Below are 72,089 nucleotides of genomic sequence, written 5' to 3' on the forward strand. Positions count from 1 at the left end.
AGCTCTCAGTTTAGCCTATAGATCACCTTCCAAACCTCTGTGGGAAAAGCATGAGAAAATATTTTTCTCTCAATCATGATATCCCAGCAGAAGGCTTTTTCACATGGTGAAATCACCTTAGAACATACCACAATTCCTAAAATCAGCATGGCACCATCAACAAATGATTTATAATGTAACTAAAGTCTTAAAACCTTCTATTAACTGCAATGCTTTTTAATGAGGTGCTATCATGTATATTGGTCCCAAGATGGCTGCCAACACTTCTTGGATGAAGTGCTGACAGCCAATCAGATCTCAGGATGAGATGTGTGGTTAGGCTCCGCCCACATATATATATGATTTTACTTTTTTTTTTTACAACTCTTTTTATTAAAGAAACATCGACTGCAAGGCATAGTTTCATAGGAACACCGCATAGGTAGTTGCAAGCACAAGGATTCAGCAATGCATAACATACTTGTACAGTTGGAGTTACGGGGACGGGGAGACATCTGCGTCGTAGAGTCTGGGGGGGTACATATTTCACCTCGGTATAAGTTTCAGGGGGTCCAAATTTTGGACCATTTTCGGGGGCAGCCCCTTGCAATGTAGACATATTTTTCTCGTTGCATGCACCAATCAAGGTCCTTTTTCCAGTCTTTTAGTGCAGGTGCCTGCGAAGCCCCCCAGTGCTGCGCAATGTTCCTCTTGGCAATCATGCAGGCAAGTGTCACCCAGTGTATGGCATTGGCATTGGGGTCCGTGGGTTCCCAGATATTTAGGAGGCATCTAGGAGCTTCCGGCCGCCGGATGTCAGTCTCAAGGATTTCACTCATGATGGCATGTATCTTGTGCCCGTACTCCTGAATGAACCTGCAGTGCTAGAGGATGTGTATGAAAATACCTGGCTGGGAACACCCACGTCTACAAGACCCATCCGTGTGTCCCCCCATATGTACCAATTGGGGCCCCGTTATATATGTTCTGTGTAGGATTTTTAGTTGCACCAGGCGGAGCCGGGCCGAGATTGCTACTGTTTTGGGGGACGAAATCGCTGTCTGCCACCCTTCGTCGTCTAGTTCTATTCCGTCCTCTGTCCATTTCTCCCGCAGTAGGGTCAGGGGGTCATGCATGTTATTAATTATCTTCCTGTAAGTCAGGGATATGGCAAGCTCCGGGAGGTATCCATCAAGGAGTCTGTCCTCCAGCGGGGAGTTAGCTGGTAAGGAGGCGCCCCTTGGAAATGCGGCCTGTAGCGCGTGGCGGACCTGGAGCTATCTGAACAACTCTGAGTCAGCCATTGAGTGCTGTGTCTGGAGCGTGCTAAATGACTTCACTCCCTCCGCCGTCCAAAGATCTCCGATAGTGGAAATACCGATGAGGTCCCACTTATCAAAACCTTTTGAGTCGCCCAGGTATCCTAACTTTTGTGAGTCCCAGAGCGGGGTAGCTAGCGTTAGTTTGTTTGCCCAGCCCAGTGATTTTGTCGCAGCGTGCCATACCTTAACTGTGTGGTTGGTGGGCCCCGTCAGCGGGATCTTGCCAGGTACGGAGTATAGCGCTCGGTTGTACGTCCCGCCGGGGAGTAGCCAGCGGTCCATACGGAATCCAGGGGCATCACGGTGGTCATAAGTGCCATGATTATTGGCTGTGAGGTCAGCCGCCCAATAGTATTTTTTAATGTCAGGCAGCCCAATTCCACCGTCGTACCACCCAAGTGTGAGCTTTGCTAAGGCTATACGTGGCCGTCCACCCCAGAGTAGGTCCATCTGCAGGCCCTCTATCTCCCCAAAATATGAATTGGGCACAGGGTCCGCAGCGTTCTGAAGTGCATATAGAAAGTGTGGTAGGGACATCATTTTGAATAATGCTGCCTTGCCCAATAAGGAGATAGGGAGTGTTTTCCAGTGTATAATGTCGCTTTTGAGGCGTTGCAAGGGTGGGCCCAAATTGCGGGAATATCGGAGTGTCGGATCTAGGGAGATAAATATGCCCAGGTACGTGAAACCGTCTGTGGCCACTGATATCGGGCAGTTCCGAGGCAACTGAGGGGAGTCCCCACTTAGAACATATATGAGAGACTTCTGCCAATTGATCCGGAACCCAGAGTATCGCCCGAAGACGTTTAGAATGTCAAACAGTACAATAAGAGATCTCTTAGGGGAGGCGAGATAAAGGAGGAGATCGTCTGCGTACAGAGAAATACGGTCCTCCCATCCCGGCGCCCATTGTAGTCCGCGAATGACCACGTCGTTGCGTATCCACGCTGCTAGGGGTTCGAGGGCCAGAGCGAATAGGAGAGGGGGCAGCCCTGTCTGGTGCCACAACCCAGCACAAAGGGGGCGGATTGTCTGTTATTTACGACCACCTGCGCCATGGGGTGAGCGTATAGGAGTTTCACCCAACTGATAAAGACCGGGCCAAATCCGAGTTTTGCTGCAAACAGGTAATTCCATTCGATGGTGTCAAAAGCCATAGTAGCGTCTAAGGACGCGACAATGGCGTCCTCACGTATGGTTGGGGCCCTGCCCAGTACCCCGTGCACCCTGCGGAGGTTAAGTGCAGTATTGCGCCGAGGCATGAATCCAGATTGATCTGGATGGACAAGGTCCCCTATGACCCTGATCAGTCTGTTAGAGAGTACTTTAGATAGGATTTTAGGCTTGGCGTTAAGTAGGGAGATGGGCCTATAGGAGGAGCAATCAGTTTTGGGCTTCCCTTCTTTGTATATGGTGACGATGGTGGCCAGGCGCTGGTCTAACGGTAGTATTCCCGTCTCCAGGCTGGAGTTATACATGGACTGGAGATAGTGTCCCAGTTTGTCAGGGCGGAGCTTGTAAAGCTCGATAGGGATACCATTGGGGCCAAGAGCTTTACCAGGTCGAAGCGTCTGAATTGCCAGCGCGATTTCGTCCGTAGAGAGGGAGCTATCTAGAAATTGGCGACTCGTATCTGGCAGGGTAGGGAGGGAGATGTCTCTGAGTAGGTCGATAGAATCCTCAAGTGTGTGAGGGGCCACCGAAGTATACACCATTTGGTAATGGGCTGCAAATTGGGTAGCTATGGCTTGGGGGTCTGTCACAGGGTTACCGTCGGTCCCTTGGAGTTCAGGCACCAGACGACTGGCACGCTCTCTCTTGTCTAGCCAGGCTAGCAATTTCCCCGCCTTGTCACCCCAGTCGTATATACGGCCCAGTTTTTCTTGTCCCATTATTTTGGCGCGCTCTGTGACTAGGGCTCTATACTCGTCCTGGCAGAGTCTGAGTTCGTGTAGCGCGTCGGGTGTGGGGTTTGAGTTGACAGTCTGCTCCAGGCGGTGTACCCTATGCTCGACATCGGAGATGTCTTTCAGTCTGTCTTTCTTTGCACCCGCTATTAGGGAAAGGGCCTGCCCTCGGACCACAGTTTTGAACGCTTCCCAGAGTGTTTGGGGGGAGTCAACCGTATGCTCGTTTTCTGTAAAGTAGTCATCCATGGATTTGATCAGATCCTTTCGTATCTTGGGGTTTTTGAAGTGCCATGGGTTGAGGGGGGCAATGCGTCCGACTTGCGCGTGGTCCAGGACTATATGAGTCCAGAGGGGGGAGTGATCAGAGATACCCCTGGGCAGATGTCTGATCTCGTGAACGTTGGCAATCTGGGATGCGGGGGCAAGAATATAGTCTAAGCGGGAGAGGCTGCGATGCGCATGAGAGTAAAAGGTGTGTTGTATTTTATCCGGGTGGTAGGCTCTCCATACATCTACTAGACCCAGTGCGTCCAGAAAGCTAGAGAGCGAGTGTGCCGCTGCGGGCAAGAGGCGCGGCGGGTGTCTGTCCAACTCGCCGGAGACGACAGAGTTAAAGTCCCCGCCCATGACAAGGTGACCCACTGGCAGTGTGAGTAGTAAAGTACTAAGGTCGGTAAAAGTCGTCAATTGCAACCCAGGGGGTGCATAAACAGAGAGGAAGGTTATAGTATGGCCCTCCCACGTGCCTGTTACACCCACGTATCGCCCAAGGTCATCTGTGAATGTGGAGACAATCGACAATGGGAAGGATTTCCTAACCAGGATGCCCACACCTCTCGACCCAGACGTGAAGCCCGCATGTGCCGCCATCGAATATCCCCACCTGTTCAATGCCCCACATTTGTTGCCCAGCAGATGTGTTTCTTGGAGTAAAACTATGTCCGGGGAAAGTCGTGTGATGTGTTGGGTCACTACACTGCGCTTGATCTTGTCTCCCAGCCCGTTAACGTTCCAACTTAAGATTTTGACCTCCTTGTTGCGTTGCGTACCCATTTGTGTGTCGGTGGTGCGTACGTTTGCGGTGTACAGTTAGGACCATGCCGTCGAACACATAAACATAAATACTAACCAAGAAAAAATACAGTCCCTCCCAACTTCCCCCCTCCCTGCTTCCCTGCACTCTGGGCCTCAAACTGCCCATCTGAACAAAAAAATGCAGAGTGCCTGTCGCCCATCAAACAAAGTGAGAAAAAAGGAAAAGAACCAGCTAAAGAAAGAACGTGGGGGGGAGGCTTCAACCGTTCCCCGATCCTCACTCCCAATTGTAATCACATCGGAATCAGTGTTCAGGAGGGTCAGACTGAGCAATGTCTTGTAAGGTCCCAAGGAAGCACATGTCCCCGCATAAGGCGCCACAGGGGAGTCTCCCAGGTCAACGCCACACACACCGGGAAACAGCGACACCAAGATCACATCATTGTTTCAATGCCCCCGCCTCCCGCAAATTCAGCTGGCGAGGGGCCGCTCCTCCCTCGGTCTCCTCGGCTGTCCAGCCAGTCCGATGCGGCCTCAGGATGGTCGAAAAAGTGCGTTTCTCCCTCCGCCTCGACACGCAATCTCGCCGGAAAGAGCATGGCATATTTGAGGTCAATGGCCCGTAGGCGTTTTTTGACATCTTGGAACGTGCGGCGACGCATCTGCACCCCGCGGGTAAAGTCAGGGAAAAAGGTAATAGTAGCATTAGCCAGGCGAAGCGGGGGGGCAACTCTGGCAGTCTGGAGGATAGTGTCCCTGTCGCGGTAGTTTAGCAGACGGGCCAATATGGGGCGGGGCGGCGCCCCTGGCCTCGGGCGCCCCCCCGGAATCCTGTGTGCCCTCTCCGCAACAAAGAGCTTGGAGAGTCCCTTAGGTTGTAGTTTAGTCGTGATTAAGTTCTCGATGAATAGGTCAACGGCCGGGCCTTCCATTTTTTCCGGCACCCCCAGGACGCGGACGTTGTTACGCCTCATCCTTCCCTCATAATCATCGAGCTTGTCTTCTGCGAATTTACGGAAGGCCTGCAGCTCCGCAACGTCGGTTTGAAGCTGAGAGGTATCGCCCATGAGGCTTGTGGTGGTGGTTTCAAGCTGCTGCACTTTCTCTCGATAATTGGCGAGGTCGGCCCTGATGAGCGTCATCTCTAAGGAGAGAGTGTCTATGGACGTGCGAATGCCCGTAATGGTTGTCATGAGGTCCTTCATAGTGGGCTCAGAAGGCGTCTGGTCTGCGCCACTCTTGGGCATGTCTCCCTGCGCCCTCTTGTCGGGTAGGTCCGTCTTTGTGCAGGCGTAGTGGTCTAGCTTGCTTTGCTGAGATGCCCTGGCCCCCTTAACTCCAGACATCTCGATGCCCCCAGCCAGCCCCGCAGAGGTGGATAGGCAGTTATTAACCAGGGTGTCGCTAGAGGTGAGCGAGCGCGGCTAAGGTCTCTCCACAGGGGTCACTCCACTCTGCCCATGTGGGAATGGCGGCTAGAAAAGGCGTCTGTCAAGTATCTCTGCCGCTCACCCCCGACCAGGAGAGGCCCACGTTGTGGCCGCCTACACTTGCAGGAGTTCGTGAAGGGTATTGCCAGGGTTTGGAGAGCTCGCCCACCCCTCAGTCTCTATGTACTCGTTGCGTGAGCTTCAGGGCCAGTAGGGAGTTGCAGCGCGCCGGGTCGCCAGAGCCCCAGGGAGCCGTGTCGCTCAAGTTCCAGGAACAGGCCACTCTCGGCGCCGAGTTCGAAGGCGCGCCTCCGATAGCTCCCGTGCGGGGCACACAAGCACTCCGCAACAGGCAGCAGGGAGCACAGGAGGGAGCGCCCCAGTCCGCAATCCCCCTGCAGGCGCACACCAACGCTGTACCTTGGTGAAGGGATCGTCACTTTCTGCCCGCGGGGCACACTCCACTCCGGCGATCCCCGGCAGTCCTCAGCTGGCGGGGGGAGAAGTCACCTCCTCGATGTAGCGGGCGAAGTCCCCTCAGCAATGCTCGTCTCCTCCGATATGTCCCCAGTGGGTGTCGCGGGGGGGGGGGAACTGCGCCAAGGAGCGATGCAAGGCGCGCCCCTCACCCTCGAGAGGAGATCGAAGAGCTGGTGCCGAAGCGCCGCCGTCCTCCAGTCGCCGCCCCGGCCGCTTTCGGTGAGTCGCGGCCGCACGCACAGCCATGCAATGCCGATGTCCGGGCCCACCTCAGTCCCCGGACGCGGGAGTGCCTCAGGGCCCAAAGCAGCGGGAGCTGTAACTCCGGGACGGAGGCAGCGCCGGGGCTCCACCAAGCAGTGGCAGGGATCGCCAGCCTCGGAGCGTCTGTTTTCGGTGCAGGATGTCAGGATATATTGCAGGATGATGTATTGAGAGGAGGTTATCGGCGGAGCCGAGGCACTACGCGTCCATCTTGCCTCGCAGTCAGGCCACGCCCCCTATGAATTTACCTTTGATTTTCTCAGGAACTACCGAACAGATTGACACCAGACCTGCAAAAGGCACTTCCCTGACCTGAGGACTACCTCTCTGCCAAATTTCAAGTAATTCTGTTCAGCCGTTCGGTCTGTACCTTGGACTAAAGGTCCCTATGGAAAATTGCATGGGAAAAACGCGTTTTGGGACCCCCCTTTTTTCTCAGCCCCCGCTTGACGAATCCCCCCGAGACTTTCAGGGTAGGAGCGGAGCGGAGCGCCCCACCTATTTTGAAAATTTCGCGAGGATTCGTCAACCGGCGCCAAAGTTATTCCAAATAGAATGTTGCGGATTTCCTATGGAAACACGGTCCTAACTATAACTATCTACTGGCGACCGCCAGTAGATAATATATATATATATATATATATATATATATATATATATATATATATATGAAGATAAGCGTTCCTGGCTCGCTCCTTATCAGCAAAGAAACAGGTACGGACCACAGCGTGCGTTTTCAGTGCAGGTTTATTGCATCCTTATTCAGCTACATTTGTACAGCAAGTGCCCGGCATGACGCGTTTCGACAGCAGAACGCTGTCTTGATCACATGACGCCCCAAGGGCCAATCCTCATTAAATACTTTTTTTAGATGTTAAAAAAACTGGCAAAACATTTTTTTCTACACTCAGGGAAAATAGAAAAAATACTACGGTTGTATATAATACTGTCATAGTAAAACATGTAAGAAAAAATTGCAAATAATGCAAATGATTAGTGAAAAATGGCAACTCATTACATCATGGTTATATTTATCACATAAATGACCAGTTTTTAGAATAATAAAAGCTGAAGAATTAATCATTTATCTTAAAAAGGAGAAAAAGAGAAAAATGCCGTAAAAATGCTTTCACATGTCCACATAATATGCATAAATGCATAAAATTAGCTAGCTAGCATAAAGTGCAGAGAGTGTTTTTAAAGTGCAAATCATGGCCAATCATCATAGAATGAAATATGTAAAATATCAAACTTTAAACCATGACTGAAGATAATAGAAATAAAGTGCAAGTGCATCACGCTAATAGTGCAAATACTTCGCTAAAGTGCATATCATTGGTAATCATCACAATAAATTCTCTTAATAATAATATCAGAGTTGTATGATGATTATGTAAGGATGTCAAGATAAAGTGCCAGTGCATCAATATAACATGACAACAATGAAATGCATGACGACATAGTAAGGACAATAAAAAGAGAATGGATATGGGAAAGATAAAAGACATACTAAAATTGCTCATGTAGCCACCCCCAAACCATGCCCAGTAAAAGCCAAGTAAAACCACAGGTAAAAGCCAGAGGATCCAGATAAAACCAGTAGTAAAACCTAGCTAAAACAAGACAAAAACTGGGAATAAAAACATGAAGCAACACATAGAAGTCAATTCACTGGACAATTCAGATATAGGCCAAAACCTCAATGAGTACCAGGCTACAGGAGAACAGGCAAACTTCACAACTAAATGTTAAAATTCATAAAAAATTGTGTAAGTCCTCTCCTGTGTTTAAACCATTAGGTATTTTGGTATCAAGTGTGAGTATGTAGTAAGACTCCAACTTCCTGAGCTTTTTCTCCCTATTGCCACCCCTTAATGACCTAGGTACAGAGTCTATTACATAATAACTCAAATCTTTGAGGTCATTTTTATGAACATATTTGAAATGTCTGGCCACTGGGTAGCTGGGGTCAGAGTTCACAATGGCTCGTAAGTGTTGTAATATGCGGTTATACACTTGCAGTTTGGTGCTGCCTACGTATTTTAATTTGCAGGAACATTCCAGCACGTAGACAGCATACTCTGTCCGGCAGGTTAGCAGAGTTTTGATTTTCAGAGGGTTAGACTCAAATGCTGTAGTAATTTTGTTAGTATTTTTCCCAAACTTGCAAGCTCGGCATGAGCTACATTTGAAAAAGCCTGTTCTCTTACTGAGCCAGTTAGAAGAAGTAACTACTTCAGGACTAGTTCTCACTAGTGCGTCTCTCATGGAGGGTGCACGTCTAAATGTGAGAACAGGTAAATCAGGCACCATTTGAGACAAAGTCAAGTCAGTTTTAATAATGGGCCTGTTCTTATAAATTATTTTCCTAAACTGTTTGTCCTGACAGCTAAATGTAGTAATGAGTCTAACCATATTATCACTAATAATAGGTTCTGGGTTGGACTTATCCGGGGTGTTAAAATTCAAACTGACTGGTACTTCAACATTATGTGTCTTTGTCCATAGCTATTGTTAGATCTTTAGCTTTATATCCTCGTCTCATGAATCTTAGGAATGCTTCTTTTTGACAGAGCGTGCAATCATTTTCAGAATTACAGATACGTTTTATTCTTAAAAATTCCCCGTAGGGGATACTTTTTATTAGGTGGTTGGGGTGCAAACTGCTAGCATGAAGTACAGCATTGCCTGCAGTACTTTTTCTATGTAATTTGGTGTGGATTGTATTATGTTTGATATATATTTCCACATCCAAAAACTGCACAGATTCATTGCTAATAGTTGCAGAAAAATTCAAATTCAAGTTGTTAATGTTAATCTCATTGACAAAATGATTAGCTGATTCCATTGCCATACAACACAAACATCGTCAATGAAACGCCACCAATGTTTAACATGAGTGTTATACAGCATCCCGTGGATGGTTCTGAGAACGTGCTCCTCCCACCAACCAACGTGGAGACACGCGTAGCTGGGAGAGAAGCACGCCCCCATCGCCACCCCACGTAATTGCTGATAAACTTCTTTGTTAAATAAAAAATAGTTGTTGTGCAAGCAAATTTCAATCATTTTCAACAACATTGCATTATGCTGATAAAATTCAATGTTACGTTTGGATAGAAAATATTTAACTGCTGTTATTCCATCCGAATGATGTATGCTCGTATATAAGGAACATATATCCATGATATATATATATAGACATATACAAATATATATATATATTTCTACATTTTTATATCATTTTTAAATGATAAAATAAATTTAAATTAATTGTTTTGTAATTGTTTTAAAGTATATATACATATATTAATTATTATGTATGTGTGTTTAACTTTATTTAATTAAGTTTCTTTGTCATGTTTTTTCAATTGAATATTAAATCTACTTTATTTTTTATATTAATGTTATCATTTAACGTATTTAATATGTATTCTTTTATTTTATATATAAATATATAAAAATCAATATCTTTTACAAAAATATTTTTTATATATCGATATTGTTTTTTTCGATATTTTTGTACTTACCTGTTTAAGTATACGGAGTCGATAGTTTTGCTTTCTATCTTTTTTCATTTATATTTTTAACAACTATATTTTGTACATTAATATTTTGTCAGTGAACCCCCTGCTGGGTATAATGAAAATCAGCAGCGGTCCGTGGATGGAGTTCCGTGGGGCGGAAAGGCGTGGCGGGGGAGGGGCAGGGTGGGGGGTATTAAACACCGGAATATGGATAATTGGAGGTAAGTAAACAATTAAATAAATAAAACGAATTTCGTAGCGCGCGCTGCATCGCATTTTGTGATGCAGCGCGCGCAACGAAATTTGTTTTATTTATTTCATTAATGCTATTTTTCTGTTATAAACATCTTCATCTTGAACTTTGTATCTAATTATCGAGTATCGACGAATAAGGGTAGTGCAACCTTAATTACGAGACAACTTTGAATGGCCTCCAAAGCAGCCCAGTCTTTGTGTTCATGCAAAACATGTCCCACAAGCGCGGGCTAGTTTTTTGGCTTCACGCGCACCACGTGACTGGTGCAATGACGCTACGCGCCTCCGGAGCAGAAGCATTTCCTATATGTACATCGCTCACGGGGTTTACGTTAACATTCGAGTCTACAGGAGGGATTAGAAGGTTTTCCGTGGGTCGGAGGCTTTGGCGTAGTAAGTTGAGGTTCCTTCCTGGACCTTGCTGTTTCGCCGATATCTTGTAAGTTACTTCTTACTTTATACTTATCTCTCTCTACCTAGAGTGTGACTACAAGCTTCCCCCCCGCCTGGACTCATGTTGTGTCGTTTAATACAACATCACGTAAGCGCCAACTATCAATTTCATCGTCCCGTTTTGGCGTCTTTGAACTAGTGTGATAAACCTTGTGTTCTCCATTTTTGTATTTAAGCCTACAACGTTGCCTCCTCCAATCAGCAATACTCTTATGCTGATTCATAGTCTGATGGCCATCTCTTTCTACATTGAACACACACCATGGGTAAAATGTCACCTTTGTCGTAACCACAATAGGGTATTGCTCTCACTACATAGTTACGTTTCTTGTTAGTTTTACTGGCATCACCACAATTACGCCATGATAATTCACGATACCGGCATGGGCTGATATGAATGTCTACTTCCACCCAACCAGGTATTATGGCTACTCGCCTTTTACATACGTGGAGTCTGTGCACAGACTGGTATTTTCTCTACGTTGTGTTATCTGTTGATATATATGTATATTGTGAATCACTGTTTGTTTTTGTCGTTTTATTCTCTTTTGTTTCAACAGAACTTACTTAAAGCTTTCAGAAATCCTGAAGGCCTGTCTTTAAACCGTAAGTGTCAGCGGTTCTAGACACCACTGGTTAGGGTGCGCCTTAGCGCCTTAGCGAGCGTATACCGCCGTGGTTGTCCACAATTAGGTCCTGACGAATGCTTCGTGTACTACAATCAGAAGCAGAAACATGTTGACCACTTTACACTTGAACTAGGACATAGCTGGTCTAATTGTCACCAGAGTTCACACGTCCACCTCGCCTGTTTTAACCGTGTCCAGTTTACCACTATTAAAGTACGTTATTGGTTAAAATTGTGACACCTTTTTAACTCAGCACTTTCACATATTGCACTGTCTCTACACAAAGAACCAGCTCCGCTGTAAATCAGGCGTCCGGTGGGAACACAATGATGAAGCATGTCACCAACTAGGTTGGTGAGTGAGGGTTCTTTTAAACACAGTGATTCACTTTTTCTCAACACCTTTGCACTTTTTTCAGTCTTGACGGACACACTCTTCTTTTGATTACATATACTAGCCCTGGGGGACTAAGAGTGGCTCCTAATAAACTCCCTCTCTCTCTTATTGTTAAAGCAACATAATTTGAATGACATTTGAGTAGCCCCATGGGTAAAGAAGATTGTTTAAAAGCCCTCTATTTGCATGTATTTTTATGATTTATTTGGAAAACTTCAGGCTGGCAAAAGAGTTAAAGCAGTCTTTAGGCCAAATCTGACATGAAGGGCAGAGGCCAAAATTATTTCGTAGCAGCCCACTGCCAGCATATGCAGAATGTTGGTATTTGTCCAAGAATAACCAGGCTTTCTTTTTGAAGAGCGCATTTTTTTAATTAAGGGCCTCATTTATATTTTGACAGTCATTGTTCCGCCAGGGCTACACCTTCGCACTGGTGGAGGTCCCGACCATCGGGCGGTGGATAGGTAGCCATTTCTAAGATGGCCTTTACTTCATCAGGCCATGAGAGAGGTTTGGATAAGGTGCATGGTGGTGACAGAGTGGCATACCCATATTAAATTGGGCAGGTGGACACTTATGTTGGGGGTGTGTATACGCCATAACTGTTGTGACGGAGTATACACATCAGCATAATATAAATAGGGCTCTAGGTGTTTTGATTATTTTGGTGAGTTTCTGAATGGTTATCCTAATCATCTGCCTCTAATATTTAATTGAGTTCTTATGAATTACAGCCGTATTTCACTATTTTGAGGTCTTCTGTAAATTTTCTAGCAGCTTATAAAAATTTTAGAAAGAAAAAAAATTCTTCTTATTTCCACTTCTGAATCGTTACCAAAGTTAACTGAGAAAATAGGCTCTGGTGTTACCAAAGGAACGTGGTGATGCATATGTGAAGGAGGAGAACTACAGTGAGTGCAACAACATTAGGGAAGATAATATACTGAGTAACATTTTCCTCTGTTAAATAGTCTAACTGCTCCTCATTTGTTACAAGACGCGCACAAATATATTTAGAGAGCAGATTTCTTCGTCATGACAATAATGAGTACACAAATATACAAGTTTTGGAAGACTTTTACCAATACAACAGTTTTTTTCTTAATAATTGACTGTTAGTGAGTTTCTAAACGTTTGTTACGATACCTTTAAGCATTATACAGATATAATTATATAAATGGATCTTAGCTCAAAAAAGTCACTATATAAGATTTCTGTGTGTTGTTCAATGTGTAGCATAATTATACATGACGTCTGTTAAGATTCCACAGTCCACAACCAATTCTATGATCTAGTTGGATGAACGAAGCGTGCCCTCTTAACTGACAAAGCACTCCTGACCGAGACCAAGGTTGTTGTCATGAGGTGGTGCTGACAGCATACCCATATTTTAGTGCATTGAAAATACTGAGTGGACCATTTTCTGCTTTAAAAGGAGTGTGGCATATCAGTCTTAATAATGTAAAGGTTTCGATGTAACACCCAGATGTCCCATCTGGATGTGAGTTTGTGTGTCTATGGTGTAGATGTGGTGAAAGTCTGATTGCTGTGAACATGGGATCCAATTTAGATAGCCTCTGGCTTGGCATAGCACAAGATGGAAGGACTAAGTACAGCTTCCCTAGACAATGTAAGTGTGTTACCTGTATTCCTGGAGATGAAGGGAAGAAGCTCAGAGGCCAGAGAGTATGCGGCAAGGCTAGCCTTTGAAATTCTATTGGAGCCTTTTAGCAGAAGAGTGCTGGTTTGCCTTTTTCTGAACTTTGCCATTTGGTGGATGGTAGGAGTAGGGGGTGAGAAAGTAGATTCAGTTATTAGGAGTATGGAACTTTCTTGCCAAAACCTACCCCTGTTCTTTCCTTGCTTGCTACTTCAAAAAGGCTTATGACAGTCCAGTGCAGAGTTTTATGCTGCCTTGTGCAATGTTTTTGGATACTCCTGCTTGGAGCAAGTGTCATAGCTTCCTACTGTGAGAGTTATTACCTTGCACAAAGTCTTTGTCTACTTTGCAGCCAGAACATGACATTTGAAATACAACTACCCCAAACAGGTGTCAGTACTTTAGACAGTGCATCAACATGCTCTGTCTGAAAAATGAGTACACATGTTGGGCCCAAGAAATGCCACTTTGTTCCAGTTCCACATTCTTCTTGACCAAGGGAGGACATGCTCCACAGAATACTCAAAGAGCTGCTGTGATCCAGAGTTGGTGCCTACATGACAACAGCCTCCCAGAGTGGAAGGGACATCATCTAAAGGGTGAATAACTTGCTGGAGAAGCTGTGAACTACCAAGCACCAGTAGGGGAATAAAGGCCTGCAGGTGGACTACCAGGAAAGGTTAGGATGACTAACGCCATGAGAACCAGGATAAGAGGAACCAAGCCCAAGGAGACCTAATTAATGCATGAAGGCCAGGGTTGCCAAAGCAATAGGGGACCAGAAATATGGTCCCCTATTGAGAAGGAACAGGACAAGGGAGAACAGAACTAGAGGTACAGGGACCACAGTGAGATGGAACAGGAAAGTCAGGAGGATATGGAACAGGGGTATCTGAACCCAGTGGAAAAGGGCCCAAATGAACAGAAGGACCAGGGGTAGAAGGAACAGGAAGCTCTGGATCAAAATGATGAATATGGCTAAGAGGGCCTGAGTGAACTAACCAGGACCAGACGTGCTAGGACAACTAGTGCCAAACGTATCAGACTCAGGTACGCAGACCATGGAGGGCCAGTACCAGGAGACCAATTGAAAGAAGGATCAGAAATAGGAAGTCCAACACTACCAAGATCAGATCAAGGAGCACAAAGAAGCTAGAATCGAATGGTGTAGGATTGGGAAGACCAAGACCAGAAAGGACCAGGGATAGCAGGACCAGTGGACCTAGGATCAAAAAGTCTATGAGGGTCAGACTGAGGGGGATCCTAAATCAGGGTGACAAGGACTACATGAACCAAGGTGACCTGCAACATGGGAATTAGGTGGACCTGTGCCAAAAGAATCAGGAAGATCAGACCCAGGAAGACCATTACTAGGAGGATCATGATAGAATGGACCACAATCAGATGGAAAAGAACTAGGTGGAACAGGCAAATCAGGAGACCAGGAAGACTAGTAGGACTAGGATGAGGCAGGAGGACCGGGGGACTAGGAGCACTAAAAAAACAATGCCAGTCAAACCAGCACCAGAAGAACGAATACCTGAGGACCATACAAAGGATTACCTGAACTAAGACCAGAACTGGACCAGGGGGAACATGGCAGAAGGATTAGGAACAGGCAAACCAGGGGATTGGAAAAAACAGGAGAGCAGGGCGAGGAGGTTTGATTGACCAGACATAGGGAGAGGAGAATACAATGGTCCAGGACTGAGAGACTATGAAAGAGAAGACCCATGAACTAAAGGTCTAGGGGCAAGAGTGGGACTGATGACCTGACAGACCAGGACCAGGAAGTCCAGGGCCTGGAAGTTCTTATGCTAGCATGAACCAGAGGCCAAGGAGCATCAAAACTAGGAAAGGCTAGGATGGTGCAAGACATGTTATTGCCGAACCAGGAAGACAGAGAGCAGGAGGACCAGGACCATCAAGACTAGCTTGAAGAGGACTATGAAAATCAGGGCTTGGAGGGCAATGACCGGTTTGACTAGGATACCAGGATAAGCAGTACAGTGAATGAGAATACTATATGGACCTGTTCCCAGGGCACCCATAGACTAAAGAAAGCAGGACTAGGTGATCTAAAAGAATAATGACTAGGAGGACCGGAAACAGGGCGATGAGTGTCTTGAAGATCAGGGGCCAAGGTGACCCGGGATAAGATTACGAAATGGGGCAGAACAATCATTACATGTAGCAGGACCAAGATGAGCAGGATCAGATGTAAGAAAGCCAACCAGAATCTGGAAGACCAAGGGGACTGGACAGTAAGGGCCAAGAGGACCCGAACTTGGAGAACCTGGATCAAGAGGGACAGGGTCAATGGCTGCAGTACCAGTAGGACTAGGAGGACAAGGAACAGATCCAAGAGGACAAGGACTCAAACAAGGAGGATGATGACTAACAGGGCCAGGTCTCCAGAGGCCAGATAGAGTAGGACCTACAGCAACAGAGCTAGGAGGTTCAGGGTGAGGAGAACTTGGACAAGGTAACCATGACCTAGAAGACCAGAAAGGAACAGGTTCAGATGGTCTACGACTAGGGGAACCAAGAAGGGCCATTATGGGCAAAAGATGAGGTTTAGGATAAAAAGCACAATAGAACAAGAAGGATGAGGATGACCAGGACCAAGGAGACTAAGACTAAGATGGCTGGTGGATCAGGTCCAGTGGAACTAGGCCACAAAGAACGCAAACTATAAGGACTATGACCAGGATTATCAAGGCCAATGAGCACAGAATGTCAAGAAAGACAAGGACTATGACAAATAAGAATAGTATAACCTTTGCCATTAGTGCCATATTGCTGAGACCAGGGACACAGGCAACCAGAGCCACAATGAAAAGTTCTAAGAGGATTAATAAACAACGGACTAGGAGGAACATGTAGATCAGGGAAAATAGGAATAGGACCTTGAGTACCAGGACCAGGAGGAACAGGGTGAGGAGAAAAAAGAGGATCAGGACAGGGTAAATAAGGACCAGGATGACCACAGACTGGATGTCTAGGCCAGAGGGCTAGGAAAAGGATGGTCAAGAAGATGAGGAACAGGATGGCCAGGTCTAGGAGGATCAGAGAAGAAGGAACACAATCATTTTGTGAAGAACCATGAGGACAAGGAGCAGAAAGCAGAGGGCCAAGAGGATCAGGAACAGATCCAGGAAGACTAGGAATGTTAGGAGCATGAGGAGTATGGCCAACTGAATAAAGAAAGGGTCAGTACCAAGGATACCAGGAGGACCTGAGCCAGGAGTACTAGGCCCAGAGCAAGGAGGATTAGAAGGATCAGCACCAGGAGGACTAGGAACAGGCCCAGGGTACCAAGTGGAGCAGAATGATCAGGGCCTGGGGATATGAGGACCAGGGTGAATAAGATCAGGAGACCAGAACAGCCAGAACCAGGACGACTAAGGGGGATTGATCTGGATGTCCAGGAGGATGAGGGTCAAAATGATGAGGCTCAGAAGCACTGTAACAAAGAGAACCAATACTAAGAGGACCCACACTACTGGGTGCAGCACCAGAAGGACCATGATGACAGTGCCAGGAGGACAAGGATGATCCAAACCAGGAAGACAAGGGCTAAGAGGGAAAGGCCTAAGGGGACCAGGACACAAGAGGCCATGTGGACTGAGGGGACCAGCAGGAACTGATGAAGTAGGATTCAGATGAGCATAGTTAGAAGAACATGGACTGTGAGGACCAGAAATAAGAAGACTATTGGTAGGCAAATCAGAGTGGCAGCCAGGGTAGGGAGGACAATTGGGACCACAACCAAGGGTTAAAGGAAGATCAATTCACCGAAGCCCAAGAGTATGAGGACCTGGCATACCAAGGCAAGGAGGACCAGGATGAGGAGGGCCAGGATAACAGGATCCAGGGTGACCAAGCGTGGTGGCTAAGAACAGGGTGGCCTGAAAGAGAGAAATCAGGACTAAGTGGACAAGTTAGTGCAAAGCCAGGATGGCAACGAGCAGGAGGACCAGGGCCAAGAGTATTATGACACGTTGGAGCAGGACCAGGCAAACAAGTCAGGTCAAAAGCACTAGGGACATTAAGACCCGAGATCATATGGGAGGTAATTAGGTGGACTAAGTGCCAGAACAAGCAGGACCAGGAACAGAGCAAGAAGGACTAGAGAGGTCAGAACCTAGAGGTCCAGGACCTGAAGTACCAAGTTGAGCAGGAGGACTATAAACTTGGATTTCAGAACCGCAAAGATTAATCACGCTGCTATCTATGACCACCCTTCTTGCTGCTACTTTGTTCATTTGCACAATCAGTTAAATCTTGCACTGTCCACCTCGTGAATTGTCTGTATTGTATTTTAATCTGCATTTCACTTTTTAACTTTGCTCGGCTGCTTTAATGAAACTCTCGTTTTTTTAAAACAAAACTTATGTTTTTACCTGCATTGTACTGATTCTGTCCTCACGAAGGGGAAGTTCACTCAGTGTTCGGGGAAACAGGAAGTGGGGAATACAATTTACTGTGACCCGCCATTTTGACATAGCGCGGTCTAGTTGTCACTGCGACGGAGGGGATAAAACTGCACGCTGCGCTAGCGCGCAGTAGAACCGCAAAGATTATTCACGCTGCTATCTATGACCACCAATCTTGCTGCTACTTTGTTCATTTGCACAATCAGTTAAATCTTGCACTGTCCACCTCGTGAATTGTCTGTATTGTATTTTAATCTGCATTTCACTTTTTAACTTTGTTCGGCTGCTTTAATGAAACTCTCGTTTTTTAAAACAAAACTTATGTTTTTACCTGCATTGTACTGATTCTGTCCTCACGAAGGGGAAGTTCACTCAGTGTTCGGGGAAACAGGAAGTGGGGAATACAATTTACTGTGACCCGCCATTTTGACATAGCGCGGTCTAGTTGTCACTGCGATGGAGGGGATAAAACTGCACGCTGCGCTAGCGCGCAGCGGGCGCGCCGTTGGCGCGCCTAAGGCGCGCCTAAGGCAAGCCGGTCTGCGCCCGTCCGCGCCTCGGACGCGCTGGACCCTGCCGAACATTACAGTAGAGGTAAGATACCTCCAACAAACTTTGGTCCCCACGTTACGTACACTACTAATGACCTTAACATCCTTAATAATGTGGAGAACTGTTGTCCCCACTCTTTTTCAGCCGGCCCCATGGCAGCATGGAGTTGTGACATATGCCACTGGTCCCTCCCTCCTCCTCAGTGCATTGTGTACCATCCTTTGTCAGAGGAACATGCAACCGCGCTAAATATACCCTTGAATTCTTATTCCAATAATGATCTTAAACTGATGCTTTTAAATACGCGTTCGGTAAGGCAGCATGAATATCAAATCCTGGATCTTCTCTCAGACTCCAAACCTGAGGTGTTATTTATTACTGAAACATGGTTACATGAAGGCTCCAACCCTACTATTGCTAATGCTATTCCCACGGATTACCTTATTGCCAGGAGTGATCGTGTCGGGGGACGTGGAGGAGGAGTTGCAATTATTTATAGAAATATATTTACCTGCTCCATACTCCCCAAGTTGGATTTGGCGAAAACAGAAAGCCTGAGTTTTCTTCTCAAAATCTCTCCACAGTACTCTATTGCTGGGGCTCTGATATATCGGCCGCCTGGGCAGGCCACCAGTTTTTTAGAGAGTCTGCATTTTGCCATTTCCTCCCTGGCTGCTAATTATGATCATTGCTTAATCTTAGGGGACTTTAACATACATATGGATGTACCCCTTAACCTAGATTCAACTAAGCTGTATGACTCTCTAAATATGCTTCATCTTTCTCCATATGTTACACAGTCTACCCATGATAAGGGACATTTATTAGATCAAGTTTTTTCTAATAAACCTATTGAAATGGACACACCTTTTCCTGTAGCCTGGTCGGATAATTTTTTGCTTACTTTTAGTATTAAAATACCACTTGCTACTATGGCTAAGGCCTATGTACCACGTACTAATAACTTTAGGTCATTTAAATCGATGACCCCGGACGCTGTCGGATCCTTTCTAGAAAATCATCCCCTTGCATTTAAGGACAACCTGGTAACTGATGTACCCTTGCTGGAGAATTGGCTTGAATCATGCGTCAATAATTTGGCCCCTCTACAAACCCGAGCTGCCAATAGAGGTCGACCAACTGCACCCTGGTTTACTGAAGATCTTAGAAAAAATAGGAGCCACTGCAAATCCCTGGAAAGGTTATGGCGACAAGACTACGACACTTGTACTAAGCTAGCCTATAAGAACGCCTTAAAAGCATATCACCGTAATATTCGTATAGCTAAAATGAATTTCCTTAATACGAAAATTGAACAGGCAGCCAATAAAAGCGCCGAACTCTTTAGGGTTGTAAAAGACTTTACGTCCCCCACTGTTTTAAAAAATCCTTTTACCCCTACTAAAGCGTGGACTGAGGATATTGCCCTATTCTTTTATAATAAAATTGCTTCTCTTCAAGCTTCTTTGAGAGAGGTGAGCCCTAATTGTGATCTGGAGCCGGACCGGCTGTTCCAGCAACCTCCCCCTGCCACTAACTGCCTACTTCATATTCCTGCTATCCCCTTAGAGAACTCCTTACATCTTGTTCGTTCTCTAAAGTCTGGCTTCCCAGCCGATCCCTGTCCTGCAAAAATCCTGGCCGCTATAGCGGAAGTTATTAATCCTGCTGTCAATAAAATTTTGAATCTTTCACTTTCCTCGGGGACCTTTCCGGATCAATGGAAATTGGGTAAAATTCTTCCCCTGCTAAAAACACCCTCTGCAGACCCCTTACAGGCTAGTAATTACAGACCCATTTCCTTACTTCCGGCTTTATCTAAAATCCTGGAGAAATATGTCAATCATATTCTCGGAGAATTTATAGAATCTAACAACATTCTACATTCCAGTCAGTCGGGTTTCCGTGCTAACTACAGCACCGAAACCGCTCTCCTTGAGATCTCTGAGTAGATAAAAGTCACTCTGGACAATGGCGGGCGAGCAGTGTTGGTCCTGCTCGACCTATCGGCAGCTTTCGATACCGTACCTCATGACCTTCTTCTTGATCGTCTCTGGAGATGCGGTATTGGGCACACCGCCTTACATTGGTTCAGATCTTACCTAACTAACCGACAACAAACTGTCTGGTCTCCCCCTTTTGAGGCCGACATCAAAGCTATGAATGTAGGAGTCCCCCAGGGCTCAACTCTGAGACCTACACTGTTTAATGTGTATGTCGCTCCTCTGGCACAGTTGGTTGAATCCTTTGGCGCCAGAATCGTCTCTTATGCAGACGATACGCAACTGCTATTCACCTGTGCCAGGGGCGAAGTCTTGGACGGGCTGTCCATCAAGCGCTGCCTTTCGGCAGTCTTCAGCTGGTTCAACTCTAATCATCTGAGATGTAATTCAGACAAATCAGAAATTATTTTCTTTGGCGGGGCACCAGATGAAAACTGGCGTGATTGGTGGCCTTCAAACATGTCTCCGCCCTCAGACCTAGCTACCACGGTCAAGAACCTGGGGGTGAAACTTGATAATAAGCTTTCCATGAATGCCCAGGTTCAGTCAGTGGTAGGCATCTGCTTTGGCTTACTTAGGATGATGCGAAACTTTCTTCCATTGCTCTCTCAATCACATAGAAAGACAGTCGTCCAGGCTTTGGTACTATCTCGCCTTGACTATGTGAATGTTTTGTATCTTGGTTTGCCTGAATATCTCCTGAATCGCCTCCAGGTGGCTCAAAATGCTGCTGCTCGAGCGATCTTTCTGGCCGATCGTCGTACTCATACGACCCCTCTTCTGAAATCTCTGCACTGGCTTCCTGTACGCAAGAGGATTCTCTTTAAAGCTTTGGTACTGGCCTTTAAGGCCTGTCACAATATTGGCGCACCGTATTTAAGGGACCGCTGCCAATATTATGTACCTTCACGTCTGCTACGGTCCTCTACTGCCCAACGACTTTGCACTCCCAGGTTTTTTCTTTCCCGTCAGGGTGGCCGTACTTTTCAGGTACTGGCGTCTGCCCTATGGAATAATCTCCCTTCTGACTTACGCCAGGAATCTGATCTCTTGCGTTTTCGTCATAAGCTAAAAACATCACTGTTTCCATGATTTGGGTCTGTGGTATATGTTTGTTGAGTATCTTTGTTGCCGGTTCTATGATCAGCGCCGAGACACTCTGGGGAGTAGCCGTGCGCTTAACAAATACCCAGTAACATTAACATTAACAGTCTGAAGAAGATCTGTTGAACCAGGACAACCAGAGTCACAAGGATCAATGGGACCAGATCAATACCAAAATGACTAGACCCAGCCCAAGTGGACCTAAGAAGGAAGGCCAGGGCAAGTAAATGCGGTACTAGGGAGTATACCTCGATATGACGCAGTCTTTTTCCCCGCAGGGAATTACAATGCGGTTGTTACAATGACCCCGCAAATCCAACACCTTCACCCCCCCTCAGCAAGTCATTGTTCTGACTTGCGAGGTAATGGTATGTGGAATTACAACCCGGTCATTGTAACGACCACGTTGTAATTACCTGCGGGAAAAAGTTTTGTGGTAAACGTTGTTTACCAGTACTAGGTGGATTACAATGATAAGGACCAACGCAAGGAAAATCGGGATGACCCAAACCAGAAAGACTAAGAGTGCCAGATCTAAAAGAATCAGGACAGCAGAGCTAGACAAAGAAGGACCAAGTAGACCTGCAAGATCAGGGTGAGGCTCAGGAGGGCCCTGGAGGGCTAATACAAGACTGGGCCAGAAGCATGGCTAGAAAGGCCAGGGTTAGGAATGGCTAGAACCAGGAGGACCAGATTTAGGAAACCAGTTTTAGGGTGACCAGAACTAGTTAGGCACGGTTAGGATGAGGATCAGGAGGATCAAAACAACCCGGCAAATGAGGTCCAGGAGCAGGACCCACACCAGAAGACACAGAAAGACTTGGAGACGAAGGAAGAAAACCGGGAGCAGGAGGATACCTATTTAATTCAAGGCTACTTGTAATAGGGTATCCCTTTTGTAAATGGTTCTAATTCATTCTGTTGATGGAGCGTAAATGTTCAATAATGGTTGCCTCTATCAATTCCTACTGTTAAAGATATTTAAGACAATTATTCTTTAGGAACAAATTATTGGCTAAGCCGAAAAATTTGAAATCTCCTACTGCATCGTAAAAGCAAGCAAAGTGTTTGAAAATGTAAAAATGAAAACATAAACAGAGAGAGAAACAATGCTTACGTAATATGAAAATAAAAAAATATAGCTAACATAAGGAATGATGTGATGATAATATTCTAATATGCATCAAAAGAGGAAATAAATGTCTGAATAATGAAGTTTCTGAAATGCTAAAATGCTTATTTAGTAGTAATGAATATGATGCAAAACTTGCAGCTTTCTGTAACGTTTATATGGTAAACGTGTATTTCAGAATGACAAGTTAAAATTATGCTTTGAAAACGATAACATGCAAATGGTGTTATAAAAGATTTTAGTAGTGCCTCATTGATGTGCAGTAGCTAAAAAAGAATAAGAATTGAACTAATCAAGAGATGTCGAAATACATTTATTAATGTGTGTTTTATATGAATAATAACAAAAAAATGACTCAGCAAAATTTCTTGTAGGCCTCAAATTCTTCTCTTTCTTGCCTAAGTGTAGAATCATATGAAGTAGTCACTTTTGCCGCTGTGAGAATTTTTCATGAAGTTTCTTTTTTGTATTGTTAACAATGGATTCACTTATAGTTAAGCAATACTAGTGAAAGAAATGTAGCAAAATCATTACAATACCAGGAAAGCGCTTGGGAAATGACAGACTGTGAGCAAAGTGAAGTTCTATTAACTTCTGTGGAAGGGATGAAAATGTAACAGAAATATAGCTTAATAAAACTAATGAATTTGCAAAAGGATTAGTTAATCTTCCGGATTTCTTGGTGATGTATTGATCAACCAATGAGCAGCTCACTGCGAGTGACCAATGAAAACCCTGTGGACTGATGAAAATGATACTTTGTGGGTGTAAACCGAGAACTTTTGGAAGTATAATTGCCCCATTGGAGGAGGAGTAGGGGGCTGGCTGTCATTTTTCATTTTCCCTGCTTGGCATGCTGTCGGACAGACTGTGCTTACCCTTTGATGCCAAATTTTGAACTGAACTTTCCTGAACTGCGAATCTGATAACTGCACTTTTCCAGCTGGTAAAGTTGAGCAGGAACTAACCTTTTGGCTGAAGGCTTAACTGACTCCTTCTGTGGCCTGTAGTGCTACAGGCCTGACTTGGCCAGATCTATACAGAAGACGAACTTCATCTCTCAGACTTGCTTTAGTTTGTATGATTCGATAAATCTGAAACACAAATCGTGTTTTTGACCATCTCTCCTCAGACAAGCTGCAAATGTTTATTATTTCATGTAATGTATTGTGAGCCTACTTGTATTAACTACTTGTTATTAAATCTGATTCTAAATGTGATTTCCCGATCTGTCTATTCAAAGGAGGTTTTAGATAACTGCTTTACATGAATTATCTTTATTGTTTTTGTCTCATTTTTTTGGTCATCTTTCTTATCTTAAGGGATGTGTTTCAATATCTAAGAAAGGTAATGAAATAGGCATGTGTTGGGCAGTTCTTTATGCCTAGGTCCTCATAAGGAATTGCTTCACGTTCTCCAAGTATTTTAGTCCCTGTTAGATCAACACAAAGATCCATTGGAGGACTCTAATGAGTATGTTAATCGAGGTTTTATTCATATGGGTCCAGTAGTTGAAATTGTGTGGTTTGTGGTAAAAGAAAATTTTATGAGCATTTCCGCTGTAACACTGTCAACCCATAGAAATTCCTCAATTTTCAGCACAAGTATAGAAGTGGTATTTACTGAAAAATTTGAGTATGCAAAGTGAATAAAATGCCAGGACTGGTACACTCTGACCTCTGAGTGATAGAAGATGCTGCCTGGTGCTGGAAGAGTAGTCTGAGGATGGATCTGTGAAGGATTGCAGAAAGTGTTTGAGAAACTCAGTGGTCTGAGAGCAACAAAAATGGTTAATGGCTAACAACGGGAGTCCTTCTTTTCTACTTTTTCCCCACGGCTGGCAATGCCAATCGGTTTGGCATTAATGTGCTGCACAACATTTGTACATGTAGCACATGCAAATAGCATTTTTGATTTCATGTGTTTTCTTGCCTGTGCACGTGTGGTCAAGGGATCCCTTGGGGTCCACAGCACCTACTCAGGGGTCTGTTATGGCTTAGAAAATTAAATAATATTAACAGATTGATAGAGTGTATATAAATACAAAAGGCAAACTGCAAATTAAGGTAGTATCCTCAGATTGATTAGTAGGAGCAGTACAAGTGCTAGTATGTATAGATTATTAGAGGCCTCAATTGAACGTAGAAAAAATCCAATCTTCCCATTGAAATTTAATTTGAGATGTTTTGATATTTGTTTGTGAATTAAATCAAATATTTCACAATCTGTGCATTTGTTTGATGAATGTTTGTTTCTGTATTTTTTATAAATTGTTTTGCGGTTCAAATTACCCGAAATAACTTCCCATTCCCTGACTTCCGGTATTTATTCAGTGGGGGCCCCTGTATTCAAATAATGAATCAATGGGGGTCCCCGGTTCCAGTAATTGTTAAGTTTTGGTCCATGTAATTCAAAAGGTAAAGCCCCACTGCCTTAGCACATTAACTCCAGTCTTATTGGCTTTCCCAATGCTCATTAGGTTTAGGTTTAATATACACCTAAATGGAATGCACCGTTGGGACTACTGTCTAATTCATTGGATGGTGAGTGCATTTTCCGTAATCTGAGGGCTGCAAAAAGTCTGCCCCTTGCGAGAAACTGGGTTACTAGTTGCAAGGGGTGAAACTTAACTCAAGCAGCAACTGCAATTCCTGTCAGGATGAGGTACACGCAAACCCCAAATTAACCTGTGCTCAACCATCTGGTAGCTTGGCGCAGAGCAGTCAGGCTTAACTTAGAGGCAATGTGTAAAGTATTTATGCAACACTTCAAACAGCAATAAAATTAAAACAGAACCGATTAAAACCCCCACACTAATTTAGAAACATAGAGCAGCATTTAATATATAAAACAAGACCAGAACGATAACAATCCAATAAGTAGAACCTGAGATATTCAATTTTAAATAATTAAGTGAAAAAAGCACCAAAAAGCCCAAAGTGGCTATCTGGTTGTGCGAGATCTGGAGAAAGTTCAGGCCGAGAAACAGGTATCAGGATAGGCATGCTGAAAAATTACCTTCTCATACCTGTGCAAAGAGTCCCTTTTTGAGGTAGAGGAGCCGCGAGGCGAGCAGGGAAGCCTCGCGAACGGTTGTCGTTGTAGCGCAAAGACCAGCCCAGGCATCGCAGACGATCATCGTTGTAGCAAGTAGATCCTGTTGTCATCATGGGCGGTCGGGCTGGATCTCCGAGATGGCACTCCCCAAGAGCGGTCAATGTTATAGCGCAAAGAGTCAGGTTGACGGAACCTTGCGTTGACGGGCAGTGCGTGCGAAAAGGTTTTGGTGGCAATGGGGCCATTTGCGGTCACAAAGAGCCCAAAAACCTCAATTCAGCTCCACTGAGGCCACACTGTTGCAGGGATTCTGCACATACACAGAACTATGTGCAGGAAACCAGGACCTCAGTGTGTAGTGGTGTACCAAAATACCCACCTCGGTGCCCAGAACCCCATTCCAACTAGCTATAGTGTCTCATTCGTTCTCCGTGCTACAGCAAAGCTAAGCAGTCTACTCCATCCCTCTCAGGATACGTGGGAACAAAAACACTCTTTCGTTCAAACTCTCGTACTTGTCAACAACATGAGTAAATAGAGTCAAGGAATAGTTCAAAATGTTTATTTTATCTAACGAACTCTATAATGCAGTACACAAGCTAATACTAGCAGCAATATGCATAAGATCAAAAAATCAGCATTGTTACAATTCCATATAAAACAAAAGGGGAAATCATATTATAATAATGATGGTGGAAACAGGACTATAGCGCCTTGTCACCCTCCCCGTGCTAGAAGCTAGCTTATTATAAATATAGAAGACCTCCAGGCTTTGTCAGGGGGACCCCATACCTCCGAGTTCAGATGCAGGAATTTACATCACCGGATAAACATAGCTCTTCTGTCCTGGAAAGCGCTTCTCCAACTTTCTTAACATGCATGCAAGGCAATATTAAAAGCACCAGATTTCCAGGTTTGCAGCTGTGTTCTATGTTATGGCTAGGGACGTGAGACTGACAGAAGCAAACCAACAGAGCTCATTGTTTTTCGACCTTGAACACGCTGAACAGACGAGGAGCAAAGTGTTCAACTAAATATGTGAAATGCGGACAGTTCTCATGTGAAAGCGAGCAAGCAAAGTGTTTACCAGAAATGTGGCATGTAGTAAGGTGAGCAAAAGCGGCAAAATGGTGGCCAAGCACATACTAACTTATGCTAACTTAGCAATGTCCGCAGTTGTGTCCATATCCTCACTACAACACCAAGGGTCCCGGGCCCTTAGGAAAAAACAATTGGGGAACAGGGGATTGTTCCAGGTGGATCTGGGTGCTGGTTCAAGTAGTTGGGATCCTGTTATGTCCCAGTGGCTCTGGAGGTCAGCAGACTAGCCCTTGGAAAAACTCTGGGAGTCCTGAGTTCAGGTGCAGGTCGAATCCCTCTGTCTCAGGCAGGAGGGCAGCAATCCTGCAAAGGCAGCAGTCCAGCAATGCAGTAGTCCAGCAGAGCAGCAATCCAGCAGAGTGGCAGTTATTCCCTTAGCACAGCAGTCCTTCTTCCTGACAGTCTCCACATCTCCAGAAGTGTTCTGAAGAGTTGGTGTCAGAGATCCAATATGCATACTAGCTGCCTCCTTTGAAGTGGGAGAAACTTCTAGAGGTTTCTCTTTGTAGTGCACAGGTTTCCTGCCGCCCCTGCCCTTTCTCCAAACTAACTACGGGGGCATGCAGTCCTTTGTGTGGAGACAGGACGCAGCCTAATCAAGTGTAAGAAGGGCTGTGTCCAACTACGCCCTCACATCCTGCCTGTGATGGCCAATCCAGGCACACCTAAGCGCTCTATTGTGTGTGTCAGTTTAATGTGCCCTGAGTGTTCTAGGATGGACAGTAGTCCACTTTCAAGAATACCTGCAGCGGGTGCGCTGCTGTGTCTCGCGACCACGATCTTGCCGACGTTTGTCCTGGCTGCGGAAGGTACGGATTCTTGAAAGTGGGCTACTGTCCATCCTAGAACACTCGCGGTACATTAAACTGACCGGATCACCAATATGTGATATATCCTGTTTATGACTCACGAATCCCGTGCCCATATCTTAATGAAAAATACCTAAACCAGCCGGATTGGAATTAACACTGACGGAGCGATTACAGGATCTTACAGCTTCTCACTCAGCCCTGAGGAAGTTGCAGGATTATTGTCCATTGGCGACGAAACACATGTTTGCTGGTTTTCTTTTGCTCACGTTTGGATTAATATAGGACGATAACATTTATTCACCAAGGATTAAAATTGACATTCTTTTGTATCGAACCATACCTTAATTGTAGTATTACTTTACGTGTGCCCAGGACTTAGCTTCATATATAAAAAAGAAGCTTGGGGTCCGGCAAAAGGTTTCTTTTACCAGGTAAAAATAGCAGTTTAAAACTTCCCACACAGGCTGCAGTGGCAGGCCTGGGACATGGCTAAAGGGCTACTTAAATGATTGGCACAATCAGTGCCGCAGGCCCACTAATAGCATTTAATTTACTGGCCCTGGGCACAGGTAGCACCACTTTACTAGGGACTTACAAGTAAATTAATTAAGTTAAGTGGGTGTAAGCACAGGCACTTTAGCACTGGTTAGCAGTGGTAAAGTGTGCAACGTCCTAAAAGCCAACAAAAACGAGTTAAAAAAACAGGTGGGTGAAGGCAAAAAGTGTGGGGATGACCTTGCAGAAAGGGCCAAGTCCAACCCTTTAACTCTGTGACTCCAAACACCAGACCTCTTGGTTGCAAGATGTTGCATGCATCACTGACTTCCAGTTCACAGTGTAAGGTAACTTTTTACAGTAGTGTCTTTTTTCCTCCACTTTTAGCCAGGGAGAGTACAAGACTTTCAGGTACCTCCGTTTTTCGAATCTTTCTGCACGCGATCAGTTTATATCACTGGGTGATTGGTTTCTAAAGTGTTCACTCCTTTAACATTTTCTTTGAAAGATGGACATTCATCATGGCCTATGTAACGAATCATGTTGAGTCCAAAAAACATGTATATCATGTATATGTTGTTTCCCACACACCGCAGTTTAAAATGTTTGTAAAAACATTTTGTTTGATTTGTTTACAGATATGCCCCTGATGAAGGGCCACTAAATGGCCCGAAATGCATTGGGCGAATATGAACCAGTTGAACATCTGATACTTGTAGTTCTCGGCAATATTATTGTGAAGTGCAACAATTGATTAAAAGAGTTATGTTGTAATGTTTTGAGAGTGAAGAATATATAAGTGTACTAGCATTATTGTGATATCGTCATTGTATCGCCAAAAATTTAATAAGTGTTTTAAAAAAATGTTCAGCCTTTGCTGCTGGGTACGTTGCTCCGAAGCAAGGTCTTGTACTTGCACTATTTAGAATTTCACTTTAGGGTCTGCCCCGACAGTCAGCCCCCTTTCGGAAGCACCCCTTCTTATAATCTAAACATATTTAAAATTAGTGTGCCTTTCTTACATTTACATAATCTTGAGTACATTCTGTCTTTTTAGAAAGAGCACCTATTCAAACAATGTCTTTCGACACAATAAGTAGTTTAACAGATAATCGTGCCAGCGTTCTGGCATTCACAAACGAACAAGCCACTGAAATGTATTCTTTAATTCAAGAAGTAAAGACGTTTGATGTGCAGGGGAACACTTTACAGCAACAACTAAAACAACTGGAATTCCTTACTAAGCGTCAACTAAACCAACGTCTCCATGCCTCCACGCTTGTGCAATACCATCGTGCCAAAAGAATACCCAGAGGATTGAGACTGTCTATTAAGCCCATGCTTTTTAGATTCCATTTAAAGAAAGACTTCATGGATCGGTGGTATGCCGTGTTGAACAAGTGTTCACTTGATCTGATTCTGTTATTGATAGAAGAGTTAGCAGTTATTATTCAAGAGATCACAGAAGAGATTAAAACAATACAAACAGACATAGAAGCGAGAATGGACTCTGAAGATTGGAATAAGGTTCTAGAAGAAATGAACAAGAAACTGGAAAACTACTCCAAGGAAATACAAGAGGGGAAAGTGAGGAAATACAAGAGGGATACATTGGATTATAAACGTAACGAGGTTTACACGTGGGCGGAAGTGTATGCTCAAAGGAGAGTATTTTTTAAGAAAAATCCCAATGTTTCCTCAGAAGAGAGTCTGGCCACTGATACAGATACCAACATTAATAGACCATCGCCGAATGTGGATACGCCCCGTGAAAAAACTCCAGGAGAACTAGCTGAAGCAACTGAAGCTCATGCTTCAACATCAAGATCTTTTTTAGCCCAGGCCACGGACAGCAGTTTACCTCCACGAAAAACGGTAGGAAAACCAGGAGAAGTAAAAGAAAGATCAAGGCAGAATCTGAGGAGCCAGAAAATAACTTAATTATCAATATTTCTTCTAAAAAATTTTCGAATCATCAAAACAGGATTTTGAACAAAGGATTAGGATTTGTTCCCACATAACATACCAACGCATTGGAAAATGAGATTACGCTATTCAGGTTCATGCGGGTTCTAAGATTAAAATATTTTTTCTCTACATTCGCTAGCACAGAGGGTCCACTCCCTGAAAGAGAATTAGAGGAGTTCAGGCGGAAATCTACGTTCCAAGCACCTGTATCTCACAAAATCCTTGATGCGTTTGAAAATTTGGTCAAGAAGGATTTCTCCAAGATGAACAACAAAAAACAAACTAAAACCAATTTCACCAAATCTGATCAATCCATTCTAAAACCTCTTGCTAATGACACTGACATAAACATCAAAAAGGCAGACAAGGGAGGAGCTATTGTAATTATGGACCAAACATTTTACCAAAGAAAAGTTATGGAACACATCTCAGACTCCACCACGTATCTCCTTCTTGATGGTGACCCCATTGACCAACTAACAGTCACTCTAAACACCATTCTAACCAAAGCCAAAGAAATGGGATGGATTTCAGATAACACCCGATTGTTTCTAACCCAAGAGAATCCGAGTACACCTGGATTATACATGCTGCCCAAGATCCATAAAGATCTGCACGATCCACCATTCAGGCCCATAGTCACTGGGTGCGGGACTATTTTCGAACCTATTGGCAAATACATTGACCGTTTCTTACAAACTTTTGTTCAGGAATGGACCTCCTATATTAAAGACACTACTCAATTTTTACAAAAATTACAAAAGGTCAAGATCACCAACGAAAGCTTACTTTGCACCTTGGATGTGAAATTCCTATATACCTCCATCCCTCACACAGGAGGTATGGAAGCTGTAGAATGGGCTTTATTAAGACAAACCACCTTGAGAGCAGACAACATTTTTGTACTGGAAATGTTGCATTTCTGTTTGCATCATAGTTACTTCGAGTGGAATAACCAGTATTACCTACAACTCAGAGGCACTTCTATGGGTTTTGCGGGGGCACCCGCTTATGCGAATACCTATATGGCCTATTTTGAAGACCAGTACATTTATCGCGATGAGGAATGGACGAATAACACTCTGTTGTATGTGAGATACATAGACGACATTTTCTTAATTTGGAAAAACAGTTCGGAAATGTTGGGTAGGAAGATATCTGAACTTAACTTAAAAGATGAACACATTCAATTCACAAATACCATCAGTGATCATTCATTATCTTTTCTGGATGTATTGATTAAAACAATAGATGGCACCATTCAAACAGAAATTCATCATAAACCAACTGATAAGAACAACGCCTTGAAATTTACAAGTTTTCATCCACAGAATTTATTGAAAAATCTTCCTTTTTCGCAATTTTTACGTGCCAAAAGAATTTGCTCGTCCGAACAAATGTGCCAAACCAATATTGAAAGCATGAAGAAGAGATATTTATCCAAAGGATATCCTGAAGAGACTCTGAATGAAGCAAGAACCAAAACCCGACAAAGAACCAGGGAAAGCCTACTGCAATCTGCACCTAAAAAAAGTTCTACCAGACAAGTCTTTGTGTCCAAGTATTCTACAAGCTCCAGACAAATTAAGCAAATCATTATGAACAGATGGGACATGCTGCAAGGTGAAGAGGATTTCAAAGATCTTTTTAAAGAAAAACCCTTATTTGCGTACAAAAGATCAAAGAACATCAAAGAAATTCTATCTACCACTTCCAAGGTTAACATCACAGAATTTAAAGGCACGCAACGATGTTCCAATTGCGTGCATTGTAACAATGTAATTGTAGGGAACACAGTACATCACCCCTCAACGGGGGAAACCATAAAATTGCGTCACAATTCCACTTGTGACTCCATAAACGTCATCTATGCTATTAAATGTCCATGCGGACTTCTCTATATAGGGAAAACGGAAAGGAAGATCAAAATCAGAATTTCTGAACATAAAAGCACGATCCGTAATACCAACCCTAAGAGTAGTTTAGCAGTACATTGGAACATGCGCAAACATTCTATTTCCCAACTTAAATTTCAAGTCATTGAAAAAATGGTCCCAGTCCCGGGCAGAAACTTATCTAAATCTCTTTTACAGAGGGAGATATTTTGGATCAGGAGGTTAAACACGCAAGATCCCCATGGGATCAATGAAAAAGCAGACTTAGGATGTTTTTTATAATCCAATGTTTTTGCACGATGGTGGAGACATACCAACTGTAATTTCATGAATGTTCACAATTGTTCTTTTATATCCTTCTTTTCATGAAAGTCACTCCTGTGGGGCACACTCTGGTTTATTTTATTTCATCTTTTCTTTCTTCCACTTAAACTTGCACTGTTTTCGTCAAACTTAGTTTTTTTTCCCCATATTTGTCGTTTCGGCCCGTTTACGAGAACAGTTTTCCTATTCTAATATGGCGGCCGAGGACATTCGCAGCAGATTGGTTTAGTCCTCTTTCTTCGGTTATGGTGATTTTTTCGTACAAGGCAGACGCCGTTCTGACAACCGGGCACAGCTTAGGAAAGCTCGTTTAGTTTGATACCGGAGATAACGTGGAGTTACGACAGTTTTACTGAGAAGGTGAGGGTTCGCGTTTTGAGAATTGTGGAGTAGAGTTGTGGGTTGTGAATTTTTTCCAAAGAGCGGCCAGCAAGTTTATTTTGTGTCTCCTTTTTTACAATATAGTTGATCCCGTGAGGTTGTCCGTGTAAACGTGGATCCGTTACATTCCACAGGTTAGTCTGAGAGATGCTCGTCCTGTTTTATTTATTTTTTCTTCGAGGGGTGGTAGATCAATCTTTGTTACAGTAGTGTCTTTTTTCCTCCACTTTTAGCAAGGGAGAGTACAAGACGTTCAGGTACCTCCGTTTTTCGAATCTTTCTGCACGCGATCAGTTTATATCACTGGGTGATTGGTTTCTAAAGTGCTCACTCCTTTAACATTTTCTTTGAAAGATGGACATTCATTATGACCTATGTAACGAATCATGTTGAGTCCAAAAAACATGTATATCATGTATATGTTGTTTCCCACACACCGCAGTTTAAAATGTTTGTAAAAAAAATTTGTTTGATTTGTTTACAGATATGCCCCTGATGAAGGGCCACTAAATGGCCCGAAATGCATTGGGCGAATATGAACCAGTTGAACATCTGATACTTGTAGTTCTCGGCAATATTATTGTGAAGTGCAACAATTGATTAAAAGAGTTATGTTGTAATGTTTTGAGAGTGAAGAATATATAAGTGTACTAGCATTATTGTGATATCGTCATTGTATCGCCAAAAATGTATTAAGCGTTTAAAAAAAAATTTCAGCCTTTGCTGCTGGGTACGTTGCTCCGAAGCACGGTCTTGTACTTGCACTATTTAGAATTTCACTTTAGGGTCTGCCTCGACAGTCAGCCCCCTTTCGGAAGCACCCCTTCTTATAATCTAAACATATTTAAAATTAGTGTGCCTTTCTTACATTTTCATAACTTTTTACTTCTACCACGATGAATTCTCTTATCCATTTTATCTGGCATTATGGGATTATTCTCAACAAATTTTGGGTAATAATTTGAGACCAGCTGTTCATTACATGCATGGAAAGCTATGATGCTGAATGAAACACTATTCATGGTTTGAAGAAAGGAGACCCTCGTACACCTTACAAGGTTGACGGCAAATCAGGCCTTGAGGCTATGTCAACATTTCCAACTGTCCCCACCAATCCATCAATCCATGCACTCACTCACTCATTCACCTGTCCATTCTTTTTTCCATTCAGGTAGCTATAAATCAATGACCTCTACTCATCCATAAATGACACCTATACGCAGCAGTCTCTCTAAGCCCATTGATTACCCTATGTACTAATCTGCCCACTCACCTATGCATGCTGTCACTCATCCAGTAATCCTTTCAACCATTGATTTACTCTTGTATCAGCGCTCGCAAATTCAGCAATACAAGAATAAACACTAACACCTGTGAAAAACCTAACCTGCTGTCCAAAACCAATGCTTATTTAACAAACAGAACATTCAGAAAGTTAACTTACTGCACAGAAGAAGCAGCGCTCTCATTCTAAAAACACTGAAAAATCATCATTAAGACAGTCCATTTGTGTTACACTTTGGAAAGATGCTTAAGGCCACTGCAGTATGGTCTTATATGTCACCCTTTTCCCCAGGCGCGATATGAGAATAAACCATGCTTCACCGGAGGCACTTCCCTGCTAATTTACTGCATTTCCCGTATTTTAGTGAGGCTCTGCAGTACTGAGCCGTGCATACATTACAATGCATGGATGTTATAGGCTTGCCATCTCTTTCGACTTGACGGTACTTTTGTGATGTGGAAGTCAGTGAAGGGTACCATTTAAAACCGGTGACATTTGCTTGCGAAAAAAGTGTGCTTGGAATGACAACAGGGGATGCGGGCCAAGCCGCCCATGCGTAGTGCTGATGAGAAGCCAGCAAGAGGATCATTACAGCCTGTGTCCTTGCAGTAGGGCATGCCTACAATTGCTTTTTTCAAAAGTTGCAGATCAAGACAAGTTTCTGAGAGCTTCTGGCTAGCTGTGCATCTTTTGCTGCATCAGTTTTTTATTACCCTGGGGTGAGGCGTGTATAAATTATAGACATGCTGCGCGCAGAGCTCTCTGAAGCCGCAGGGTCGAACTGGCTCTGTTTGTTGATGCCAGGGACTCTCCTCTGAGGACGCCTCCTCCGACTCTGCGTATTCGGGATGAGGCAGTGCTGTGCTCAACCTTCACAGAGTTCCCTTTAACTTCAAAGACATGACTACCCGAAGGAGGGCAGGGGGCTCACTCCGAAGCCCCCGCATTTCACTGCAGCTCCCTGTGAGCTTCAGGGAGGGGCCAGTCACGGTTCACCCGGAGATTGTGGCTGCTGAGAGCCCGGGGGAAAGGATGCAAATAAGCAATTACATCCCCAGCAGTATCGCTCTGAACTGCTACGACGGACCAAGTACTATTTTTGTCAAGATTCTGTTTTCATAAACATTTTACTTTTCAGTCAGAAAGAATAGCCAATGGTGGCACTGTTTACATAGCAGCACGCTGTGGCAGCTGTGCCCTCTTGCCAGATGAATGGCCGTTATACTCATTAAGACTTTCAGGTTAGATCTGAAAATGTTTAATACAAAATGTCCATTTAATAAAACAAAAAATGTTTAAAAAAATACTTAATACATTAGTTCCGAAATTCTACCAATCGTGGCTCAGTGTTCTTACTCACCTTTAAACACTCACTGGACGTTTTTGTCCTATTACCTACAACACAGCTTCCAGTCAGATGTGCTTTTGCTCACCACAAATAGGCAAGTTGAATTGTACACAGAATTTGTCGCCAACTTACTGCCTGATTAAGAGTCACTCCGGTCCAATAACAAGAGTGGTCTTCTGTTCCCCGCTTAATGCAGAAACCCTGGGCCCTTTTTTCAACCAGTCAAAAATGCATCCAGAGTAATCAAGTGTGGATTGCCCAGAGGCTGCAGGCACACACATAGACCCTCCCCGTCAGTCTCAAAAGCTTCTGGGAAACATGAATGAGGATGCTGTTGTGTTCCGGGCACGGCTTCTAGTCGGGTCACGAGGTGTGCTGCATAGGCCTCGCGCTGCACAGCAATAAATACGCTCACGCTTCGGTTTCAACCAAAAAGTTGGAGTGGTGCACTACTTCAATAAGTCATTTTAGTCTCGTTATCGACCCACCTTTGATCGAAGCAGACGGCAGCTGCCAGCTTATCAGAACCACGCAGACACTTTAATTTGTTCATGTCTGCTACATGATTGGCCACGACTTCACACCACGGACAGAGCTTGCAATTATATCCCACGGAACATTGCCCTGAAGAAGTTCATAGTATAGGAACGAAACGCGTTGGCTGGTATCTTTTATTGTTGGAAATTCATGAAAAATAAAGGATCTACTGAGACAATATAACGAGGCTAAAATGACTTATTGAAGTAGTGCACCACTCCAACTTTTTGGTTCATTCTCTCTCTGTATAGCAGCTGGCACCCAACGACGGCAGGTGCCGGAGTTGCATGTGCACACACATCTGGACATAGTGTTGAAGTATTTATGAAGGGAACACAGGGAGTGTGGTCACCGTGTCCGCCGTTGTTCGCAATTGTTTCACACTTCGGTTTCAATCTGACGCAGGACTGCCTGCGCCCTCGTTCACATGACCCTGGGCAAAACCAAATGGGTGCGCACGGAGTGTGAACTTGTTCCAGTAGCAACTGTGCCCTTTTTCATATCTGATTTCTTTTATGTGATTTAACACTTTACCACTCACTTGATCCTCCTATGGATTTTGTGTTGTGTCATGGAAGGTTGGATATAAGGGATCCAATATCCAGATATCCAATGAGGATCAGGAATTAGATATCCGATTCATAGGCTAACAATTAATTCATGTATATGACTCTCAAATCCAGACTATACAAGTAAAGGATTAACAATGCAAGTTCAAACCTTCTGAAGAAGTTTAGATGTACTAAAATCATGCAAACCAATAATTCTGCTAGGGATATACAAAACAAAAACATTAGTACTTGATGCTCAGAGGTTTCTCTAATCTGCTCTCTCCTTGGCATTTATAAGTACATTCAGAATGCACAATCACATGTAATAGGAAAGGTCATAATAATCATAGTCTCAGGTTTCTAGTTAAAAATTGAGTTTATCAAAGATTTCAAATAAAGGGCATGCCATTATTAATAAACTTTTTTTTGCCAAAAGAGTATAGAATAGTCTAGTTAATTTGGGCTTGCCATAAGGTGACAAAAGGATTTAGAGAGTTCAGCAATGACATGAACCTTAACAGCTCATGTGCAGTGTTCCATTGAGAAGGAGCCCAAGAATGGCACACACAGCATATGCATCAGTCCAAAAGGAGGGAGTGAGCAGAGACCGTAAAGGAATAAACATGAGCAGAAAAGAGTTGCCGGAAAACCAAAAGCAGTCTCTCTTGAAACTGTCTGAATCAAACAACTAAAGTCCAAACAAGTAGGGGTAAGAGAGCAAGAGCAAGAGCCCCTCATTCATCAGATCAATGTTTAATAAAGTCTTCTAGTTTTGGGGTGACACCTCATTGGTCACCTCACCGTGTCAGACCACTCAGTCCATTGGTCAGTTCATATAGGATGAGTGTCATGCAGCATAAAGTAAGAAATATATTATAGAAAAAGGTGGTACTAATCACGTAATTTGTAAGATCATCCTGTACATGTAAGCCTCCAAACAATGATCCTTTAGCTGTAGGCACAAGACTGAGTTCAAGAGGACAGTTTCCCATAGCAAATGTTCCCAAAGTATAAATTTTGTTACACAAAGTCCTTCTGAGCGAGTGAGAACTTCTAGGAAGCAACAGTTTCGCTTCACAATATAAGTTTGAGGAAGATTCTCACAAGTTTAAGACAACACAGAATAGTAAAATTCAGGCCTAGAATAAAGTCAATTTAGGAATATACAGGATATACATAGTGAACTATACATTTCATAAAGGCATAGCAATATTCTAATTGACCATTAAAATATTCAGTAATATCAATAATCTGTTTGCGAAGATTGTTTCAAGTGCTCTAATTAGCAAATATATGAAGATTATTATCTAAGGATTTCATGATGTTTACTCTCAATATGACTGTGTGGCACCACCTTTTGCTTTTCTTGTTTGGTGCACAATTTCACATATGCAGAAGATGGAATTTAGAACGGAAGCCCTCAATAGTTATCAAAATTACAATTAATTTAATTAATTCTTCACACAATTTACTATTTCCGTAAGGATGATTGAGAAAATTATAACACATGAGTACATCACTGTACCATTCTGTTACACCTTGAAATAATTATGCTAATGCTGATTAATAAAATATAAACCTACCTATATTATTCAAATAAATATGATTTCATCTATACTACAATCATCTGCATACTTTTACGATACAGTAACTAAGTTTTCTCACGTTCATTTCTCATGTCTCTTTAACGTATAGATGATGCACGTTTAATCATGTGTTACCTGAAATGTCTCAAAATCAGTTTATGTGCCACATAAAGATTCTTACAGCTTTTCAGTTGCATCAATTTCCAAACACCCCTCCATGCCCTGCAACATTACATTTCTCTTTTATTATAAACAAAAGAAACATAATTGCAAAATCAAACAGGATTTGTGCAAACAACCGCATTGACATTCACACAAACGTTTCCTGTGAGGGGTCAGACAATACAACTAACAAAAATAGACAACTATTTAGTTGAAAAAAGTATACGTTGATTGATCTCTCGCATCACAGCTGCTGGCTGCACCACTTCGACTAGTCCTTTAACTGTTGGAAGGGGATCGGATTCTGCCTGAGATTGTACCTCGGATGATCCCAATCAGATCCAGTTCAGTACTGGGTCTTTCAGTCTCAACCTCCGTGTTGATGGTGGATATTCCGGCTAGGTCAGGGTTCATCTGGGAAAGCAGCAGAGAGGGCAAACTCTCCTGAGGGGTGACTGTTGGAGCAGTCATGCATTGGTCATCCACTGGCTCTTGAGAATGTCAGTTCAGAGACTCCTGTGGATCTTTGTGGCCTCCCTTTGAACTGCTTGAAGGGTGATATGTTTTATGTTACTGTTCCTTGGACCCTGGAACCTGTTACCATTGTCCCATGGATCCTGAAAATCTTTCACGGCTGCATTCAAACAGAAGCTGGAATTTGCTTCCGGGGTGCCGGTCCTTTATGAACACCCAATCCCCCAAGGAGAGCTTAATGGTTTTCGCTCACATTTGTCGAAATGCCTGGCTGTTCTGTTCTTCCCAGTGAGCTTGATCACGGTTGAGCGGCACAGGGGCTTATTCCCAGGTGGAGTGATGTGGGATGACATCTGTGACCTTCTGTCCAAAACAAAGGATGCTTGGTGCCACTCCTGTAGTTGAGTGTGGAGTCAGTCGGTAGTCCTTTAAGAATGTGTATATGGCACTCTCTACACCCTGCTGCTCGGTCTGTGTGATGTGAATGGTGTTCGTGATGGAGCGCATGGAATGTTCGACCTTGCCGTTAGCTTGAGGCTAATGGGGGAGATCCGGCGGTATTGGTCCCTCAGGACACCAGGTCGCTCACCAGATCCTGTCCATTGAATGGACGGCTGTTATCCATGCTGAGTTCCCAGATAAGGCCATGGGTGGCCATGATCTTCTCCAGTTTGGCAACCATTTTCTCTTCAGAGGTGGTCTTCACGATCTTGACCTCTGGACACCGGGAATAGTCATCAATGGCCACTAAGAGGTGTCTGCCATGGGGCAGTCTGCCAAAATCCATGCTAGCACCCTGCCAAAGGGTGTCCGGTGACTGTTTGGCGATGACGGAGGGTCACCTTCTCCAGTGGTCTGGCAAAGTCTGCACTGTTGAACTTTCCTTTTGACTTTCTCATCAAGGCTGGGGTACCATACCTTGCTTCTCAGCCTAATTTTTGTTTTGACGACTCTCTGTTGTGACCCGTGTGCCAGGTCTACCATCCTTTGAGTCAAGCTGGTGGGCACTACAAGCCGGGTTCCTCTGAGTAGGCACCCAATAGCTGAGATGGTGAGCTCCTCTCTCACATGGCGTAGCAACTGGAGTGTGTTCCGGGCTACCATCGTCTTTTGGGGCAGGGTAGTCATGATGGCTTCCCATTTTTCCCACCTGGTGGTGGCCATAACTTGCTGGAGACAGTCCTCAGGTTGGGTCGATTCGATTATGTCAGCCAGCGAAACAGAAAGAGGGTGTGACCTCTCCACAATGATCCTCACATCCTCCTCGGCCTCTTGTTCTTCTTGAGGGGTGGCGGCCCGTGTGTGCCTGGAAAGGTATTCTGCTGGGTTGTGGGCGCCTGGTTGGATTTCCATGGAAAACTGATATTCTTGTAACTGAAGAATCTATTTTTCTATCCACGGCTGGGGCTTGGATGCTAAGCCTCTAAAAAGTGGTATTAAGGGTTTGTGGTCGGTACTGATGACAAACGAGTGGCCATAAAGGTAGAAAAGAAAATGTCTGCAGCCCCAGTGAATCACAATTGCCTCTTTCTCAATATGAGAGTAGTGCTGTTCGGTGAGGGGTCAAAGCCTGGCTGGCATAGGTGATGGGGGCCCCATATAGTATATCATTGTTGTATGCTTCCTTTTACCTGTGGAATAAAGCTACATTTCAATTCTACCAAGTCCGCTTGTTCCTGTTTCGTATGTGTGGATACTACAGCCCACTCACTGCACTGCCGTTTTTGGGACATGATGGCTCCCAGAACCGTGGGGCTGGAGTCCACTGACAGCTTAGTGTCTTTTCTGGGGTTGAAGTAGGTGAGTGTGGTGTTGGCGAACAAAGCCTGTTTTGTGACTTGGAATAACTTGTCTTGTTCGGGACTCCACTACCAAGAGGTTGATGACTTGGTGAGGTCATGTAGTGGTCCTGTGAGTTGGGTCAGGCTCTGCATGAACTGGTCGCAGTATGTCACCATACCTAAGAAACTTCTCACTGCGGTGATGGTGGAGGGTGCCATAGCCTTATGGTTGTCATGGGCCTTGACAGGGTCCGGGTGATTCCCTTTGTGGAGAAGCATATTTACCCTTTCAGGAACTAGCTCTTCTCCTTGTGTAGAGTGAGACCTCATTTTTATAGCAGCTGGAACACTGACCTCAGCCTGAGGAGATGTTCTTCATGGGTGGGGGCATGGACGTTCAGGACGCCAGCGAGGCCCACCAGCACTCCTCTGATACTGTCATGAAACACATCCGCCGCACTGGAGATATCCAAGTTGAGGTGTTTAGATCGTTGCAAGAAAAGGTGAGTGTAGAATGTGGTCCAATGCCGGGATTCGGGAGCTTAAAGGATCTGGTGGTACCCTGTTTGTAGATCCATTTCCGAGAACCACCAGGAGCCTGACAACTTCCCCATGATGTCGTCCACGGTAAGTGTTCTGTGGTGCTCTCTCTTTATGGCGGTGTTCGGAATCCTCATGTTGACACATATGCACACCTCCCCCAGCTGTTTTGACTTGCAGGCGACAACAATGAGCAACACCCAGGGCATTGGCCCTTCCACTTTTTCAATGATGTCGACTTCTTCCAACTTCAGCAGCTTGACCTCAAATTTGGCCTGGACATGGAAGGCCACTCCACGATGTCACAGTGCAACCAGTTGCACCAACTGGTCAATGGGGAGGTGACCTTGCCAATATTTAAGGCATCCGATGCCTTGAAGGAGTTGTTTGAACTCTTCAAGATGGGAGTCAAGGGCACTGAAGTGGACCTCAAATGGGAACTGGAACAGCTGGTGCCATTCTGCTGTGTGGCAGCTGAGCAACATGTCCGCTCCTCATTCTGTGACTTAGGCTTTTGTCTTGGTGGCTTGCCCTTGGTGGCTGATGGTGGTGGTGAAGATACTTGCCAGTGGGAGGCACGTGGAGGTGCTGTAGCTGTACACCCGTGTGGTGGTAGGGTGCAGGGCTGATTGTGAGGCAATGCCTTTGTGCAGCAACAGGGTTAGGTGTTGAGAAGCTCCACTAGAGGTTGTCCCTCATCCATGACTTGGCACCAGGGAGCATGGCTGATGTGACCTGGGCTTGGCACCTCCACGTTAATGACGTGGACTGTACCTTCCAAATCATCATCATCCATGTCATCATCATTCGCTAGTGCGTACTGCGTGTCTACCTGGTTAGTGTTCTTCTTGAGCCCTTTCGCTACGGACATCGACTGACAGACCTTGGCAAAATGGTTCATCTGGCTGCATGATGAGCATTTTTGTCTTTTTGTTGTGCAGCCTCCACACTGCCTGTATGGTCTCATTGCTTGCGGCATCTGAGGGTGGTCCTTCTTGATCTGAGACGGGGCGGTGGTGCTCCAGCGTGGAATGCAAAATCCTTCCCTCCGCCACAGACCAATGTTCTCACAAACACACACTATTCATATGTTCTCTGGTGGGGCCCATAACACCAACATTCACTCACGATCAATCTGTATTTCTTAGGAGGCGATTATCATCCAAACGCTGGCATGAAAGGAAATACCACTTTTTACCCTAATGAGTGACAAATCTTCTCAACCTTCTGATACTCATTAGGCCCTGAACTTCACTTTTAGTATTCCTCTCATAAATCGGGACGGATCAGTTAGTTGCAGGTTTAGGTGGATTTCTAATTCTCTAATTAACCTTTTCGTTAACACATTTTCAATGAATAAACAACCCAACTCATTTCTGTAGTTATTCAATTCAAACTTTATCTAATTAATGCAAATTAAATCATTCATTTAATCAAGTCGCCATTCATATTTACCTATTCTGGCTAATTGTCGTCCTCTATGTCAAATCTGGCAGTCTCGCAAATCTATGCCTATCAAATTTAGTAAATTCAGCTCATCAGGAGTTTGGGCATTAATTCAGTCCGTCAAAGATTTAGGGAAACAGCTGTCCTGCAGTGTCGCCGTCCTCTCCGTCAGCATAACGTCAAGAAATCAAGAAAGGCCAGAAACTATCCCGCACCAACCTCTCTATTCTACCATAATTTATAGTAAAAATCATTGACAATTTGTATCGAAAACGGGTCTTCAAACGTTCTGATTGGTCAATTGAAATCGTCTGACAGGCTTCCCACCAAAATAAAGTATATGAGGTCATTATACTTGATTGTTCCGGTTTTTAGTAGCACACTATTGTTCATTCAGAAAAGCTGGCTTGTGTCCCAGGGGAACCTTGAAGGGTACAGTCTGGTTAGGGTCATGACGAGGCCACTGTAGCTGGCGTCAGCGCAGGCGCACTTCACCCAAGCCTTGTTCGGCGTCGGCAGTCGGGTTAGGCACCAAAGGCAGCCATTTTACAACAGGCCCAAATGGTCAACTTAAGCAAAAGAAACACAAAACGTAATTAATACATAGAAATGACTAAATAGATGTTATTCCCTCACAAATACCCATATGTGTGTGTATTTATCTAGCATTAAGCAACACTCAAGCGGATTTATACTTACAAAATAAAGCACAAATCACAAATACATCACAAAAGCGACATATATCATGCAATATTCTGATTGCCTATGATTAGTATGCGTACATATTTTAGTTTACAAATTAATAAAGTCATGCAAAGCAATCCCACGAGTATTTCAATCATTAATCAGGCTGATTAGTTAATTCCACTTCAATCCGTTAATTCGATTAATTAATTAATTTAATTAATAAACATGCAAAATGGGGTGGGTATGCAACATTTTTGTATTACCCGCTCCAGCAATCCCCCCTTTGGTGATTTTATCACCATACCACCCAAAAATTTTGTTCTGTTTTACGGAATCTTTCAAATGTTTTCTTGCTCTTAATTATAATTCAGTTTCACCTACGTCTTGTCTTTTTGCTGATTCGTACATACTCTCCTTCCACTCCTCCAATTCTATCTCTTCAATTTCTCTTTCTTGTTTCTTATCTTTTCTTTTTGATTTTTCGCTTTTTACTCTTTTCCTGTTTTTATTATTCTTACAACAAATACAATCCAATCTTATCACTAAAATTATGCAAATTACACATGTTAATGGAAACAATATTTTGTCTACAAATGTACTACCCAGCTTTACTAAGAATTTTTTAATAGCAGCTATTTTATTTCCAATCTTTTCCCAAACACCTTCAACCTCCAGTGGTACTATTTCATCATGCAATTCAGTAATATTCTTAATATAAATTTTCAGATCTGTGCTTTCGTCAGGAATGTAAGTACAACAATGTTGAACCTTCAGCATTCCACAGATTCCACCCTCTTTTGCCAATAATATATCAAGGGCAAGTCGATTTTGCATTACCATAGCACACATGGCAACCATTTCAGTGTTTACCAATAAAAATCCTCCAGCGGTGCTTGTTGACAAGCGATCCACTACTGTTGATAATTTTCTAATTTTGTTTGCATTCAGAGTTATTCCCACTGCTGGTATCAATGCTTCAAAAATGTCACCTACAATTTCTGCCCAAGATTCTCTCTTACTCCACGCTAAACGATTACTTAAACTATGTACACCATTTTCTCTTCTATCCATATGAATTTTTTTTCGGAAAGACCAGGCCTACGTAACATGTGCCATACCAATGGTCTGGCAAACGATAATATGCCCTGTTCCCACAAATAAAATATAATCCAGGAAAGACTGGATCTTTACCACCTTTAAATCCCCATCCACCCATGATTCGATATGTATCATGGCACTCACTATTATCTAGAAAATAATTATCATACACAGTTTGATTCCTTTGGATGCAAAATTTCCCTTTCTGAGGCCAATCTAAAGCTATAGTTGGACTAGCTTCTTCTTTCAAATGTTTTTCTTTCTCTATATCCCAGACTGTTTTCTCCACTTTCCCTTCTGCTGCCTTTCTTTGCATTTTCAATCTCCTTTCTTCAACCATGTCTAAGAATGTATTTTCCTCTTTCTTCAAACTGCAAGTCAAATTGTTTCTAAAAATATACTCTAATGTTAGTTCTTTAGTTTCTAAGAAAAATTCACCTAATACCCTAGCATGTTTTACTTTGTTTAATTTATTATAAGAAGGCACTTGCGCAAAAATTTTATCTACATCTGAAACATAATATTCTAATTTCCCTGTCTGATAAAATAAGCTAGCTATTACACTACATGTTATTCCATACATTGCCGGGAGGTGATGATAAGTCACTCCTTCAGAAACAGATGCAGGTAACTGCATACATACGTAGCAGTCCCATACATCCATTGTCTTCACATATTCATACAATAATTTTGAAAACACGTTATTAGAAAAATCTGTTTTTGACCTGTCTTTATGCAAATAATTATTATCTATTCTAGTTGGAACTACCTTTGGAATTTTCCCTATATTAGTTTTGTTCTCACTATGTCCTTCTAATGTATCTATAGTGACCCTAAAAGAAATGATAAGAGCAAGGATGCTCCATAAAAGCATTAATAATCCTGTACAACAACAACACATTTTACACCATCTTTTCATGAATGTACATCTACCTTTGCTACTATCTATGTTAGCCATCTTTGTTAAAATGGACCGTGTCTTTTGACTTAGCCTCTTTCACTTCACAACTAGTTTTCTAACCTAAGGCTCTAACACCTGTTTGGTTCTACCAGTCTCTATCTTTTGATTCAATATATTGTTCTCTTCATCAATAGTTTTCTTGATTTATTCAGTTTGGCATCTCATCATTCTTCACTTTCCTCTCGTCATCCAAATACAGACTTTCCTGAACTTCCGTTTCCTCTTCTCCAATGTCGGACAAGAGAACTCTCAGGATTTCCGATTCTGCTTCATCTTCAACCACTTTTAGTACAGCCTCCTCTGGATTTCCTTGACTATCTGCCTCTTCTCCTTTTTCAGGCAGAGATACGTACGTCCATTCCGGTGACTTATACATCTGGTTAGGTTTCCTTGTTCTTTTACTCTCTTTATCCTCAGTTATTTCATCTTCTTTTGATTCTTGACTTGTCACTTCATTCACCTGTTCAGCTCTTGGTGATCTCAATTTCCTTATTTTATTGGGCCAAACGTCATCTTTTGCAACTCTTTTTACTTTACTCCCTTTGTCATTCTTTTCATTCCTCCAAGCTCTTTTTCTTAGAACTCGACCATCAGGTATTTCATTTTCACTCTCCTCAGACTCTGTCTCAACTTGCTTTGTCTTTTCAATGATTTCTTCTTCCACCACTTGTTTTGTTTTCCCTACTTCAGTCCCTCCTCGGATCTCCGACACGCAATCTTCCTGCTGGCTACTTGTCCCGTCACCTAACTGGATGTTGCAGTTCCCTACACCTCCTCGGTGGTCTTCCGCAGAAATCTGTCCCTCTCTCTCTGTACTTGTCCCTTGTTCACTTAAATTTGTTATTTCAGGTGGAATTTCTCTCAGTCTCTCATCTGGTACTTCCTTTTCGCGAATTTCTTTTATTGTTTCTTCAGTACTCTTTCCTCTTTTCTTTCTGTGTTCTTTTTTAGAACCCTGCACTTCTTGCTCGTTTCCAGAATCGCTGGATTCAGAAATCTGCAATCTTCTTCTCAGAGAGCTACTTCTGGGGACCAAAGCTAGACTTGGTTCTGTTTTCCCCCTTTCAGAGTTTTCTCGTGTCTTCGACCCTTCGTCATCTGACTCAGTACTTGATGCTGATTCATCAAAATATTATTTTCCTGTGCTGTCCACTGGATTCGGAATTCCCAATGTGTGACTCCAGTTTTTCAGCCCAGCACACTTCACAGCTGTTGTCGTGGTCAGAATGACTTGTCGTGGTTTTCCCCACCTTGGAACCAAACAATTTCTTCTTCTGTGGACCTTTATCCTTACCCAGTCACCTGGACTCAGATCATGGGCTGGCTTTCTTTCAAGTGTGGTGGCATCTGCTCCAACCTGATGAAACACAGAATGAACTGCGTCAGCCAGGCCTTTACAGTATTCCAACACCATGTCATCAGTTATAGTCATCAGCTTTTTGACTGGTATAAACACATGCCTCATCACACGTCCCATGATTATTTCATGAGGACTCAATCCTGTAGTTCTGTCTGTAATTGACCTAATTGTCATGAGTACCAGAGGCAAGACATCAGGCCATTTCATACCTGTGGCCAAACACATTTTCCCTATTCTATTTTTGATAGTACCATTCATCTGTTCAACCACACCAGAAGCCTCTGGTCGGTAGGCACAATGTAGTTTCTGTTGTACATTCAATGCTTCACAAATTAATCCTACAATCTCATTATGGAAATGTCCTCCTCGGTCTGACTCAATTGTCACTGGGAACCCGAACCTAGGGATGAACTCCCTCAGCAGTAGCTCGGCTACTGTCATCTCATCATTTCTTCTTGTTGGGAATGCTTCCACCCACCTAGAGAATAGGAAGACCACAACCAAAACATACCTCAGTCTGTTACAGGGAGGCATTTCAATGAAATCTACTTGCATTCTGGTGAAAGGCCCTCCTTCTTGACCTATTGTTCCCAGACTCACTACTGTCTTCCTCCCAGGATTGTATTGCTGGCTGGCATATTAGGCATCTTTGACAAAGGCTTTCTGCTACAAGTCTGAATTTTGCATTGTACCAGGTCTGCTTAAATGACCTGATCATGGCATCTCTCCCAATGTGTCCCTGGCCATGATACATCCGTGCCATGGTAGACATCATGCTATCAGGCATAACTGGTCTTCCATCTCGATAGACCCATACATGATCCTTTTCCCTTGGGGCACATCCTGCTTTTACCCACTGTCTCATTTCCTCATCTCCTGGCTCTTCCTGCAATTGTCTTACCTCTTCCCAAGTTCCTACAATGTTAGTAAACATCAATGAGCAAGAAGACATTTCTCTTTCCTTAGCCCGATTGACCGAATTCATCTGTTCTCACACATGACCCATCAACGAACATCACAAAATCACTTTCGGGCAAAGGTACATCTTTTATATCTGGTCGTGGTTTTGTACAAAAATCAAGTACATCCAAGCAATCATGATCTACTTTATCTCTTACTTCAACAATCTCTGCATCAGGCAACAGTGTTGCAGGATTTACATTCAAACATCTTGCAAGACTCACATTAGTTGCACCTAATATGACCTTTTCATACTTAATCAGCCGACTGTGTGTCATATACTGAGTACGACTCCTTGTTAACAGGATCGCTACATCATGAGGTACAAACACTTTTAATGGATATCCCATCACAATACCTTCACTCCGCTCCAAACTTTGACATGTTGCAGCCATCGCTTTCAAACATCCAGGTAAAGCTACAGCTACTGGATCAAGCATCGATGAAAAATATGCAATCGGTCTTCTCAGTTTTCCATGCTTCTGGATCAACACAGAAAGTGCACATCCATTTCTCTCACTGCAATTCAACTCGAATTCTTTCTCATAGTTAGGCATACCCAATGCAGGTGCTTCACACAAACCATCTCTCAATTGTCTAAACGCTGCCAATTCCTCTTTATTCAATTCAATGGGATCTTTCACATCACTTCTCGTTAATCGCACCAAAGGTTTTGCGATCAAGGAGAAGTTGCTGATCCACTGACGACAGTATCCAACCATTCCCTAAAAACTTGTCACTTCTCTTTGAGTCATAGGAGCTCTCATTCCTTTTATTATTCTGATTCTGTCTATGGTTATTTTCCTTAGTCCTTTCTCAATGTTATGTCCCAAATACTGCACTTCCTTCTTGCAAAACTGTAGTTTCGCTGGTGACACTTTAAGTCCTCCATCTGCCAAATGATTCAGCAAGGCTATTGTGTCTACCTCACAAGCTTCACGTGTTTTTGATGCCACCAAAAGGTCATCAATGTATTGGACTAATACAGAGCTTTCAGACATTTCTAAACTCTCCAAAGACTTCTTTAATAGCTGATTGAATATTGAGGGGCTTTCTGTATACCCCTGTGGGATTCGGCACCATGCCAAAATACGCTCACCAAAACGAAATGCAAAAATTTGCTGACTGTCGTGGTGCAATGGGATGGAAAAGAAACCATGACACAGATCAACCACTGTATACCATTCTGCATCATGGGGAATCTGATATCAAATCACTGATGGATTTGGTACAATGGGACAACATGATACCTCAATTTTATTCACCTTTCTCAGATCTTGCACTATCCTGAATTTCCCATTAGGCTTTTTCAGTCCCATTATCGGTGAATTACATGGACTACTCATTATTTCTCTCAAAATTCCTTGCCTGATCATTTTCTCTATTACAGGAGTTACACCTTCAATTAATTCAGGTGTCAATTTGTATTGCGGAACATTTGGATATGTCACTCCTTCCTTTACGGTTATTTTAATTGGATCTACATTTCTCATTAGTCCTACATCTTTTCCAGTGAAATCCCAAACTTCTGCTTCTACAGATTGTCTCAATTCTTACCCATATGTGTGTGTATTTATCTAGCATTAAGCAACACTCAAGCGGATTTATACTTACAAAATAAAGCACAAATCACAAATACATCACAAAAGCGACATATATCATGCAATATTCTAATTGTCTATGATTAGTATGCGTACATATTTTAGTTTACAAATTAATAAAGTCATGCAAAGCAATCCCACGTGTATTTCAATCATTAATAAGGCTGATTAGTTATTTCCACTTCAATCCATTAATTCGAGTATGATTAATTAATTAATCTAATTAATAAACATGCAAAATGGGGTGGGTATACAAAATCTTTGTATTACCCGCTCCAGCAGTGGCACTTACTTGGTTGACGGGTTCAGATTTGATGGCTCGCTGGAGCGTGGCTTTCATTTGGGCAGCTTGTGATTTCAACAGGTCCTTTGACCTGCCCGGGTGAGGATGTCATCCATCATTATGCAGGGCACCTGCAGGATGTGCCTGTGCAATTTTCCTCACGCACAGCCCCATATGAATCGAGTGTGGATTTCATCCTGCTTTTCGGGGAGGGTGCACTTGGATTGCTAGCTGTCAGAGCCTGTCATAGAACTCATCCAATGAATCTTTGGGCGTCTGCTGTGCCTCTCTAAGCAAGAAATGCTCATAGTCAGGATTTGCTAGAGGTGTGGAGAGTGTGGTGAGGACAGTCTTGAGCGTGACATAGATGTATGGAGGGCCGGTTTTGTGTACCTTCTTGGATAGTTTGCGGATAGTGGTGCCACCAAGGTGAAGGAGCATGGGTCGCCTCCTGTCCGCACCAAGTTTGACTGCTGCATAATATGTCTCAGGGCAGTCTATCCATGTGACCCATTTGGCAGCTTGGGAAGATGGTGCGCCAGAGACAATGAAAGGTTCAATGGTGAGTATGGATGCCATGTCTGCAGGTACCAGTGCCTGTTGGTGGACCATTGGTGTCGGAGGTGAAGAGAGGATGGCAAGTCGTGGTGGTTGCTTACCAGCTTCCCGCTACCTACCTTAGCTGCACCTGCTAGTGACACGGAAAAGTGAGTAACTTCCCTGCACTGGGGATGTAGGCCTAGTGCTGGAAAGTTTGAGGAGCATGGGTGGAGACTCTTCCTAAGTTTTCTGAGGCATTGGTGGGGCCCTTGCTCTGTCCCCCCTTTCAGGTAGCTATAGGTGGCCAGCTGATGGCCTCCACGTGATTTGGGGGCTTTGGCAGGGTAGAGGTGTAAGCCTGGACCACTCCCTAGGCCCTCAAGTGCCAAACAATTGTACTCGCCCATCACATGATGTAAACGAGGTAGTGCTGGTGGCAGCCGCGAGCTGTTTGGCCATTGTCTGTGCAACCTACTGAGGTCTGGTGTGGCCCATGGGGGGAGTCACGCTGGGGAATTCTGATGTTCTACCTTACCACTGAGGATGCGGGCGATTGTGGTAAAACCAGATTTGGCCAGGGGTTGTGCCGAGGGCGGTGGATTCTGTCACTCATCGCCAGTTGTTGTGCTCCAGGCCCGGTTGGGGCATGAGGCGTGCTGCGCATGCCTTGCGCTGCATAGCAATAAATACGCACACACTCCGGTTTTGATCTGGCACAGGGCTGTCTGCATGCAGCCCCACCTATTAATTTATGCCCCCGGTCACATGACTGTGGGCAAAACCAAATTGGTATGTACAGGCAGGGGTGTGAACTCCAAACATTCCTTCATAGCATGCAACATTACAGATGTGGTGTAACGGTCTGATCTGCCAACTTTGAACTGGGGAACCTGGTTCAAGTCTTGGCTTCAGCTCAACACCCTGTGAATCTGGGCAAACCCCTTAATCTTCCTGTGCCTCACAAATAAATGAATGTGTCCTTACGTAATGCAACTGGTGCTCATGTAAAGCACTCCAATACCTTCGGTCAAGTTCGCTACACAAAACAAAACAAAAAGAAGATGGAAGGCTCCCTCACCTTTAACTTTAACTGCCCCAGGCTCCCTCTCCGCTCCCTGCTAGTTGGCCTCCACTCCACAACAATTCCTTGCAAATGATAGTGGAAAAGGGATGGTTATTCTACAGAGAAAGGGGCATCACATGAACATTTTTAACATACATGTCAAAAGGCTGCAGACTCAAGTCTTTCAAACAAAAATGGCTTAATTTCTCATTTTTAAAGCTGTCTCCTGTTTGATATTGCCTTTGCTTCAATTTAAGTCAATGGGGAAAATCCCCCGAAGCTTTTTTTTTTTTTAAATCTCCCTTTCTACTTTTAAAATGTTGACATGTATGTTTTAACTAGTAAAAATAAATCTGCATGTTCATTTCCCATTCTGGGCAGAATAACCTGCAATTGGAGAGAGTTGGATGGAGTTACTGGCCAGAATGAGCATTTAGGGTACCGGTAATTTTGTCCCTCTAACTCATAATCTTGTTCTTAGAGCGAAAGATTGCTTAAGGCAAACTACGCAACCAGAACATAACATACAGGGAATATTCATAAATTGGTTCTATTTGGTTGAGGTAATTTTCACTTTCCAACAACACCTTATAAAGCAACTTATTTATTTTTCCAGAGTGCAGCAATTTTTATGAAGGCAAATCTACCCTTTTTATATACCCTGAGTGCACTATATTTAATGAGGGGAGATAAGACAACCTCTATTAAATAGAGCTGTAACAATTTAATTTTGATCGAAAACTTTGCGAAGTTGATCAACCTCTCACTTTGACAAGAATGCAATATCTGCTGCTTTGCAAAACAGCTGCTGCTGAAAATTCTTGCTGTACATTCAGATGACGCTCGTTACAGTCCCCTCACAAGAAAAACAAATGCTGTTCGCCCTGTCTCGATTCAGATTGTTGCACTGCTGGTTATCTATGGAGCAGGCACTCATCCCGCTGAACTACTTTACAGAATATATCATAAGATGTTGTACTAGACTTCAAAAACATTGGGAAGTGGGTTCAATTGGAAATCTGGTGGTGCTAGTCGAAATGGAAGTCTAATACGGAGGTATGCTTATGCTCTATCCCAGAGGAGCTGTTTGCTACTGAGAAGGAATGATACTCATTACAGCGCTGCGTCCTGCCGAGAAGCGCTGTGCTAGCTTTCAAATCTAAGCAGCGCGGACACATACTACCTGACACAGAGGTGCAACTAGAGCCAAACTTCGGGGTGGGGGCTACGAAAAATTTCGGGGGGGGGGTGCTGATTCTCCCAGCAATATGCAGAGTGGAGATGCAGGGACACTAAAGAAGGGGTGAGAAAACACAACAAAGCCTTGTTAGCAAATAAATGCCTATGAAGTACTCGGGTAGTGTGTGTGCCCGGGAAGCTGTCTCAGCCGGGCTGACCTACACGACGAGGGGGGGTCTGAAGCTCTTTGAGCCCAATGGCATTGAGCGCCATTAATCTGTCCCCTGAGGCCGCAGAAATGCACTTGCCGAACAGATGTCGAATTAAAAAAAGAAGGGCTGGGGCAGCAACAAAAGGAACAGGGGCGTGGCAACTCTGGGATGAAGCATTGCAGCCCGGCAAAATTTACTAGTATTTTGCTGTTTTTACATATAAATACAGACTAAGGAAAAATTGTTTTCCGTCTGTATTTATGTGTAAAAATCTGTATAAACGGAAAACCGGGAGCCCTAATTATAATGTCCAAAGAGTATCCAATATTGCCAAATTCAACCTTTCAGGAGTGTTGTGTATAAGTTCAGAATCCGTGTGTCGTAATCAAGGGGAGGGAAAAAGAAGCTTTGGTCCATCCGGCTTTCAATGGTTAGTTATAAATCAAGGGGGGGGAGAGAGAGAATGGACCACTTGTCCTGTGTTACCACGGTCTTGTCGGTAGTATCCGTCATAAAAAGACCCTCATATATCTACACAGGTCGAGGGCGGTATATTTTCATTCTCCGCCATTTGTGTACTGTTTCAGCATCATCATTGGGTCATTTTCTTTTGTAAAATGCTGACCTCCGCCTGGAGGAAGACCTACTGGTACTGACAGTAGTGGTCAGAAATAAATGTGAATATGTGCTCGTGATATGGTGAAAAATGATTAAAATCCCTATGTCACTTTCAACCTCAATGATTTATTGGGAGGCAGTGAGTGGGAAATTAAAAGAAAGGTGTAGTGCGTTTAGAATGAGTTACTTATCATACGCACTTCTTATAGGTCAACATGTTTCAGCCCTCTGTGCATTCTCGGGGCTTTCGTCAGGACCGAACTAGAATATGCAGAGCCTATTTGGTTCTGCATGGAGTGGTATACTCACCACTCAAAATTCAAAGGGTCAGATCAGTTGTATCTGTACCTGAAAAAGAAAAGAAAGTTGGGGGGTGCAGTAATACATGAAAACTTATACATTCAAAAGTTTCAAATAGAGGACTGCTGGAACAGTGTTTCTCGAACATCCACAGTGGGAGTGAGTACAGCGCAACATTGTGCATTAGATAGAGGTTAATCATCAAAAAGGTAGGTAGGCATGGCGATTAGATTCAGAGCTACAGAAGTATGCATAATGCTATGTTAGATTAAGTATACAAGGGGTGTTTTGATAGTCTAGTATCAATGTCAATTGTGGGCGGTTATATTACTCGAATGCGCGCATATGTCCCAGTCATACGAAGTCATTCATTTGTCAGCAATTCGTACACAATTAGAATAGAGGGACCTATATCTCAGGTAGGCGCGCTTTTGGGCTGATCAATAATGTTTAATTGTAGGTGGTTACACTGTCTGAATAGAGGACATGTATTAAGGTGCGGAGCATCAGTGATTATCGGCATTTTGTGACCATTTGTAATAGCGAGTAAACACGAAAGTAGAGAGATATCTTTGGTTCGCGCGCTTTTGGTTGTAAGAAACAGTCATAGATCTAGTTTATCCAATTGGAATGAATAATTCTTAGGAACCATCATTTTCAAAGAGGGGCATTAGAGCCTGTTGTTGTTGGCGGATAAGCACAAACTATGTCGAGCGAGAAGATAATTTGAGCAAAATTGAGTGACATAGAGACTTAACGGACAAGGATACGTACAGCAATCTGTCATACAGGTTGAAAGTGGTTATTACCTTGTGAGCGCTTAATTGTAACGCTTCATGGAGTCACCAGCGGGCCTTTGAATGTTGATTCCATTCTGAGAAAGAAAATAAACGTTACGGTATCTTACTTGGTACTTGAAAGGCGGCAGAGGAGTCTGTTTGCTCGTGGTTCTCACCAGTTTCTTCACCGTGATTCACTTGTGCTGGCTCTCGCTACGGTGCTCCGAATGACGCGGGGACCGGTCACGGTTCGTTTGTATTCCCGGTCACGATCAAAAGGGAAAAAGGACTATGGTGTGGTTGGTTGGCATAAATGATTGGCATATTTCTTTGTTGTTAGAAAAAAGACTATAAACTATAACGTTAATATTTAAGAGTTAGTCTGATATAAATAGAAGTGAAATGTGGTTTAACTCTTTGGGTAAAGAGATGAGGCATGTCAGTAAAGTTTTCTGCATCCTCTTTTATTAAGGGAACCATAACTTCAACCTATCTTTTATCGTGGCTAGATATAGTTAAGTTCGGTCCCTTGGCCACTGTTGAAGGATAAATTGGGTGATTTATATTATAGAGCTGGTGGTTTTAAGCCGTCATAATAATAAACGTTATTGGCAATAATGGCGCTATGAGTAAGTGTTATGATGGTTGAAGAGTGATCGACTATTTATGAAAAGGAGAACGTTGGTGGAGTTTCATCGTATCCTCTATTTTTAAAGAAACAATTGTGACTTCATTTCGTATGTTACAGTCCTTTGGCCAATATAGGTGAATAGTTGTGGGCCAAGGGGAATTTTATCAAGAACCGTCATATTAAAGGGAGACAGCGGGTTCTCGGTTTCAGTGGTAGTTTTTTATACAATATTGCCAAACTTTATGGTGATTCATCTTCGTCAATCTAAATCCCTAGGCCAAGTGTGATGGTTGACTAGTTCAGAATCCAACTTTATTGATTTGATATATCTTAAATCTTTTTCCAATCAGCCCAGCCTACGCGTTTCGTCTCTTAGGACTTCATCAGGACTGTAAATTGAAAAACATAAATCACCAGTGTATAATGTATATATATACAAATTATTATCATAAATACAGAAGAACAATATATACATGATTGTTTGCAGTATACAAAAACACCACAAGACTCCCTTCCTATATACAACCTTTAAAAACACTCCACATACATCGCAATACGGCACTAAATATCCGCCGGCTGAATGGTGTATTGGGTAGGTGCCACAGATCCAAGAAGATGCGGTGGTGGTGTCGCTTGACGCTACTATGGCTTTTGACACCCTCGAATGGCCCTACATGATGGCGGTACTCCACAAAATGGGCTTCGGCCCCCGCTTTGCGGCATGGGTTCGCCTCCTGTACTCGGAGCCCCTGGCCCAGGTGGTAGTCAACAAGGTTTCTGAGGTTTTCGCCCTGGGGAGGGGCATCAGACAGGGATGCCCGCTCTCGCCTCTCCTCTTTGCGCTCTCCCTTGAGCCACTGGCGGCGTGGATCCGGCAGGACATCTACCTCACAGGGATACGATGGACGGACGGCTGGGAGGACAAAACCTCGCTATACGCCGATGATATCCTCCTTTACTTATCCCAACCGCGGAGATCCATAGTGGCACTGATGGATATATTTACCAGTTTTGAGCGGAACTCGGGGTTCCGCATCAACTGGAACAAATCCGTCCTCTTTGTCCTCCATGGCAGCCCTCCCAGGCTTCCCAGCAGCTGCCCGCTTACCGTGGCGGAGGACGGCTTCAAATACCTGGGAGTGTTTGTCACTCTGGATAAGACGCTCCGGTATGAAAAGAATTTACTGCCGCCACTGCGACGGCTCCAGCGTGACTCCACTTTGTGGCAGCGACTGCCATTGTCACTGCTGGGCCGGGCGGCCCTCTTTAAAATGATGGCGCTCCCTAGATTTTTATACGCCCTCCAAAACTATCCAGACTTGGTGCCCAATTCCTACTTTGTGGCTATAGAGGCGGCGCAGCGAGCCCTCCTTTGGTCGGGTGCACCTAGAATAGCGCTGCGGAAACTCACGTTGGGATGGTACGACGGGGGGATAGCCCTCCCGGATAACCGCAAGTACTATTGGTCCGCTCACCTTTCGGCGATCAATCAGGGGACGTATAGTGATGGGAACGACCCAGGTTACGGGATGGACAGATGGTTGCTCCCGGGGGGGAATTACAAGGTCGCGCTGTACTCTAAACCCGACAAGTTTCAGCTCACTGGACCGACAAAGCACTCGGTGCAAATATGGCACGCTGCACATCGCAAGTTGGGCTGGTCCAACACTTTGACCATGGCCACCCCCCTGTGGGCGTCGGAGAGACTGGGAAGCCTGGGTCACACAAAGGGGTTCCGTAGCTGGGACCTTATCGGGATCTCCCAGGTGAAGGACCTGTGGGGGTCCGAGGGGATCAGATCTTTTGCCTACTTACAGGAAACGTACGACTTTGCGCCTACGGAGTATTTCAGATACCTGCAGATTAGGCACTCCCTCCAAGCGAACATTCCACCGGGGACTCGACCCCCGCAGGCCTCCCCGCTCGAGGATCGGCTGCTTTACGGACACATGCCGGAGCATGCCATCTCGCTCACATACAAAAAACTGATAAATAACCCCCCCGATCCACTCGACTCCCTGAAAGAGAAGTGGGTGGCTGATGGACTTGAGATTGACGACGAGGAGTGGGTTACCGCTCTGGCGTCCCCAAGGGAGGTGGCGATATTGGCTAGACTCCGGCTCGTGCAGCTTAAAATATTGCACAGAGTATACGTTTCTTGCACAAGAATTCAGGCGATGGGGGGGGGGGGGAGGGGCTCTGCCGGCGGGGGTGTGGGGCGACTGGCTCCTTTTTCCATATTTTGTGGGAATGCCCGGGGGTGCAGAGGTACTGGAGGCGAGTTGTGTCCTGCATGCGGGACGTGTGGGAGGTTGACCTTCGCACAGAGGCTAAGCGATGTATATTGAACATATGGGAACCCACGGACTTATCTACACGGGGGAGGCTTTGGGTGACGCTTGGGCAAATGGTGGCGAAAAGGAACATAGCCCGTCTGTGGGGTGCATCGACGCTGCCAAAATTGGTGGACTGGCAAAAAGACATGGATTGGTGCATGTTGCAGGAGAAGACCGTATACATGGCACGGGGATGCCCCAGAAAGTGGGGGGAGGTGTGGTCGCTTTGGAACACCTACAGAGGTGACATATGTGAGCCTCCGCAGGCCCGACTATCCGGCCTGGAGATCACGGACTGAATCTAGCCTACATTCAGAACTACTGTACATACGTCTAGTCCTACACTGTCGCTTTATGTCGCCGGTGCTGCGGCAACTCTGCTATCTTGGTGAAACAAATTTTCATGTGACCTTGTTATGTTTTTGTAAACAATAAAAAGAGTTTTTAAAATAAAAAATAAAAAAAACACTCCACATATTAAAAAGCTGTCTATTAACCACATTTCATGCTTGAAAGATCAAGTCCCATTTCCTATCTTATCACCTGAAACTTAGTGGATCCTTATGTTACACTTGCTTGGTGCCAAGCCTTCGTGCTATACTATACTCCTTATTAAAGGGCCTGTATGCGTACTTATTATATAGGTTTCACTCACTTGTGCATTCCATAAATATCAAGTTCCAAAGTTGTGTGTAATCTTCTCCCAAGTCCAATATCTTCATGAACAACAAATCTTTATATTGGGTGGTGTAGTACCCCACGTTTAATCTATAATTCAGAAACAATAATTTTAGGAACTACTCTTTGCTGTGACTTGTCTAGTATACTGCACACGTTTTGAGTAAAACAGTGGGGATTGCTGGCTACATTATATATAGAAATGGGAATTGCGTTGGACATAGGATTATTATAGGGGAAGAGGAGTTCCCTTGTACTAAATTTTGTGTCATGGTTATGAATCTGATTTCTTTTTGTCGAGTTTGAGGACAGAATGGTATGTAGTACATTTGCACTGAGCTGAGAGGAATGGAGAGTCAAGCTGGGACTCGATGATACGCCGACCCACATTTAAAGCCATACTTTGGGATTTCTTTGAACAGTTCCGCTCTCACAAAACTCACACTTATTAGGTGGTTGAATTTTCTTTGAAGAATAATTTAGGAACTTTTCAGGGCCCTTACTTTGTACTCTGAAATGCTTGTCCCAGGGCATTTTCACCTTGAACCTGTGATGCCGGATAACTTGTGGGTTGGGTGACCAGTGATGTCCCTGAGGGGGTAAGTATTTAAAGGTAGCTTTGCTTGTAGCATCAAAAGGTCTTGTATTTTGTGTGGAGCACTGTGAATTGAGACATTGGCCAAACCAAGAGCCAAGAGAGTCAGTTTCAGACATTAATGCCAATTGTAGTTGCTTGATTATGCACTTGTCTCTCAAGGCATTTTTGGCAAGCCACTGTAAATTGCATTGGGAGTGCAGTCTTGTACAATTATTTTGTCAACCGCATTCATGGGTGAGTTTGTTGAAGTGGCAGGATCCAATAGGGCACCCCCAGTTGGAACTGAAACCCTTATTTTTCATGGGATGGAGTGTTGAGTTTTAGTCACATATTACATCAAGGTACTAATGGGGTTAAGAATGTCTCGAGGCATTGGGGTCAAATCAGTGGTTTCACCTTAATTCCATTGCCAGCCAGTATCAGAATCATTTGTTGCCATTATGACACATTAGAAGCACCTCTACATCCGCAAGTATGACTGGCAGAGGCAATTTGTGATGTTAGATCAGCTTTGTATTTCCTTTTGGAGGAACATCAATGTGAGTACCATTAGCATGAAACTAAAATTGCAAACACTGCTGTTTAATTTGCAATGGACATGTTGAGATCACAAATAGCAAGTATGAGAAGTATTAACTCTGAGCCATTTCGAATTAAGGGCCAGATGTACCCAGCATCTGTGAGGTCTGAAACGTAGATGCGGGCCATTTGAGACTACAAAAATGCTTTTTAATGTACTAACATCAAAGTGCAATTCTACAGAATTGCAATTTGGATTTGCGGTCCGGTATTTGGAAGGGTGTATTTAGGGAGTTCCTTTAAAATTCTGAATTGTAGTGATCTGTATTAATGTTATGAGACTGAAATGCAATCACAAAACCTTAATATTTTATTGACACCTCAAAAGTGGTGGTAACCCTTTTGCAAACGAGTAAGGTTCCCCGAGGGATCCCGTCCCCTTTGAGAATGTTTAAAAAATTAGTTGAACATTTTTTTTTTGTAACACATCCCATTCCTCTAATGAAAAAGGGCTGCATTAAAAAAGATCCCATTATTTAAAAGCAATCATAGACATAGTAGTTGGTTGACCCCACCAGGCCACCGTCCCTGTGATGGATATCATTCCTAAGAGGTCAATTCCTAATGTATGAAAGTTTTACATTTAAAATAGCGATTCCTAGTGGTTTGCAAATCAACCTCCTTTGTGAATACCATCAAAGTAAATCACACATTTTTTCTTGATTTAAAAAAAAAAACCTTTTCAATCTCCACAAAGGTTGGGGATTTTTGAAAAAAATCCTGGCACTTCGTTCTGCTCAAGGGCAATGGAATATCAACCCTTGCTAGAGTCCTCTTGCAATAATGCACCAAAAGCAGCAGCACCCAAAACTTTGTATTGCCTTGCCCATCCCCAGCTCCCTTGGACCTCACACCAGTGGTGGAATCTCTCTTTTATGTACCGGGAAGGGGACTTCCCGCTTTTTGAGCACATGCAAAGAAATGCAAAGCCCTCTAAATTTTGACATCTCAACAAACAAATCCTTATTTGCAGAACTGGACTGTTAGACCTGGCATCATTGGTGTTGTTTTCCCCCTACCTTTTTCCCTTCAACCCTCCTGTTTTGCTGATTTTGTTTTTCCTCGTTTTTAGGACTGTGTGCACTCTACCACTTCTAACAAGTACTAAAGTGCTTGTGCTCTCTCCTTAAAACATGGGAGAATTAGTTTATACTCAAATAGGCATTTTTAATTTACGTGTAAGTCCCTAGTAATGTGGCACCGACTTGCACATGGGCTGTCAATTAAATGCTACTAGTGGACCTGCAGCACTGATTATGCCACACACTCAAGTAGCCCTTTAAACTTGTCTCAGGTCTGCCCTTGCAACCTGTGTGTGCAGTTATAAACTACCATTTCGACCTGGAAAACTAAAACATTTGCCAGGCTCAAAACCTTCCTTTTTAATATATATAAGCCAACCCTAGGGTAGGTCCTGGACAGTGCAGAGGGCAGGGTGCAGTGTATTTAAAAAATAAGGAAATGTACTTTCATGTTTTACATATCCTGGTAGTGAAAAACTCATAAACTCGCTTTTCACTACTGCAAGGCCTACCTTTTCCTTAGGATAACATTGGAGTTACCTTATTGCATTTAATAAGTTGAAACTTCCAAATGGGAACAGGGAACCAGTTAATGTTTGGTGTCTTTGGAATCGTAATGAAACATCCTCTCTTATGGTAAAGTCAGATTTTAAATTAAAATTTTAGGAATGTCACTTTTAGAAAGTTGGCATTTTCTTGCCTTAGTCATTTAGGGGCAGATGTATCAAGCATTTTTGCATTCGGAAACGGGCAGATTCGCAGATGTCTAGCGTGAACGTTTGTGCTGTCAAAAATCCCCTATAGGATGATCCAACCCCCATTACCTGAATGGAAAGTATATAGGTCCCTGTCTTGGTCACAGGTTGGCCATCCCTCCACTCAGAGGGATCAGCAAGCAGCTGGGCTGAGATTTCAACATGTAGTGACCTCAAAATGACAGCAAGTGCTCCTCTGCCCCAACGTGGAAATGCTTGTTTATTTATACCAAAAAGCATCCTTGCACCCGAGCAGAGGCCTTAGTCAGACCACCATTGTTTATGATCTATTGATAGCTGCATCGCCTCATGGACAAAAAACAAACAACCACATTTGCACAATGTATGCTCAGACCTTGTATGAGATGTTCAAAGTGTTGCGATAGTGTTCTTACGAAGTGAAATGTGTAAGCATTGTAGTTTTAGAGAAACTAGTCCTACATTGTGACACACTCAAATGTGTGTCAATAGGCATTGTGTGAAAGAGAAGGCAACTGAAATGTGTGCATGTTAAAATAGCAGCGGTTCTCCCCGGGCCTAACTGAGCCACGTGACAAGGCTACCTGTGCACCAATAATGAGTTAGATAGAAGTCCCTTGCATTCTCACTGCACGCGTGCACAAGTCTGTGCCCATATGATCATGTGTAACCAGTGATGAACCTATTACACCAGCATGCCTTATTAAGTCAAATGCAAAAACAACAATTGATGGACAGAATGCAGAAAAATGTCATACATTCACCCCAGTACAGAGATCTGGGCCTAAATCCATCGTTTTTTTGCTCACCATGCCGTTCCAGTTTGAACCCAGCCATATGCAAATCAGTCTTGACCCTGTGCCTCATGGGAACAGTCCAGCCCGAACTGCCAAGCCAGGTCCTCCCTGGACTGGAAACAAGCATCCTAGGACCGGTTTCTGGCATTTCAGCCGTCTTCAGCCAGGCTTGCTTGATTTCCAGTGGCATGGAGAGCAAGGGACCCACTTCTGGGCATACCCTTTCCACTCGGGGTGACAAATGCAAAAACAACAATTGATAGACAGAATGCAGAACAATGTCATACCACCCCAGTACAGAGATCTGGGCCTAAATCCATCGTTTTTTTGCTCACCATGCCGTTCCAGTTTGAACCCAGCCATATGCAAATCAGTCTTGACCCTGTGCCTCATGGGAACAGTCCAGCCCGACCTGCCAAGCCAGGTCCTCCCTGGACTGGAAACAAGCATCCTAGGACCGGTTTCTGGCATTTCAGCCGTCTTCAGCCAGGCTTGCTTGATTTCCAGTGGCATGGAGAGCAAGGGACCCACGTCTGGGCATACCCTTTCCACTCGGGGTGACAAATGCAAAAACAACAATTGATGGACAGAATGCAGAACAATGTCATACATTCACCCCAGTACAGAGATCTGGGCCTAAATCCATCGTTGTTTTGCTCACCATGCCGTTCCAGTTTGAACCCAGCCATATGCAAATCAGTCTTGAACCTGTGCCTCATGGGAACAGTCCAGCCCGAACTGCCAAGCCAGGTCCTCTCTGGACTGGAAACAAGCATCCTAGGACCGGTTTCTGGCATTTCAGCCGTCTTCAGCCAGGCTTGCTTGATTTCCAGTGGCATGGAGAGCACGGGACCCACGTCTGGGCATACCCTTTCCACTCGGGGTGACAAATGCAAAAACAACAATTGATGGACAGAATGCAGAACAATGTCATACATTCACCCCAGTACAGAGATCTGGGCCTAAATCCATCGTTTTTTTGCTCACCATGCCGTTCCAGTTTGAACCCAGCCATATGCAAATCAGTCTTGACCCTGTGCCTCATGGGAACAGTCCAGCCCGAACTGCCAAGCCAGGTCCTCCCTGGACTGGAAACAAGCATCCTAGGACCGGTTTCTGGCATTTCAGCCGTCTTCAGCCAGGCTTGCTTGATTTCCAGTGGCATGGAGAGCAAGGGACCCACGTCTGGGCATACCCTTTCCACTCGGGGTGACAAATGCAAAAACAACAATTGATGGACAGAATGCAGAACAATGTCATACATTCACCCCAGTACAGAGATCTGGGCCTAAATCCATCGTTTTTTTGCTCACCATGCCGTTCCAGTTTGAACCCAGCCATATGCAAATCAGTCTTGACCCTGTGCCTCATGGGAACAGTCCAGCCCGAACTGCCAAGCCAGGTCCTCCCTGGACTGGAAACAAGCATCCTAGGACCGGTTTCTGGCATTTCAGCCATCTTCAGCCAGGCTTGCTTGATTTCCAGTGGCATGGAGAGCAAGGGACCCACGTCTGGGCATACCCTTTCCACTCGGGGTGACAAATGCAAAAACAACAATTGATGGACTGAATGCAGAACAATGTCATACATTCACCCCAGTACAGGGATCTGGGCCTAAATCCATCGTTTACGTGGGACCCGTGTTCACTACGCCACTGGAGTCAAGCTATCCTGGCTGATGACGGCTGATAGCCAGAAACCGGTCCTAGGATGCTTGATTCCGGTCCAGGGAAGACATGGCTTGGCAGTTCGGGCTGGACTGTTCCCATGAGGCACAGGGTCAAGACTGATTTGCATATGGCCATGTCTGAACTGGGGTGGCGTAGTGGGCAAAAGAACGATGGATTTAACCCAGATCTCTTGACTGGGGGAGAATGTCTGCATTGTCAGCATTCCGTCCATCATTTGTTTGTTGTAACGCTTTTCGCCCTAAGTGGGATGGGTATTCCCAGACGTGGGACCCGTGTTCACTACGCCACTGGAGTCAAGCTATCCTGGCTGATGACGGCTGATAGCCAGAAACCGGTCCTAGGATGCTTGATTCCGGTCCAGGGAAGACATGGCTTGGCAGTTCGGGCTGGACTGTTCCCATGAGGCACAGGGTCAAGACTGATTTGCATATGGCCATGTCTGAACTGGGGTGGCGTAGTGGGCAAAAGAACGATGGCTTTAACCCAGATCTCTTGACTGGGGGAGAATGTCTGCATTGTCAGCATTCCGTCCATCATTTGTTTGTTGTAACGCTTTTCGCCCTAAGTGGGATGGGTCTTCCCAGACGTGGGACCCCTGTTCACTACGCCACTGGAGTCAAGCTATCCTGGCTGATGACGGCTGATAGCCAGAAACCGGTCCTAGGATGCTTGATTCCGGTCCAGGGAAGACATGGCTTGGCAGTTCGGGCTGGACTGTTCCCATGAGGCACAGGGTCAAGACTGATTTGCATATGGCCATGTCTGAACTGGGGTGGCGTAGTGGGCAAAAGAACGATGGATTTAACCCAGATCTCTTGACTGGGGGAGAATGTCTGCATTGTCAGCATTCCGTCCATCATTTGTTTGTTGTAACGCTTTTCGCCCTAAGTGGGATGGGTATTCCCAGACGTGGGACCCGTGTTCACTACGCCACTGGAGTCAAGCTATCCTGGCTGATGACGGCTGTTAGCCAGAAACCGGTCCTAGGATGCTTGATTCCGGTCCAGGGAAGACATGGCTTGGCAGTTCGGGCTGGACTGTTCCCATGAGGCACAGGGTCAAGACTGATTTGCATCTGGCCATGTCTGAACTGGGGTGGCGTAGTGGGCAAAAGAACGATGGATTTAACCCAGATCTCTTGACTGGGGGAGAATGTCTGCATTGTCAGCATTCCGTCCATCATTTGTTTGTTGTAACGCTTTTCGCCCTAAGTGGGATGGGTATTCCCAGACGTGGGACCCGTGTTCACTACGCCACTGGAGTCAAGCTATCCTGGCTGATGACGGCTGATAGCCAGAAACCGGTCCTAGGATGCTTGATTCCGGTCCAGGGAAGACATGGCTTGGCAGTTCGGGCTGGACTGTTCCCATGAGGCACAGGGTCAAGACTGATTTGCATATGGCCATGTCTGAACTGGGGTGGCGTAGTGGGCAAAAGAACAATGGATTTAACCCAGATCTCTTGACTGGGGGAGAATGTCTGCATTGTCAGCATTCCGTCCATCAGTTGTTTGTTGTAACGCTTATTTTAAAAGTCAGACACTGGTGGTTATCACTCATTAGCAATTTACCAGAGATTAAATTGAGTGAGATTTAGTGAAACTCATTCACAGCAGAGATCTAGAAAATTAGTAGCCCATAAGCAAAATATGTAAATGTTGCCCTTCCTAGCTGAAACTAGTTAAAAGAGTCTAGCTATCACCTTGGGTGTTCTTTCCTACAGTGGGTCACAAGTTTGAACAAGGTTTGACTGTACAATCCACTCACTATTTGTATGCAACTGTAAGTATCCCAACATTGACTTTCTTACATCAAAGACCACCTATCAGACCCAATCATTAGGATGCTTTCCCAACGACAACATAGACTGAACTAAAAAAAACCTCCTGAATGCATGTCACATGCATACAGAACTATAAGTTCCCATATCACCTAAAGAGGTCTAGGCTCATTATTTCCACCAGTCACACAACTCTACTGCAAAAAGTAATTTTTTGGCAAGTGTTCAATGCCTCAGCATTGATACTCCCAAATTTGACCGGAGTCAATCCTGTTAAAAGCATCACTGCTTGGTCTTCCTCAGGAGAATACATAACTTCAGCACCCTCATTAAGACCTACATGCCTCCTGATGGATAGCACAATGGCACCTACAGATTCATAGGGCTCACCAGGCACTGGTTAGACCCTGTATGCTGACTAACCACAACTGGAAAAATCCTACTTTCAAATGTAGCCTGAGGACTCAAAGGAGCTGGCATGAATCATACACTCTCTTCTTCATTTCACTATGCATGGAGTCATGAGGTAAACTATACAGCAATATACACCATCATGGAGGAACCTGGTAAATTATCAAAGCCCTCAGGTGAGAGGGACAGGCCATTCTACAGATTCAGACACTGACCCCTTATAGGAATTTTGACTCTCACAGATATCACACGGACTGAGGTCTCAACCTGCTACCACACTTGCGGGACGGCTGGAATTTCCTTAAGGTAAAACAGCCCACTCAGCATTTGGAGTACACTCCATACAGTGAATCACCCTGGACCCTTGGGGTTGTTCCCTGCTTAAACACCGGAGTCCCACACTAAGTCCAGTTAAAATGTTGTTTCCAACAGCGTAGTCTCACCTATTTCTGGCAAATTGTGGATGTGATGTGTGATGTACAATTTATGCCATATCATGTAAATAATTTTTTTTAGTAAAAATAATATCAAGGGACGCAGGAACAAAGTTAGGATGGTTTATCAAAGACGAGCAGCTGTTGATTTTAATGTGGGGCACCAATAATCAACTTATGTATTTATTTTTAGTTGAAGTTTTCCTCTAGCAGACAGTTCGGGCAACATTTTTTGTGGAAAATGTTTTTTTTAAGGGGGTGTGCAATAGAGACTGAGGGCCACACGAATGACTGATTCATTTTGCGAGTTCCTAATTGTGACTTTTTGCGACTCTTGCGACTCGCTATTAGGAAGTCACAAAAGGTGATATACTGACGTGTCTCAGACACATTTAGCGATTCATAAATTAATGGGGTCACAATTGACCGACCCCATCAATATTCATGAGGTAGTTCACAATTTGAGACCCATTCGAAATCGCTAAAAACACAGGGATGGAGCCTGCTAGGCACAGCAGACCACCATGTCTGTGTTTCCTTTGAAATAAAGCAACATTTTTGTTGTTGAAATGTAGCCCGTTTTCCTTAAAGGAATAAGGGATGCATTTCAAAAAGAAAAATGTAATGTTTCAGTTTCATTTTTTAAGAGCAGGCAGTGGTCCGTGGGACCACTGCCTACACTTTTGTTTTGTTATAAAATTCTTATAAAATTCTTATGAGCATTTCAAAGACAAAGAAACATGCATTAGCTAAATCTCAACTTATTAGTTCATTCACACAATTTATTGTCTGCCCTCCCCCCTACTCAGATCTCCATAAATGAGGAAAGAATAATTCAGTACAGCATTTCATTAGGGTTATGAATAGATGCCCGATGGACCATAATCACACAAGGTCTGAATGGGTTTATCAGAGTCGGTCTCCCTACATTGATAGATCTCTATATCACCTGAATCAGGTTTTCACCACCCCTTTGATCTATGGAGGTAAATCATCTGGCGGCGTCAATAATTCTGTGAGCATTGCTGCCCATGCCCTCATTTCATCTTCCAGTTTTTCATCCATGTGTGTCTTTTTCATGTGGCACCCCTCAGCATTTATCCATTCAGCCATATCTCTCAGCAAATCCTCAATCATTGGGTGCCTCAGGGACAACCACCCTATCTCGATACTGCGTATAGCCATGAACAACCCCAGAATAAGAAACTTCCTGCTCAGTTTTTTCTTCTTGCTGAATGGGATGTGTCCTAACAGGCACTGGGCTATCTCCCTGGGGATCCCTACCCTGTGACCTAGTTGAGCCTCAGTATGCTGGCTTGCCAGAATCTGACTACACCGGGGCAATATCATAGCATGTGCAAGAAATTAGCATACTGTGCCTCACATTTAGGGCAGTCCATTGACCGCTCTGGGTTTATGATCTGCAGCCTACTTGGAGTTAAATATATCTGATGGATCACATTATATTGAAGTAGCTTGAATCGTGCATGGGTGGAGGTTGCTTTAACCCCCTCATGGATTGTTTCCCAAGCACTTGCAGTAAGAGGCACCTCAAGGTGTGCCTCCCATTTACCCTGCACTGTTAGTGTGGACATGGGGGCATCCTCCCTCAGGGCCCTATAAATGTGTGAATTCAGTCTCCGGCCCCCAGCCATTACCAGTACTACTTCCAGTGTCTGGGAAGTAGGTGGTGCCTCTGGGGACGTCTTCTAAACCTTTCGTGCCGTTGCCGCTATTTTTGCAAATTGTAAAAATTGCCCAGCCCTGAGCTGAACAGCCTCCGAGGCATCTGACAGAGTTATAAACTGGTTGTTGCGGTATAGGTCCCCCAGTGTCTCCCAGCCGCCCTCGCATAGTTTACATAGGGACATGGAACTTTTGATATTTTTGAATGGGCGCAGTGCCCCAATATTCATATCTGGAGCCCTCTTCAGTACCATCTTGACTGTACTCTCCCATGCCCCGCACACCATTCGCACTATGTATGGCAAAGACGCTGGTGCTCCGACCCCATCATCAGGACCTCAGGCATGGAGTGCACGTAGCACATGCCTTGCAGCATTCTACGTTCCCAATTGTCGTTATCGTCCAACAAATGTATTGCATGCTGGAGTTGCGCAGCTAGGCAGTAATATTCTAAGCATGGTATTTCCAGTACACCCCTCCGCCATGTATGCTTTAACATTTCCAGGCTGACTCTTTTCCTCCCAGTATCCCAGAGTAATTCTACAATCAGTTTATCCAGTAGGACACCTATGGACAGTGGGAGTGGATGGGGTGCAGCAGTCTGGGTGTACAGCAGCGGGTAGACACCTCTGGGCAGTGGAAGTGGATGGGGTACACTAGCCTGGATACACAGAGGCAGGACAGCGATTTAGACGTGTGCAGTTGTATGTACTCATACATTACTGGTTCCATACTATGTTTCAGATGACTAAGCTTGAGGGCTGCCCTATATCCCGGCACGTGGTTGGAGATACACCGGTGGCAGAAAGGCAAGCTGTGAGGATTTTCTCCAGTGTCAACACTCACTCTCCCTTCCTTTCTGTCACTCACTCTTTCTATCTCTCTCACTCTCTATCTCTTCCTTTCTCCCTCTCACACTCTTTCTCTTCCTCTCTCTCTCATTCTATCTTTCTCTCTCTTCCTCTCTCTCACTCTTTCTCTCTCTCTCTTCCTCTCTCTCACAGTGTTTCTCGCTTTCTCTCTTCCTTGTATCTCACTCTTTCTCTCTCTCACTCTTTCTCTCTTTCTTTGTCTTCCTCTCTCTCTCACTCTTTCTTTGTTTCTCTCTCTCTCTCTCTCTCTCTCTCACTCCTTTGCTGGACGCATGACGCACCATCTTATCTTTCTTTTTGTCTTGCAGGCTGTGATTCACAAATGGTCCAGCGATGACACAACATGGCTGTACATAGTTTTATTTGTTGTTGTTTTGTTTTAATAAAATGTTTTATATGTAAATCCATACATGACTAAGATTCTTATTTGTCCAACCTCACAAGCATCTTCTTATTAATAATTTTAGAACATTACCCAATTTTTTACGTTCCAGGTTCCCTAACGTGACTGTCACATTTGTTTGTGGGGGTGGGGTGAGGGGGGATGGCGGACAAGGAGCTCCTGCTGGGGGATGTCAGAGCAGTTTTGGGTGTCTGACCTGCATGATGGTTGCCTCCATTGCATCTGTTCTCAGAGACTTACGAGCCGGCGGGCTGGCTCGTAGATGAAGAACTGCAAGCCAACTGACAGGCTCATAGAGGGAGAACCGCGGCCCGTCAGTTCGCAGAGGGAGAGCTGCGGGTCAGCCCGCAAAGAAACACCTGTGGGCCGACTAGTATAGGGAAAGGTGCAGGCCATCAGCTTCCAAAGGGATAGCTGTGAAACAGTGATGTGGGGAGAGGAAGCGTGAAGAGCGTATGCCGCAGAGAGAGACCTGTGGTATATTTCCAGTCTTGGCTTCAGAGATACAACTGCGGGCCCAAGAAATCGCACCCGAAGAGCTGTGAGCTGACAAGTGGTTCGCAGAGGGAGACTTGCAGACGCAAGGATGTTGTTGGAGGTATGCTGTTGATGGGGGAAAAGGGTGCGTTACCTGCTGATTTAGGGAGACGCAGCGTGAAAGGGGTATCTCACACAGACAGAGCTCCGTTATATTAAATTGCCCCCGGGACCTTTCTTTTATATTTTCACTTGATGCGAGGCACAAGATGGGTGCTAACACTTCCTGGTTTGTTAGCAGCCAATCAGAGGCAAGCTCGTGCTCGGGAGTTAGGCATCGTCCAGATATTTATATCTTTTTTTAATTTAATATCTAAAAAAACTACTGAACGGATTTACACCATTTCAACAAAAGCGCGCTTTGTGGACCAATTCAGTTTGTCCTGTAGCCTTGTTTAAAGTTTCCTATGGAAAATGCATTGAGAAAACACTTTTTCGGACCTCCCTTTTTTCTCAGCCCCGCCTGACCAATCACCCTATAATATGTCTTCGCAGCTGGATGGCTCCGGTCGGGAGTGCAAATATCTTGCAATAAACTTGCTTTCAATCAACAACCGACCTTGTACATCCTCAATACACCCCTAAACTTTCAAGGTACGAGCTGATCAAAAAAGAGAAACTTTCTGAAAAATGTAGTAAAGATTCGTCAAACAATGCCAAAGTTATAAGCACATAGAGGGCTCCAGGAGGGGGGCCGCACATCCCCCCTCCCAACATGAGTGAAGCCCCACAGCCCCAGTGAGCCCCCGCTATTATTTTTTAAGAAATGCCCCTGGGACCTAGCCCACCCTGGATCTCATTAAAATAAAACGCAGGAACCCTTCTGGGACTCCCTGAGCAGGCCTAGGGGGTCAGGGGATTTCTACCCTGCCACCTTCTCTTGTTTTATACCTTTGTTTCTCTGTTTTCTGGTGACTCGCTTCTACCAAGTCACAAGATGGCTGCCAACACTTCCTGGAGTGTTGACAGCCAATCACAGTGAAGCTCGTGCAAGGGACTTAGGCTCCGCTCAGATATCAAAACTTTTATTATTCTAATTTCTCAGAAACTACTGAATGGATTTACACGATTTAAAAAAAAGGTCACTTTCTGATCCAAGCACTACCTTTTCGCCAAATTTGGGCTAATTCCGTTCAGTAGTTTCACCTCTAGCCTTGCACAAAGTTTCCTATGGGAAAATGATTTTTTGACTCTTATTCTTTTAATTTCTCAAAAACTACTGAACGGACTTACACCATTTAAAAAAAAGGTCGCTTTCTGAACCAAGCTCTACCTTTCTGCCAAATATGGGGTAATTCCGTTCAGCAGTTCGGGCTGTAGCTCGTCGCAAAATTTCCTATGGGAAATTAACATGGGTAAAATGCGTTTTGGAACCCACCTTTTTTCTCAGTCCCCGCTTGACGAATCACCCCCAAACTTTCAGGAGAGGAGCTGACCTGGATAGACTTTTTTTGCAGAATTTCACAAAGATTCATCAAACGACACCAAAGTTATTAGCAAATCAAAAAATGCTTTTCCTATGGAAACTAGGTTGTAACAATAACTACCTACTGGCGACCATCAGTAGGTTATATATATATATATATATATATATATATATATATATATATATATGTATATGAAGCAACTCGCAATTCTTTTTCCTATATCCAAAAACAATCGTTACAGCGTTTTCACACGAACGATGCCATGGCCACAAAACTTTGTCTCAGCGTGCTTTTATTTCAACGGTCTTGTCACTCTACGCGTTTCAGAGAACACCTCCTTGTTCACGAGTAAGAGCGTTGAAATTATACGAACAATTTGAGCACCGTAACAAGCTCCCCTTTGTTTGCACTTGCAACTGTTGCACATTTATGTTTTGAAACGTCTGTTTTCCTAGCTCTGAAAAACCCATGTATACGGAGAATCTGTTTTCACTCTTTATTATTTGGGTGTCACATGACTATGTTAAATGAAGTTGTCTTACTCGTGAACAAGGAGGTGTTCTCCGAAACGCGTAGAATGACAAGACCGTTGAAATAAAAGCACGCTGAGACGAAGTTTTGTGGCCATGGCATCGTTCTTGTGAAAACGCTGTAACGATTGTTTTTGGATATTGGGAGTCGCTTTCCTGCCATGGCCCGCCATTGCAAGTGGCTCGGGTTTTCTAAGCGAAAACAAAGAGGTGGATATATATATATATGTATATATATATATATATATATATATATATATTTTAACAACCTGAGCATCTCTTCAACAAACAGGCACTAACTCCATGAATAATTCTGGCACAGAGAACGATTTATTTCAAAACTTGGTCAGACGCGTTTCGGCGGCAAAACCGCCTTGTTCACTGCATGATCAGTTCTGTCAGTGTCAACCATACAAATACCACCACCATTTACCATTGGTTGCCATAGAAACCAACAACGTCATAGACATAGAAGTTTTTCACCGTAATTGTGATGCATTAGCTTGGGTACAATCTGAAAAAAGTGAAAACATACAAAGGTAGCTTAAATATTAGCAGCTAACATATGTGACTGGTTCCTGAAAATAAAATGAGTTAAACAATCACTCAAATAATAAACGAGAGGAATACCGCTTGAGCGGACATGAGATAACAAAACATGTGTCTACCGTGAATTGTCCTCACTACCAAAAGGATCCTGTTCACGTATGGAGGGTGTGCATGAAAATAATCACTGACACCAATCGTGTATAAACGTGTGGTTACTCTTCCTCCAGTCGCGGATTGTAATTCAAAATAAGAGTAAAGTTAAACTTGAATAAAATGACCAATCCTGCTTAATTTCTGCAACCTTCATTAGGGACCCGAAAAAACATGACTCATGCAAATATCCTGCCCTAGTGGGCTGAATGAAATATTTACAAGATCTATAGTGGAAGAGAAAAATACACTGTCGGCTGAAACCCTCCAATTAGATTTCTAAATAGTGAC

Source organism: Triturus cristatus, chromosome 11, assembly GCF_964204655.1.
Source record: "Triturus cristatus chromosome 11, aTriCri1.1, whole genome shotgun sequence".
NCBI lineage: Eukaryota > Metazoa > Chordata > Amphibia > Caudata > Salamandridae > Triturus > Triturus cristatus.